Source organism: Vicia villosa, linkage group LG1 (genome assembly GCF_029867415.1).
Source record: "Vicia villosa cultivar HV-30 ecotype Madison, WI linkage group LG1, Vvil1.0, whole genome shotgun sequence".
In the NCBI taxonomy this organism is placed as follows: domain Eukaryota; kingdom Viridiplantae; phylum Streptophyta; class Magnoliopsida; order Fabales; family Fabaceae; genus Vicia; species Vicia villosa.
Window position 1 is genome coordinate 79,228,579 of NC_081180.1, and position 72,089 is coordinate 79,300,667.

The 72,089-nt window shown below is 32.8% G+C and overlaps 4 protein-coding genes across 5 annotated transcripts; 2 read left to right on the plus strand and 2 right to left on the minus strand.

Annotated features, from left to right (window-relative positions):
• The first annotated feature begins 7,156 nt into the window (after positions 1-7,156).
• LOC131646968 (uncharacterized) lies at positions 7,157-8,545 on the plus strand. The gene is made up of 4 exons (XM_058916892.1): positions 7,157-7,307; positions 7,428-7,654; positions 7,832-8,180; positions 8,508-8,545. Exons 1-4 carry the CDS (start codon positions 7,157-7,159, stop codon positions 8,543-8,545), a joined length of 765 nt encoding a protein of 254 aa, XP_058772875.1.
• A 22,332-nt stretch (positions 8,546-30,877) lies between these two features.
• Positions 30,878-36,027, plus strand: LOC131643214 (CDP-diacylglycerol--serine O-phosphatidyltransferase 1). Of its 2 annotated transcripts, none has more exons than XM_058913372.1 (13): positions 30,878-31,305; positions 32,374-32,651; positions 32,787-32,852; positions 32,954-33,013; positions 33,125-33,215; positions 33,414-33,468; positions 33,627-33,706; positions 33,905-34,021; positions 34,131-34,215; positions 34,815-34,906; positions 35,091-35,344; positions 35,419-35,528; positions 35,727-36,027. In XM_058913372.1, exons 2-13 carry the CDS (start codon positions 32,491-32,493, stop codon positions 35,858-35,860), a joined length of 1,305 nt encoding a protein of 434 aa, XP_058769355.1. In that variant the 5' UTR covers positions 30,878-31,305; positions 32,374-32,490; the 3' UTR covers positions 35,861-36,027. The 2 variants fall into 2 exon arrangements, with proteins under 2 accessions (XP_058769355.1, XP_058769361.1); XM_058913378.1 differs by having other exon boundaries at positions 30,879-31,305; positions 35,440-35,528.
• Positions 36,028-47,366: 11,339 nt separating this feature from the next.
• Positions 47,367-49,926, minus strand: LOC131610307 (palmitoyl-acyl carrier protein thioesterase, chloroplastic-like). Its single transcript, XM_058882220.1, has 6 exons — positions 49,277-49,926; positions 48,963-49,096; positions 48,506-48,619; positions 48,249-48,417; positions 48,087-48,155; positions 47,367-47,979 (listed from the first exon to the last, which is right to left on the minus strand). Exons 1-6 carry the CDS (start codon positions 49,625-49,627, stop codon positions 47,632-47,634), a joined length of 1,185 nt encoding a protein of 394 aa, XP_058738203.1. The 5' UTR covers positions 49,628-49,926; the 3' UTR covers positions 47,367-47,631.
• Positions 49,927-50,555: 629 nt separating this feature from the next.
• On the minus strand, positions 50,556-55,462 carry LOC131610315 (origin of replication complex subunit 4). The gene is made up of 16 exons (XM_058882231.1): positions 55,271-55,462; positions 55,093-55,183; positions 54,960-55,016; positions 54,643-54,690; positions 53,895-53,945; positions 53,763-53,806; positions 53,621-53,684; positions 53,328-53,414; positions 52,995-53,086; positions 52,834-52,915; positions 52,298-52,383; positions 52,099-52,208; positions 51,465-51,557; positions 51,332-51,396; positions 51,054-51,197; positions 50,556-50,860 (listed from the first exon to the last, which is right to left on the minus strand). Exons 1-16 carry the CDS (start codon positions 55,390-55,392, stop codon positions 50,825-50,827), a joined length of 1,272 nt encoding a protein of 423 aa, XP_058738214.1. The 5' UTR covers positions 55,393-55,462; the 3' UTR covers positions 50,556-50,824.
• Between the last annotated feature and the right edge of the window lie 16,627 nt (positions 55,463-72,089).

The window sequence follows — 72,089 nt, forward strand, 5'->3', positions numbered from 1 at the left end:
ATATTATTGTGTATTTTGTTAAGTCCAATACAAAGATAGAAACTCTCCATATTAAAAAAAATCATTAGTCAAATATTTGTTTCACTTTCGTGCTTCGCACTTTTCCCAAACTATTTTTCTTCCTCATAGTATCTCTCTCACTTTCGTTTGATTTTTCATGAAATCATGGTGGGTACTAGGAAAGGAACTAACAAATATTGAAAGGATAATAAAACAATTGAGATGCTAAAGAAAATATCTAAAGAAGATGATGTTGTCACCAACGCTCATGGAGTATGCATGAATAGGCGTTGTGATTGGAGAAAAGACCGATGAACTGGTCGAAGGTCCCTCTCCTCGCAAACAAACTAAAGAGTTTAAGAGAAAGAATTTGAATAAGGTATGTGCTCGTGTTCCGCTTACGATTTGTGACCTAATAAGACAAGACCATTAAGCTAAAGCCCAAAGTCATCCAAATGACGTTCCATTGGAATTTCTTCCTCTCAGAGTTGTTCATCCAAGAAAGGATCAAGTTACAACATCTAAACCTTTTGAAACGTCTAACCTATGTGCTTATATATATATATAACCCTAATGTTTAGATATGTAAAATTGGAAATGAATAGTCTGTTAATATAAACCAAACCCTAGACACTCTAAATGCTTGTGAGAACCCAACAAATGAAAATATCATTGAAAAACTCTTTAGTAATGAAACAAGTTCAAGCAAACCTCTGCATGAAACCCCTATTGAGGCCGAGCCCAAAATAATTTGTGAAAAATTTATTCATGATGTCAACAAGAACATGTCTGATACTATTATTCATGATGAAAGTTTAAGTGAGGATGATTTAGAAGCCAACCATGACGATGTCAAAGTTGTCATTAAAGATATTAGTAACAATGAGGAAGAAACTCCTCAAAATGAGCAAAGTATGTCTGATGAAATTGTTGGTAATGATAATACTGAAAGTAGCGAGGAAGACAAGCAAGAAGATAATCAAGAGACCGAAGACGATAGTCATAAGGATGTGAGTAAAGATGGTAGTGACATTGCTGGTGTCACTAAGCAGGATGATGTGACAACTATTAAGGATGTCACTGCTGATGTTAATGACAATGCTAAAAACATTCTAGAAGCTGATAAGTCTACAGTTGTAAGTGATCATAACACTGTTGAGAAGAATTTCAATGATCTTCTTGAAGGTATAGTTGATTCAGGAGAATTTTTTTGTTAAGATGATTAGGACGATGTTAACTCTGATATCAATGAAAATGACAATATCTTGTTGTTGAAGAAGTTACAACTACTAAAAAAGACTCCTAAAAAGTCTAAGAGGTAAACTATGAAGAATGTGTTGATTCTTAAACCCAAAAGCAAAAGTAATAAATCCACCACAAATAAGAAGGATGCTCTGTTTAACAAGAAAAAAAAGAATTTCCAAGAAAAGGCCTTAAGTTATGAGTGAGAAGAAGAAGAAATCTATAGAGAAAGGGAAGAAGGTTGCACTAAAAAAAACACCATCGCTGAAAAGAAAAATGTTGTAGTGAAAGGAAAGCTTATGTGCACCCCAAAATCGGATTTTCAAAGTCAATGTTGATGGGTGAAAAGAAACTACCTCAAAATGAAATATTGAAACCCGCTGCTAAAAGAATGAATAGAGTAATGGGTGGAAAGAAACTATCTCAGAATATACCTCTTGTTCCATTAGACAATGTCTCCTTTGAGGAGAGTGTTCTTAAAATGTAATATGTATTCTTCGGACGAATAACCCCCAAAAGAGAATTGTCTAATTATGCCAATAATTGCATTGATATAATGTAACTTCTTAGTGATGCACATGTCCTGAAGACTATGATCAACATTGGTCTATTTTATCAAAAACTGGTGAAGGAGTTTATTGTGAACCTATCCACAGGGTTTAATGAAGCTGGTAGCAATAAATATATGAAATCACATGTTTGAGGACAATGCTTTGGATTCTCACCTACAATCCTTAATGAAAATCTAGGGAGAGGAAAAATCATCACTACTGACCGTGTACCACCCTTGAAAACAAATGTTCAAAAAATAACAGAAAACATTCATGATGCGCAGGCCGGCTCGATTGGCCACGACCCGTTTTGCCACCCCTAAGCCGAATATCATGTTATGGCAGCATCCTCAAAGGCGCTTGCATGACTTAAAATTTACTCTTAGAGCTTAGATTGAGAAATTTTCAGGCCACAAAACTCATGCGGCAATCAAGTGGCACTATACATTGCATCTAATCGAATTTTCTGTAAATGGACCAAACACATAGAAATAGACTGTCATTATGTAAGAGACAGTGTACTTTAAGGAGAAATCATTATATAGAAATACACTACGGAGATTGTATTATATAGTGACAAAGAATGTTCCATGGAAGATTCCATATATAATCAATACAATAAACTGTAAATATCACTATATAATACAATCTCCGTTTGTTATTCTAACAAACAGTTTTATTCAAATGTCTCTCAATCTCCCATATTTCAACAAAAAGGATACTAGAAAATCACATCGCTTTTATGAACTAATATTTGCGAATATAAATTTTGTACCATTCTTGTGGCGCCTAACTATAAAACATGAGTGTCAAACTATAACTAATAACATATCATTTAAAAGTATATAAATAATATATTTAAACCATATTAATGTTTATTTGAAAACACACCTATTTAAAAATCAAATTCCATGCAGTTATACCTATCACACATTCACGCATTTAGTTCCTCCTCAATTATTAGATCAAGATTAGATGGTTTAAATTTAATATAAATTTAAAAAAGTAAAGAATATATAATTTAAAATGTAAATCATGTGATTTTATTACTTGAGAGAATCTAATTTCTTCAAAGATCCACACCATCCTTAACATTTTGTCTAACAACTTTAATTCCCACGCTTGAGAGATTAAAATGAGTGATTCTAATAAGTCAAACAAACAATAGTCAAACTAACAACTTTGTTTCAGAATCACACCACATAAAACAAAAGAGACATGTCTTTGATGATAAAGTGTCCTTTAATCAGTCTGAAACAAACACAAAGCTTTGACTCAAAAATTGTAATTAAATGATAAAACTATTTAAAATCTCACAGATGAAACAAATACAGAGATATCTGACAAGTGACCATTCATTGTAAATCCCAACTTTATTTATTTTGTTCACCTATAAATATCCCAAAAATATTAATTCATCTTTAAGATGCTTTATAGGTCACATTCACATGAATGTTAACAACAGTGTTGTACTACATAATTGCATCATACCTGGATCAGTAACAAACCACATTTACAAACTGACCTATAAATTTAAGTGGTCACCCACACACACTCCAAAAACAGGTAGGACTTGTTAATAACTTTGTGATTTGTGTCATTCAAACACTTCTAAAGGACACATCCAAAATTTGAAATTATTGATCTATATATGTGTGTATAAATAATATTACTCAAATTGTTGATAATTAAAATAAGAGAATGACATTGATATATAGCATTAAGGTCACAATCATGAGCATGTGATGTTGAATTAAAAGAAATTTAAAGAGCCCACAGAACGTACGTGTTATTATGAGGAACTGCAAAATTGGACATGCAAACACCAAAAGCATATCTGTGTCACATGCCAGCCTAAGACAGTGTTTGTGTTATTAATATTCACTGACTGCACGTGAACAGCGGTATTACTCACCATGCTTGCCTGCTTCTGTTGCTTAATGGTATCAAAGTCAAAGTTTTGATGTAGAATATTCTCATAATTTGGATCTTGATGTTACCATGTGTCTAATCATAGTTTTATTATATGCATATTATATAATATCATGGTTACTATTATGGAAAAGAAAACTTCTTTCATTGATTGTGAAATGATGATACAAGGTTGTTTAATATGGAGTAAGTTAGTTATGGTGAGACTACTATACAATAGCATAATCTCTAACAAACTCTAACCACCTAATAACTACCTAACTAGCATTTAACAATCTAAGTAGTTTTTGTAATAAATTAGTTGTTCATTCTTTTAACTAACTTGTTATTTACATGAGAAAGTTATGTATGGTGTGATATCCCCTAACAAGTTGGATGATAGATGTTAATTATCTTCAAATTGGATAAAAGAAGATGAAATGACTGAGATAAACGTGGCTTCATGAAGAAGTCATCTAGTTGATCTTAGAGGAAATAAGAAGAAGTTTGAGAACATTGGCCTGCAATTTTTTACGAACAATGTGACAATCAATCTCAAGATATTTTGTTCACTCATGAAAAACAAGGTTGGCTACAATGTGCATAGCACTAAGGTTGTCACAACAAAGGACAGTAGCTTTTTGACATTTGACTTGAAGATCATTAAGTAAATATACAAACCATTGCAATTCAAAAGTGGAACCTGCAAGTGCTCAATATTCAGATTCAGAAAAGGGTCTTGAAATAGTCAATGGTTTCTTAGTACGCCAAGAAATTAAAGACTTGCCGATAAGTAAACATTGTCTTAAGATTTATATTTGAGTTTCTGTACATCATGTCCAATCTATATTTGAAAAACCTATGATTTATAGATGTGAATCACTTGAAAAGAATATACCACGACCGGGACATAATTTTAGGTATCTTGGTGTTATAGTGGAAGCTTTATAGTGATTGGTGGTGGAATTAGTGATGAACTGACTCAATAGTTGTGTTATGAAAGTGATATATGGTCTTGTGGTTATAAGATAGAGAGGTCTTCCAACAAGGTGCCTATATGTAGGTATATCTGTGTATGCAGGACTTGCATCATTCATTAGTTTGTTAGAAGGATCTGTAGAGGGTTGACATGTTTTGATCCAATTAATCCTATATTAGAGATCAAGTTCATACAATATTTTCTTGGCACAAAGTGATTCCTTGATTGGAATAAGCTAATTCATGATCTAGGAAATACTTCAGTTGGCCTAGGTTTTTAATTTGAAATATATGATGAAGAACTGCTTGATTTTTTCAAACTCAAACAATGATTTACCTACAATTATGATGTCATCTGTAACACCCCGTATTTTTCATTTATTAATTTAATTCGAATTTAAAATTAATTATCAGAATTAATTGGTATTTTAATCGGATTAAATTAGAGAATTGCGGTATAAGGTAATTGGGTCAGTGTTGTGGTTAGTAAAGGGGAGGTGCTAAGTGTTAGGCCTTTACTAAAGTTATGTTCTATTTTTCATAAAAGAAGGAAAATAAAAGAAACTGGAAAATAGAAGAGCAAAAGAGCAAAAGAGGAGAAGGAGAAGAACGTGAAAAAGCTTTGGAAGAGGAAAGGAAGAATCCAAGAAATTGGCTAAGATAAGGGGGGACTATTCCGATTATCATCTTTTATCGGTTTGTAGATGATAAAATTGAATTTGTGTATTGTTTGATTCAATTGGGATGTATGTTGGGTTTGGGGTTTTGAAGTTAGGACTCAAATTCATAGATTTTATGCAATTGAATGCTTGTGGATGATTGGTGATGTTAGATAGACTTATGGCTTGATAATTTTGTGTGAAATCTCTGAAACTAGCTCTGTAATTGTGTTATAATCGAACTGGTACGAATTAGACCGAGTGGAGGGACTGAAATGCTGTCAAAAAGTGAGTTTGCTGCTGCAGAGGGGCGTAATCGGTTACGATAACCAATTACATTGTAGGTTGTTTTCTAAAAATTGCATTTTCGAGCTCGTAATCGGTTACGGTAACCGATTACAACATGTTTGAAATAATAGCGAATAAGTTACGTCAAGCGTAACCGATTATGCTATTACCCGTAACCGGTTACACTAGGAACACTTTGAAAAATAATAACATTTTTGTGGGTGTAATCGGTTACACCCTTTTGGTAACCGGTTACACTGTAGCTTTTTATAAAAAAATTAATATTTTCTAAGAGCCATAACTTTCAAACCATTTACCCGTTTTAAACGCCGTTTTGAGCATTGTGAAGCTAACAAAATATTTTATATACTTAAATGGTGTGTTGGACAGTAACCCAATTCTATTTAAAAACTCGATTTTATTTAAACACTCGATATTTATGGTGGTGATTATACTTTGTATGCATAAATGATAAATGTGTTTATGCGGTGGTGTTGTGGCAATATATTTCTATGTTGATATTGTGTTAGTGTGATGTATGTCTGAAATGATCGTTGCACGGTGTTGAAATATGAATCCATTATTCGGTAGTGATGATTAGCATGATATAGGTGGTGCATGCATTCATATTCATTTGGAGCTGTATTCTGGTGGTGTTTGGATCAGCGGTAGCTAATTCCCATTGTGTGGAATTAGTGAGTTGGTAGTAGCCGTATCCTGGTGGTGTTTGGATCGGTGAGATGGGTTGATATCATGAATTGTTACCACATGCATGTAGTTGCATTGCATTAGTATGTATGTATTATTATTATAACATGAATGGAAGATGTCCAATGTTATAATGTGATGCAGTTGATTTATTTGGTATGGTCGATGAATGTTGCTGTAAATATGAATATATTGAAATTAGGTGAATAATATGCTTATGAGGTTTTATTATTTATGGACTCATAACATTTGTTAATTGTGAATGAGACTCACCCTTACTGTTGACATTTTTCAGATTTGAGGAGTAGCGGCTCGTGCTTTGGTGAGGATAGCTCACAGAGTAGTCCTTTTAGTTACGTCGTGTCGGTGTCATGCTCTGGTCTTGTAACACTGGGGAACGTTTGATTTATATTTATTTTCATAAACTCTTGTTTTTAGTTGTTTGGTTTATTCTGATTGGATTACGAGTCGATGGCTCTTTAGTGATGATTATTAATCATTTTGAGTTATTTAGATTTTAAAACTATTTCGCTGTGTTAAACATGTTTATTGAATAACGTTGTTTTATGTTCCTCAAAGGCATGACATGATTGAATGTTTTAATTATCTTGGAGTTGTAATGCCCTTATACATGTTTTACTCTGAATTTATTTAATATTCCGCGGGGGTTTAGAAGAGTGTTACAATAGTGGTATCAGAGCATAGTCGGTCGTTGTGACTAGAGTCTTAGTGTTATTATTCCCTTTTATGCGACTAGTGTGAGTTATCACTGTCGATACTTTTGTTCTAATGGAGATTGTTTCGTGAATTAGAGGAACAATGGCTGGAAGAGGTGGAAGAAATGATGATGCAATTTGTGAGGCCTTAGGAATGATTGTTGATGTGCCAGGAGGGAGTCCCAACGCGGCGGGAATTAGTGCTAACAGACAGCTGGGAGAATTTCAAAGGAATAATCCTATGTTGTTCAAAGGCACTCACGATCCTGAAGGTGCTCAGAAGTGGCTGAAGGAGATCGAAAGCATTTTCCGAGTGATAGATTGCGCTGAGAATGTGAAGGTGAGGTATGGTACTCACATGTTTTTTGAGGAAGCTGATGACTGGTGGGTTGCTACTAGAGCTGAACTTGATGTTGATGGTGTAGCAATTACTTGGGCAGTGTTCAGAAGAGAATTTATGAGAAGGTACTTTCTTGAGGATGTTCAAGGAATAGAGGAGATTGATTTCCTAGAGCTGAAGCAGTGTAATATGACGGTTCCTGAGTATGCTTCTAAGTTTGTTGAGCTGGCGAAGTACTACACTCACTACAACAATGATGATGCTAGTGAATTCTCTAAGTGTATCAAGTTTGAGAATGGTCTCCGTGATGAAATCAAGCAAGGTATCAAATATCAAAGGATTCGTCGATTTACTGACTTGGTGGATTGCAGTCGGATCTTTGAAGAAGATAACATAAAGCTGAAGTCATCTCACTCTCGCGAGTTGGTTGACAAAAAGGGGAAGAAGCCTATGGATAAAAGTAAGCCATATGGCAAAGGTAATCCGAAAGCTGGTGGTTGGAAAAGGCCCAGCGGGGGAGAATCTAGTGCTCCTGTTAGGTGCTATAGGTGTGGTGAAGCTGGACATCACATCCATGAGTGCAAGAGTGAAGAAAATAAGTGCTATAGGTGTGGTAAGGCGGGTCATGTTGTTGCTGATTGTAAGGGAAAGACTGTGACTTGCTACAACTGCGGTGAAGAAGGTCATGTCAGTCCACAATGCACTAAGACAAGGAAGAATCAGTCAGGTGGAGAAGTCTTTGCTTTGTCTGGGTCAGAGACTACTCATGAAGATCGATTGATGAAAGGTACATGTTTTATCCATGGCATACCTTTAATTGCAATTATTGATACTGGAGCAACTCATTCTTTTATTTCTTTGGATTGTGCTAAAAGATTGAATTTGGAAATATCTAATATAAATGGAAGTATGGTTATTGACACTCCTGCGTCAAGTTCAGTGACTACTTCGTTTGCTTGCTTGAATTGCCCAATTGATATTTTTGGTAGAGAGTTCAGAATTGACTTAGTGTGTCTTCCATTAGAACAACTTGATGTTATCCTAGGGATGAATTGGTTGGAATTCAACCAGGTTCATATCAATTGTTTTATGAAGACGGTTATCTTTCCTGAAGCTGTCGGTGTTGAGGATTTGGCAATGACTGCTAGATAGGTGGACGAGGCGGTTAAAGACGGGGCTGCTGTGTTTATGTTCTTTGCATCAATGGAAGCGAAAGGAAAGGCAGTGAGCAGTGAGTTACCGGTAGTATGTGACTTTCCAGAAGAAAATTTATCATTCAAATCTGCGAGAAAGTGGATTACTTAGTCCTCAATGATGTAATTTTTTGGAGATTTCATTGTTTCATATCTGTAGAAAAGAGGACACGTACATAATGGAATAGGTCTAATAGAATTGATTTCATCCGAAATAGTCTTAATGGAAATGAAGTATTAGGACTCACTAAGATCCTTGTTTGAGATTGTTGAGTGGAAATTTGAGGATGGATACACAAACACCATCAATTTTGGAGAATCTCTCCTTGAGATCATTCCATACATCAATGGTATTCTCATGGAAAATAATAGTTTGAGAAATTGAATCAAAAAATAAGTTTAGGAACAAAGAATGTACTAAATGGTTGCACCTCTCCCATGATGCTCGATTAATTTTATCAAATTTAGGAATTAGCATGGATCCATTAATGATAGGAAGATTGTTCTTAGCTCCTTATGGACAAACTGTAATGGGAACAAAAACATGGATACTAAGGCTCCTCATATAAATCATGAATATTCCTAGTTACTCCTAAGTCGATTTTTTCCGTTGAAGTGCCTAATCTTGAAGCATTTCAAGTCAAGTGCTCCTACAATGGAGTTTCCCTAGAAGAACTACCAAACATACCATACCTTCATTGATTCAGATTATATGAGATAATCCTTATTACCTCTCATCAACCATGTGTCATACCCAAATTTTTACCCCCCCCCCAAATATTTCACATCATATGTCATCTCATATTCATATATGCATCATCAACTGAAAACAGATACCCAGAGCAGTTGTATGTTCACTAAGTTTTCAAATTAGGGTTTCAGGCCTCAAGAAATTCAGGCAAAAGGATCAATCAATGACTGAAATAGTCCTCAGTGCATCACAAAGATAAAGATGTCTCATTCATCCGCATATAATCTCAAGTTTCAAGGCATCAAGCATCAAGATCATCAAGAGCACCAAATTAGGATTTTGGATTCATCAGGGGTCTACAGTTAAGATTTTCATTTGAAAGGGATCTCAAGCTTCAAAACATGATCCAAAGAGCTCAAGCATTCTCATATGCTCATATGATTCCACTCATCAATATCTAAGCCCGGGTGTGCTTCAACTCAAGATTCAACAATTCCCAATTCCATTTGGTCCACAATTAGGTTTTTTTTACCTAATTCACCTGGGAGGTTGACTTTTACTCAAAGCATGTTTCCATGACTAAATCATGATTCAAAGATCTCCAATACCTCATCATAAGCCACTCTCATAATTCATTTGGTTGGAAGAATTTGATTCAATTGGTACTTACAAGATTACAGTTTATCTGGAAAAAGTTAATTGTTCAAGATCACATTTGACTTATGAGAAATTTGGTCAACCATGGACTTTTAAGGATCAAAATCATGAATATATGATTATTAGAGCCATTTGATCAAGAGAAATCAAGAAAATTAATCAAGAATAAAAAAGTCAACATTTTAGGGCTTTGACTTTTTAATGAAGAATTACATATTTTTCATTCAAACTTTGAAAGGTCATAACTTCTTCATCCCTAGGCCAAATATTTTGTTCCAAAGCTCAATTTGTAGAGAAAATCAAGATCCACAACTTTGTGATGGAGAAAAATTTCTCAAAAAGTGAATGGTTTTTAAGTTATGAGCTCATAAAAATTCTTAGAAATTTTTTTAAGTCATTTTAATCAAAAATTTTACCAACTTCAAGTCCATTTTTCATGGTGATCCAAAATGAATCCATCCACACCTTGAACATAAAAGTTGAATTACATCATCCAAGCTTTTCAAAAAGTCCTAGAACACCCTTTTATTTTACTTGAGCAAGAAGTTATAGATTTTTTAATAAAGCTTCATAAACTAGTTTTCAAGCATAACTAGTTTTACATTTCACCAAATTTTTACAAGTTCTTCTTCAATTTAGCACATATTTATGCATTGTCATCAACAAAGAATCAAGTGGAATGTATGGAATCATTTCAAGAGGACATCAAAGTACCAAAATTTTCACTTGCCATGTGAAAAAGTAATTAGTACAAAATGGGAAATTATGAGAAAATGATGATTCATCAAAAATATCTCCAAATGCCAAGTTGATCACTCACAAAATCAGATTTGAACTTGCAATTAGAGGGAAGAGAATTTAGAGGATTGAATCCTAACTAAGCCAAAAAAACTCATCATTTTCAAAATGGAATATTTTTCATAACTTACACACTAAATAATTCAACTTCAAGCTCATATGTTCTCAAGACTACCTCATGACCTTTGCCTATAAATAGGGACCTCTCTCTCATTCAAAATCACACCAAAGCAACTTCAATTCTTGCTTTCTCCAAATTCTCTCATTTTCTTTTTTTTTCAAAGTTTCATGGAGTGAAGAGGTGAATTCTTCAAACCTGAGCTTCTCTTTTGAAAGTGAGCATTCAAACACTTCACATACATCGTGTAGAAGTGATCCAAGTCCTTGTTGGAGTTCTGAAACATAAGAATCATCATCTTCATCTTCAACTAGGAGCTACTGCAGTTGAGGTTTGGTAGAGCCATCCAGAAGGTTTCAGTCCAATTGAAGCATCCAAACACCTTCCATAATCATCATAGAAGCTTCCTAGATCATTATCTCGCAATTGGAACATCCATATCAAGATTTCAATTTTCAACTTTGAAGGTTAGTGTATCTTTTATGAACTCTATGATTCATGCACCATAACTTCTCAAACAAGTTTCCATCATCTTTATGCATGCCTATAGATCATTAACCCTCACTTAATTGAATAAAATCATACACATGCACGATTTCATATCAAAATTTCAGTTTTAGGGTTCTTAGTGTTCATGCGCATAATTTTAAAATACACTTAAAATAAATGGAATTAAATACCACCATTGTGTTTCTCGTTGAAAATGGAATGAAATCCATGTTTACATCTTTGCGTTTGGTTGAGAAACGAGGGAGATGAGATTTTCATAAATTCAAAAAAAGCTTAAGGAAGAAGAAGATTGAGGTCGCGCCATTTTTTAATTCGGGGCTAATTTTAATATATTTTTAGTGGAACGTGTTTCATTAAACGAATACATCGTTTGCCCTTGTGGCCCAGCGCACACTCATAGTCCTCTTGTGCCTCAGGTCTAGGGTTCGATCCCCCCTCAGACCTTTTATTTCTTTTATTTTTGAAACAAAACTTAAACACTTGTTTTCAAATATTTTCAAATTGAGTCACTTCCTTATCACACATACCGCGTGAGTCAGATGGAAAAGTTTTAATTGGTAAGCTTAAGGGCGTGGGTTCAATTCCTTGGAGGGCCAAAACATTTTTTTATCACTATTTTCCTTCAATTTTTTTTTACAAACTTCATCTAATTAATTAATACTTCAAAATTAATTTTCCAATGATTTTTTGCACACTCTTCATTTATCACAAATATTTCATGATTACACAAAAAAATCACAAATATTATTTATTTGACATTTTTTTATTAGGTTTAAAAGTGTTCCTTTTTAGTATTTTTAATACTTTAAAAAATGGATTTTCTTTTGATTTTCTTCTAAAACCTAATCACTTCCAAATAATCATGTGAATTAGACACCATATTCTAAAGTCTTAATTAAGTATGAATAATACTTTTCATCATAATTTAGTTTGTTTAGTTAATTAATATTTTTTACAAAACTCTCAATTAAACAGACGATTAGGGTTTCCATCCAACAAAATCCTCTAGGACTTTCAATCAAAATCAAACTTCTTTCAAATACAATCATGGGTATCTATTAAAGTGTAAGTCTTAACCCTTTTTTTGTTGTAAATAATCATACTTTTTAAAAAAAAAAATCATGGGTCTCTATTAGAGTGTAAGCCCCAAACCTTTTTGTAGATAAATAAAATTACTTTCATTTTTTTTTTCAAATAAAAAACTCAATATCAAATTATCAACATCTTTCAATAACCATTCTTGGGATTCTCCCTGAGTTGTAAGTTCTAAACACTTTCATTTCAATTTTTTAACTTCATTCCTGGGCTTCTCCTTGAGTTGTAAGTCCCAACCTTTTTTCAACTTTCAATAATTCAATTGGACTTCTCCTTGAGTTGTAAGTCCTAACACTTTTTTTTCATTCACAGACATTTTCAAAAGTCATAATTCACAATAAAAAACATTAAAAACATTTCTCTTCACTCATTCATATTTAAATTACCGTTCACCTAAATTTCCTGTATACTTGTTACACATCTGTCAAAGATAATATATATATATATATATATATATATATTATAGGAATATGACCAGGATTGAGAATTACTTCCCGGTGAAGCCTCTCCTACTTAGACAATCATAGTCTTTCATCCCCAAAAGAGGAATTATTCTCAGTGTAACCTCTTAAGCCCCTTAGATCAATCAATAGGGCACATCCACGTGAAGAGGATTATTTCCCGGTGAAACCTCTTACCCTTTTGCTTAGAGCTGAATTAGGAAAGCCTACATAGCTTTCTCTTGTGATAAAACGAGGACTCTCGATGACCCTCAATCAGTCTCCTCTTTAGTTCATAATGCAAGGACCCACGGGTTTCTTAGAAGTTTCCTTCAGCTTCCTCTTGAGCTTTTATTACAAGGACCTTCAGGCTTCCTAAAATCATAGGACAAGTCTTAGTCACGTTTAGCCAATCCCTGTGAGAATTCAAATTTTCAAATCATACAATACTTGAAGGATACATGGTTAGTCTTGATGGTTTTGATGATAACAATACTTGAAGACAAGTAATTGCTAAATTTTGTTCAAGCAGTCAAAGATGCACAAGGTGGTTGATCAAAATGTCCTTCTGAATCAAGCTAAAAACATTTTCTTTAAAGTCAACACAATAGGCCAACGACTCTCAAGTGAAGACTTAGGGTTTATGATCACAACTTTCAACAATATCCCAGATGATGGTAGCTATAAAGGAAATTTTGGTAAGTATTATGGCTAAATTACACCCACACACACTTAAAACATTGATAAGCCTATCATTTTTCATTAAAATAACCAACAAAATGTTTTTTAGGCCAAGCTAGTTGATTTTGGAAATGTCCAATTGATTATGAGACTTTTTTCAATTGTTTAATCAATTAGATTTACAGCCTAATTGATTAAATGATGCTTAATCGAGTCTATAATCGATTATGACATTTTTTCTGGATGAGGGTATAATTGTAATTTTACCAAGAGTTGATTTTTCTCTTGAATAAATTATTCTTCCTTAGGAAGTGATTATTTTGGTTTGGATATAAACATTGTGAAAAATCAACTACTGAAGAAAAGCTCTTTTTGGGTTCTTGAAGATCAACTACTGAAAAATATTCATAACAGTTTTTTAGCTCAACTAGGCTAAAATATCTATTGATTCGAGATTAACCTAGTGTAAAATCTCACTCGATTTTTGAGTTCAGTCCAGTAAAAAGCTCAATAGGTTCGAGATCAGTTTGTTAAAAATCTTGATTTGGTTCGTGGTCAACCTATATAAAACCTTGGTTTAGTTTACAGGATAGCCAATTCAAATTTCTCTCTTGGTTCGATATCATATTGTACGAAACCTTTATTTAATTAGGGACCAACTGCTCAAAACTCTGATCATTGTTTGGTTTAAAGACTAACCACTTCAAGCCTTTGCTCATTATTTGGATAGAAGTTATCCTAAAACTTCATTTTCTTGTATAAGGGTGTTTGTGGGCTTAACATTCTAAAATATCTCAAGCAATAATGGATACTCTCAAGATAAATTCTTGGGGTGAGAAGTAAGTCCCTTTATTAGACTGAACCTCTATAAATCGTTGGTGTTATCTCTCTTCCCTTATCTCTTTTACTTTCAACTTGATTTCTTTACTTTAATTATTTGCTCTGTATTTAAATTCTTTTTGATAAAATATTTTCAAACTCTGATTTTGAAAATAATTTTGTTTTAAATCAACAATTTTCAAACCTGCGCAATTCACCCCCACCCTATTGTGTATAAAGTCATATGTTCAACAAGTTCTACTGGGCCAGATTTTGAGGAAAACTATTTCTACTTGAGTCGAGGTAGGAAGAATATCGGCCCATTAGCATATTAAGTTATATAATAAATGACCCAATATCGACAAACGATCATAATGACTCTTTCTTGGCCTTGACTTCAAGGTTTGGCCCAAAGCATGAAGTCTAATAGGGCAAAGATATTTATGATGGTAATGATGTTAGGGGAGAAATATCTTCCTTACACTTATTTTCTAAAAGAAGGTTTTAGACATGATGGAACAAATTTGTACCTATCCTAAAAAGCACTTGATCCAAGTAGATGATTGAAGGAGGACTGTGAGATGGCATAATGCATTATATCACGACAACCATCCATTTGAACGTTGGTAAAGGACGTTAGTCTCCATAAACCCTAAGGAGAGTCTCGATATAAAGGCCAACATACACTAAATCAAGGTACATTCTATAAAATTCTAAAAACATTATCGTTTGCCTTATTCATTCACTTACTTATACTTTAGAGTGTTTTTAGGTACCATGCACCCTTTTGCTAGACATGTGACTTTCACACACATGAGGGGGGTGAATTATGTGTTTTAGAAAAAATTTAGTTTGAAAAACTTTTTGGATTAATTTCAGAGTTCAGAAATATTTTTAGAAAAGTTTTGAAAGCAAGCAGTGGAAAATAAAATTAAGAAGATAAAGTGTGACAATTAAAAGTTTAAGGGAATAAAGAAGACACCGTGAATTATACAGGTTCATTCAAAAACGACTTAGTCATGTCTATAAAAATTGATCTTGAGAGTATCTAATAAATTTAAGAGCTTTTAGTAGGTTGAACTCTCGAACTCCTCTTATACAAGGAAAATGAAGATTGTGGCTAACTTCCAATCAAAAAACAAATAAGAGGAGAAGAGGTGAGTCTTCCTTCTAAATAATGGATCGAAGCGGTTAATCCTCTTTCCATGAGAAACTTGGAGCGGTTAGCCTTTAAGCTTCAAACCAAGATTTTGCATGGGCTGATCTTGAACCTGAGAGGGCTTTTAACATCGGGTTGAGCTCACGAAACAAGTTGTGGTTTTATATCGGGCTAACCAACAACCTAGGAGATTTTATACCAGACTTATCTCCAATCTTAATAAGCTTTTTACACTAGTCTTAGTTTAAACCGAATGAAGACTTTTACACCGGCGGAGCCTTCAAACCGATTTGCGGACTTAATAAACTAAGTTTTTATCGGGTTTAGCTTAGAACCTAAATAAACAAACCCTAAATGGATGAATTATTCGACCAAGGTAAAAACAAACTCTCTTGGTGAACTTATAAATTTATCCTTCTAAAATTACAATTGCCCTACTTGTAAAATAACTTTCTCGAAAGCGCTACGACTAAACTTTAGTGAGAGAAATTAAAAATAAGATTTTTAGAGAGTGAGGAGTGAGTGCTCACGTTTCTGGATATAAAAAAATATGGGAAGGGAGTTCTATTTATAGGCTAGAGGGTGACACCATAAAGGAAAAAGTTTGGGACCATAATTGATGAGTCAATCGATTGGTTAACCTAAAAATAATTAGTTAATAGGTTTAAAAAGGAAAAAGATATATAATTGTTACTTATCATTAATATGTTGTACTAATCACTTAGGGATCATTTTTCACTAACCCAATCGATTGGGTATAAGTGTCAATCGATTGGCAAAGACAAAAGTTTGTCCAAAGTTTTTCTGACAGCTATCAACTCATCTTGCACGACCTCAAGGCATTTTTGAAAATATTTTCTTGAGAAAAATAAGTTTCAAAACTTGTTTGTGTGTGTGTGTGATTAGTCCTATACTTTACGAGAATGTCCTAATGTTTTACAATGTATATTCACTCAGATGCATATGGACATTCTTTCACATACTTCAAGACTTTGTCACATACTCTCATCTTGTAGACACTTACTTGAACTTTACTTTAAGATAAGGCTTGAATTATGTTCTTTTTAAATGTCATCATCCGAGAATCCAACTTATCGGACTTTATTGATCTGCTTGCATCTTTAACCCTTTTGCACTTGACTTTAATTGTCATTAAAGACAAGTTGTCATCATCAAAAACATGTTTGTCTTTAATGAAACTCCCTTAATTCATAACCTTCAAAATAGGATTCCACACCTTTTTCATCTCTTCAAAGTTCAAACCAAAAATAAATCCTTAAAGACAAAACACAATTAAACGTTATTATTTTATCATTCTCCAACTCACGGTTGAGATTTTTTAGTCCGGATAAAATTAATTGTACTTTTTATATAATAGTATTTTTAATATAAAAAACTTTTACTTATTTAAAACAATTTTTCATTTAAAACATTTTATATATTGTTTATATGTTTTAATAATAGTACCCATTTTAGTTTCCACTTAAGTCCATTTCTAGCTGTTTTATGGCCATTTTGATTAATTACATTAATAAATACTAATTTAAAATCATAATAAGACACTGTAACTTGGTGCTGTCTATTGTGAGATGTGAAAAACTTTTTTTGGTTAGTTTTTCAATATATTTGAGGAGATTTTGAACTTCCACAAAATAATTTTCTCTATTTATTTTTACTATTCATAAAAAGGTGAACTGTTCATCATTATTTATCATTATTTTGTAGAAGTTTTTATTTTTCTGGAGTTAATAATCTCGTTACATATTTTAAAAAAAAAAACAAAAAATGATTGGAATCACATAATCACCTATGTAAAAAACTTATTAAGATCTTTCACACATGAAAAATCTATTAAGATCTTTCACCATAGACAATATTCTATAATTACTTATAGTTATAGTTATTTGTTGGACACAGTTCACCAAATTATTATAATTTGATTGGATCTGTGTATAAAATTTTAATTTTTCAAAATAATTCAAAACTACTAACAGTATAAATTATTTTCATAGGCACTAGTTGTTTGAATCCTAAAAAACATATTTTAAAAATATGAGTGAATTGGAGCAGCCCAAATAGTTGAATGAAAGGGAAAGAAATGATGTTATTTTTTTCTTTTGACTAAGAAGGATAGTTTCTCCAAATGCTAAAGAGTTAAAATAAGTTAACATTTATCCAAAATGGCCGAAAGTGTTTAGGTTAGGTATGATTAGTTTCCATGATTGTGATAGCTGTCACTATTTTCTATTTGTATATCTTAAAAAAGATTGATTTAGTCACTTACTAGTTGCTTTCACATATATTAAAACAACTATTTTATATTTAACAACAAATATATGATTTTGAAATAAAAAATAATTATTATGTTGATCCTGAATGTTAAGAAGGTCTCACCATAATTTAAAGGGTTAACAGTACTTCACCCCCCTTTAATGTTAGCGAATTTTGTTTTTCCCCCTCCCTACCTTTTGGCAACGGTTTTTTCAAAAAAACCGTTGCCAAAATCTGCCTTTGGCAACGGTAGGGGGGTAAACCGAAACACGCTCATATTACAGGGGGTAAAGTACTATTAACCCTAATTTAAATTTGTAAATATAATTTTAATATTTCTTTAATTAATAATTTTATAAATTAAATTGACTAATAAAAAATATTTTCAAATATTAAATTGATTATCTAAAAAATAGATTTAAAAATTAAAATAACTAATAAAAAAAATATTTATCTTTTTTTTTTTTGAACCAAGAATATATTAATTCAAAAAAACTTTACAAACATGGCAATCAAAATGATTCAGCCCAAACCTATCAGCCCTATAGCATTAAATTGGCTATATGCATACCAATTTTCCTATTTTTCCAACCTCTATACACAACATTATCAGTGATTCTATCTAAAGTATTCTTGCTATAATTCTCTTTACTAAAAATGGTTGCATTCCTATACAACCACACTTCATGTACAGTTTCAGTTACCACCAATTGGAACAATCGAGCCCTCCATCCTTTACCCTTAGCATGGGCAAGGATCCAATGAATGTCTTTGCTCCAAACATGAGGCTGATGACATATACCAAGCCATTGCATAATTCCAGACCAAATGCCAGCAGTTTTAACACAAGAAAAGAATACATGGTCTATATTTTCTTCCTCTTGACCACACATGCTGCACACCGAATCACCAATAATACCAAACCTACAAAGCCTCTCCTTTGTAGCTAAGTGACCATGACAGAGCAGCCATAAAGTAATTCTTGCTCTAGGTCGCGCAAGATTATGTTTCATCAGTCCCTGCCAACACACAGTTTCATTGCTATCCAAAAGCAGATGGTAGACATTCCTCATTGAAAATTTCCCAACTGTCATCATTTGCTCCCACTGCTGTTGAAAACCGGCCAGCATTACCCTTTCTTTCATAATTTTCTTCATCTTCCAAGTCCAAGACAAGCCTGCATTCATAGTCAGAATATCTCTTCCTTTTACATAAATCTTATGGATCCATTGAATCCACAGTCTATCACTTTTATTACAAATATCCCATAGACACTTCAAAAGGGCTACTTGGTTCCAAACAATCAAATTAAGTAAACCAAGTCCACCATGTTTGATAGGGCTGCAAACTTTGCTCCAAGCAACAGGACTCTTCCTGCTTTTATCAGATTTTCCTGTCCATAAAAAGTTCTACATATAGAATTTATGCTTCTTATCACAGCTTTAGGCAGGGGAAAATTCAGCATCCAATATTGTGCTATGGAGCCAATAACACTTCTAATCAATTGCAATCTGCCTGCATAACTCAAAAGCTTTGAGGACCAGTGTCTAATTCGGCTGGTGATTCTATCAATGAGAGGAAGGTAGTGTTGAACACCAAGCTTGCAACTATGGAGAGGCACTCCTAAATACTTGACTGGGAAAGCACCATCATCAAAACCAGTAATAGTTCTGATCTTTCTCTTGCTATCCTCATCCAAACTGCCATAGAAAGCCTTGCACTTCTTAGGATTAAAGATGAGCCCTGTTGAATCAGAAAATTGAGTGAAGGTATTCATTAAAATACTAACAGATTCCACATCACCCCTGCAGAATAATAAGAAGTCATCTGAAAAAAAATATTTATCGATACACTCATATACTATAATAATTAATTCAACCAATATTTTTTTTGGGAAAATAATTCAACCAATTTTAATACCAATGATAACTTATCATTATTGTTCACATATTAAGAAATTTATAAATAAAATATTTTTGTTGAATATAAAATTTTGTTTTAAAAATTAGGGTTAAATATGTTTGTAATCTCTATAAAATTATTAAAAATAGCTTTTAATCTTTATAAAAAAATATTAACTTTTAGTTTCTATAAAATTATTTTTACACTCAGTTTTAATTCCTCTATAAAAGTTAAAACTGAATACAAAATTAATTTTATAACTACTAAAAATCAATATTATTTTATAGAAACTAAAATTCATTTTTGAGATATAATATGCATTAAACATTCTATAATGGATTGATTATGTCAAAAATAGATAAACGAATATGCTTTTTAAATAACAACACAAAAGACAACTTTTTTTTTTTTACAACAAGTTTTGGTGAGTGGTACTCATAGAATTAATCTAAGTCACAAGACTCAAAGGGTAGTTATGAATATACTTCCATCATTCATTAAAAAGTCCTCGCTTGAATCTACCACCTTTCGAACGATCCACATGAGACTAATTAATTCAACTCATTTGATTGCTGCATATCTGATTGGCCACATCTAATTAATTCTTATCTACCCAACTCAAAAAATTGGATAGAGTTACCTCCTGTGTAAAATACCTTGAAAACAACTATCAATTGTAATATTTACTCCCTCCGTTTTTTTATTATAAGTCGTTTTAGACTTTTCACACAGATTAAGAAAAATAATAATTGTTGTATGAAAATGAGAAATTATAAAGGTTTTTACAAAATTATCCTTCATTAATGACATGTGAAAGATAAATTTATATAATTGAAAGGAGAGAGAATAATAAATATTTAAGGATATAATAGGAAAAATAACATTAATTATTCATTGGAATTGTAAAGCGACTTATATTAAAATACAAATTTTTTTTCCAAAATGACTTATAATAAAAAACGGAGGGAGTAATAAATAATTAATTGTGTTAAATATTTAATAAATAATTAATTGTGTTAAAATTAGATGGCATCATATAATTGATTGAATGTACATTACCCAACTTTTTTTAATGGGTAGAGAAGTTGTCCCTTTTTTTATATTTAAAAAAAAAATTAGATAGGGTAAAACACCCTGATTAATAGTTATGTAAAAAAATAGATATAACTTGAATTGCAACGTTTCAGTTATTCACTTTTAAAAGAAAAGTTTTTATGTGATAAGAAAATGAAATTTCAATTATTAAACTATAAGATAAAAAAAATTTAGCTACTAAACAACTAAATCAAAATAAATTTAAAATGTTTCATTATAGGAGTAAAATATATAAACTATCTTTTAAGGTTTTTCTATTCGATGGATAGTAATGTATATAAGTGTTTTAATACAAGATATAATATATTTTTATAAACTCTATTTTAAATAGCGATTTCAATTACAAGTTGGACTGAAGTTATGTAGTGATTATGTTTTTGTATTTCTTTACTCATGTTTGTAAATTATGTTGATATTTTATCATTTGATTTGATAAAGTTATGTGCTTTAAAAATTTTAATGAATCAAATTTTTATTGGTATTATTTTTATATACGGAAATAAATTAATATTGATTCAAATATTTTTATAAATAATGGCAAAATATAGGAAAATAATTTATGATTAACCTAAATTGTTGTGAATCTTGTTAATTACGACAAAATTTAATATCAATGATCTACAACAATAATAATCCGTACACAGATAATATAACAGACTAAGGCGACGAAGGTTTGTTTACCCAGTTTGGTCAAACGATCTACTCTAGGGTAGAGACTCTAGGGAAGAGAGCAGCTCTCTAATTCACTATACTCAGAAAGTTGTTATAAGAGATTACAAATGAGTTACAAGAAAATAACCTTCACAGTTCCCAAAGAACAAACCTTATTTTCTAACTCAAACCAAAGGTGTTTAGAAGTATTTATTTTCTAACTCAAACCAAAGGTGTTTAGAAGTATTTACCAATCCCCTTAGATAACTCCAAAGGTTTTCCAAAAATCTCTGTCTTTCTAAGTTTTCTCTTGGAATTCCCTAAACCCTTATTCTCCCTTGTTACTGTAAGCTCCAAGATTGTCACATTATAATAATAGAAGAGATACATATGTGTAATAGCCAAAATCTAACAAATCCATACCAAATCTCAAAAATATCTCCTTAATTTTTAGAATAAAATATATTATTATAATCCTATAATATTTCTCAAATATTATAAATATCTTATAATATCTCTTAGACTATTATAAATATATATCTTATAATATCTTTTACACTATTATAAATATATATCTTATAATATCTTTTAGACTATTATAAATATCTTATAATATTTTTTCTTATATTAACTTATATGATGTCCAAATTAATATAAAATATTCTAACATTAATAAATGGATCAATAAACCGAATCGACTGAACCCGATATCGTAAATCGCTCGAACCAAATTACTTTTCGGCTTTTTGAATTCTTGACAATCTCAAAATATGTTTTTTTTCTCTTCGTCAACAAAGATTTTAAGGCATATTCCAAACAAATATTTTTATAAACGATATTATTTTTATATACAAGAAAAAATATATTATTGATTTATGTATTTTTATAAATGATGTCAAAAAAGAAATATTTTTATTTTATTATTTCCTTATTACTATATTTGTTGGAAATTCAACTTTGCATTTTCAAAAAAAAAAGTCTTTTCTAATGTCACAATTTTTTTCATACGCTTTGACTTTTTTTAATTTTTCTTTCTAATCATACATTTCAGTTGTTAAACAATTACTAAATATCATACAATTTTATTTTCAAAAACCGCTTATAATTTACTTTAAATAAAAATATTTGTGTACTTCGAATATTAATTTTATTTTCATTAATTTATTTTTATAAACAACAATTACTATCAGTGAAAACAATGTGCGTGTCTGACTAGAACCTGTGTGTATGCGCAAATTTGTTACTAGTTCATATTTAAAAAGAAAAAATTTAGACAAGGGAAAACACCTCGATTAATAGTTATGTAAAGACATAGATATAATTTGAATTGCAACATCTCGCTTATTCACTTTTAAAAGAAAAAAATTTCATGTGATAAAAAAAATGAAATTCCAATTATTAAATTATAAGATAAAAAATTTAGCTACTAAACTACTAAATCAAAATAAAATAAAACATGCTAAAAATATTTTAAAATATATAATACATAATCAATTTTGTTTTCAAAAACAAATGTAAGTCAATTCAAGCTATAATATATAATTGTGATTAATATGGATTAATTCGAAAGTATGTAAAAAATATATAATTATGACTTATAATCAATAATACAATATCCAAAGTTAATTATAAATTGTTTTGATTAAATTTTTTTATATAAAAATTACTTTGAAAGAAATTATCTTGAGTGTGTAATTTATTTTATTTTTGGGAGATTTACCTTCATTTATATAATTATACTAATACAAAACATAAAAACATACAAGGGCCTTGGAATAAAGAAGAAGGTTCTTGAATGACATTAAGAGGATAGGTCAGAACCAACAAGGGCCTTAGAGTATAATGGGAGACTTCAAAAATGTCCTTAGCATACAAGAAAGAGTTGGAGGGAAAATTGTGAAAGAGTTTGAATTTGTGGACTTGAGTAGAATGATGGAGAATATGTGGATGTTTGAAGTAGAGAGTAATGTTGATAGGTATACTTGGTTTAGCAAACATACTGATGGAGTAATCTACTCTCGAATTGATAGAGTAATTGCTAATGTTAATTGGATCCAATAGAACACCAATAGAACCCTTCATGTTTTTGAAGCTGACATATCAGACCATGTTATGTTGTGTCTTAAAGGAGATGGTGATATTAGGAAAAAATCAGGGATGTTTCAAGTTCATAAATCAAGTAACAGAGGTTGCTGGTTATAATGACGCGGTGAATAGGAGTTGGGGTAAGCTACCAAAGGTGATCCAATAAATGCTCTTTGGAAAAAATTAATAAGGAACTTGTGATTAGGAGGTTAAGTAGGCCCAAATTGAGAAGGCTATAAATACTCTTTGTATGGCTCAGCAAATGTTGGCCCAAGACAAAATGAATTTGCAATTGATTGTTCAGGAGAAAAAATGTAGTGAGGATTTGATTCATCCGAATTACATTGAAGAAAAAGAGATGAAAATAACTCTTATTTCCACGCTTCCATTAAAAGCAAGCAGATAACCAACATCATTAGCCAACTTGTAAAGATGATGGTATTGTACTAGTGACTCAAAAGGCTATAGCTGATGAAGTGCTGACTTTTTATAGCAATTTAATGGGGACTGCTCAGCATAGTCTAGAAGGAATTGATATCATTGCTTTGAGAAGAAGAAAATCACTATGGAGTAGAGGGCTATGTTGATTAGACATGTGAGTGGTGCTTAGAATGAAAGTGATCTCAAGCGTATTGATGACCTTAAGGCCCCAAAAGTGGATGGTTATGGTTCAATTTTTTTTAAGAAGTCGTGGGATATTGTGAAGGACGGTGTGATGCATTGTTATGGTTACTCTGATCCCCAAGCAACAACAGGCGGAAACATTTAGAGAGTATTGGCCAATTTCTTGTTGTACAACGGTGTACAAAATTATATCTAAGGTAATGGCTAGTAGAATGGGCTATGTGTTAATGAGTGTTATTAGTAGAAGTCAGACACCGTTCGTGCCAAGCTAGAAGATCCATGATCATGTGTTGTTAGCTTATGATCTTATCAAAGGCTATAGTAGGAAAGGAGGGACGCCTAGATGTATGCTCCAAGTGAACATACAAAAGGCGTATATTCTGTGGATTGGCATGCTCTGAGAACAATTTTGAAAGAAGTAGGATTCCCTAGGCAATATATTGGTTGGGTGATGCAGACAGTTATGACTGTGAGCTACCCTTTTAATATCAATGGGATCTACACTAGGGAGATGAAAGCTAATAGAGGCCTTAGGCAAGGGGACCCCATATCCCCTTTTCTTTTCGTAATTGTTATGGAATACTTGCATCGTAAGCTGGATGATTTGAGTGGAATCCAGAATTTTAACTATCATGGAAAATGTGAAAAACTTCAAATTGTTGACGTTAGTTTTGCAGATGACTTATTACTGTTCACTAGAGGAAATGTGGGGTTTTTGCAACTGGTGATGGAAAGGCTCCACGCCTTCTCAAATTCAACGGGTCTATATGTGAATCCCTCCAAGTGCAAAATGTTTTGCGGTGGGGGTGGAGCAGGACATAGAGGTAAAAATTGCCGAGGTGTCTGGTTTTACTACTACTGTTTTACCTTTCAGGTATTTGGGGATCCTTTTGGATAGAAAAAAGCTCACGAGAAGCCAATGTGTCAGGGGGTGTAGAAAATTAGAGCTCGAATCAAGCACCGGAGTGCACATCTACTAAGTTATTTAGGATGTATCAAATCAATTAATAGCATGACTTTGGCACTACAAATTATTGGTTGTAGTATATTCCTCTGCCCAAATGAGTGACCAAGAGAATTGAATCAATGCGTCCTACTTTTCCGTGGACAGGTGGTAGCATCATTACTAGAAAGGCCCCTCATAGCTTGGAGTAAAGTGTGTGAGCCGAAGAATCAGGGGGGAATGAATGTGAGTGATATGAACTATTGGAACAAAGCTTGCCTTATGACATTATTGTGGAATCTGAGCAAGAAGGAGGATAACCTTTGGGTCGAATGGGTACACTCATATATGTCAAGCAAGAGGATGTCATGTATGTGATAATAAAAGGTTCTTGCTATTAGAGCAAAGCCAAAGTGTTCATTGGAAGTAGTTTTTTTTAGTAATGATGTTAGGCCTAGAGCATACTTCATTCTTTGGCTGACCTGTCATGGGCGTTTGTCCATAAAAGATCGGGTAGTCAAATTTGGAATACTCATAAATAATCAGTGTATGCTATGGAATAATAGTGAAAGCTTGAATTATTTTCTATTTGAATGCAGAGTGGTGAATCATATTTGGAGTGCAGTGCTGCAGTGGATCAATATTGAGCATGATCTTAAGAACTGGGTGCAAGAGTCGGATTGGGTGATTAAAGTCAACATGAACAAGAGTAGAAGAACTAAAATTTTGAGGAATGCTTTTGCATAAATTGTATATGCTTGATGGATGTATATGAATACTCATTGAAGGTGCGAGAAACACAAGAAAGAGGGGTTTGAATTAGGTTGCACCAAATATAATCTTTTCACAACTCAAATTAAGATGTTAACAAAGTGAATAAAAACAGATGAACATGATTATTTTTAACCTGGTTCACTGTTAACGAAGTTACTCAAGTCCACCCGCCAAGGTGATTTTTCCTTCTCAATAAGGACTTAATCCATTATAGCCTAACCGATTACGTACAACCACAATGACCGCTACCAATGTCTTCTTAAGACTTCTGACTAACACTAGTCTCCCACGAAATCAAACACAATAAGCTACTGATCAACCTTGCTGACAACCCCAACAAGTTCAGTTGATCCTTATTATGAAAGCACAATGACCACAACCAAAGTTTTCTCAAGGCTTCTGAATAACACTTAGTCCCTTAAGGAATCTATCAACCAACGTTGATTTACAAAGTGTGTATTACAAATATGCTTCTAATAAGTAGATTATACAATGTTTAAGTACGAAAACACTAAAGTGTTGAAAGCAATATATGAGCAAAAGCTCCTTGCTAAAAATACAAAAATATACAAATAATTTCTCTAACAGAGTTTGTGCAGCACTTTGGTGTAGTTTTGTAGAACTGATTCGTTGGTTTCTAAATCTTCCAATGGCTTACTTTATAGAGAGGGATAGATCCATTGGAGGGTAGACTAGGAAATAAAAAGTACAAATGTAAATACCCCAATGGTCATGGTGGGAATGGTAGATAACAAGTACAACTAGAATTGTCCTTACGCCACCCTATAAGAGTAGAGGTCATAATTTATGTTAGTACTTTTATGCTCACCATCACACGCAAGCCGTTCTTGATCTTCTAAGTCTATAGAGGCTTATGATTGTATATTGGTTGAAGCATGTTGTAGAAGCATCAAAACTTGAGTCTTCTTTGCCTAAGTCTTTGAGTCTTCAGAACTTGTTCAACAAAACCTTATCCTCGGAGTCTTCAGAACATGGTCTATATAAGAGAGATGTCTTCAGATCTTTAAAACTTGTTCAACAGAACCTCTTCGTCAACATCTTCAAAACTTGTAACATAGAAGCAAAGCTTTAGAAGGCCACAAAAGCTTCCTTGCCAAAGTCACGATCAGAAACTCTTGTATTCACATTCTTCAGAACCGTTGTAGAAGTAGAATCCAGAATTTTGACTTCCTTTGTAACACACCATAGGTATTCTTCCAGAGTGTTGAGTTCAGAACATGATGACGTCATACGCCTTCTTACCATAGACATAACTTACAAGGCAAAAGGCACACACTAGACAGAAACCGTTAGAGTATACAATTGTTCTTTAAGATAACATGTAAAATGATCATTAAAACCTAAGGTCAAATGCAAAACCAATATTGTTCTTACAATCCCCCCTTTTTAATGATGACAAAACCATGTATTTTGATAGAACAATTTATATAGGGCAATCACCATACAATTGTTCTTTAAGATAACATGTAAAGTGATTATCAAAACCTAACGCCAGATGCAGAACCAATCTTGTTCTTACAATTTCTCCCTTTTTGATGATGACAAAATCATATATTTTGATAGAACAATTTATACAGGTGCTTGCTAGCCGTTTGAAGAAAGTAACATGTATCATAGTTTTAGACTCACAATCTTCTTGTGCGAAACGCAAATACATTTGGATGGAAACTTTACTGCTAATGAAGATGTAAATATGCAAAAAAGAAAGAATAAGGATATGATATTATTTAAAGTAAATTTTGAGAAGACTTATCAATATAATAAGGGAAATGTTAACGAGTGCCCCAGGGGCACTGGTTAAGAGTCTAAAAAAGGAATGTTTTGTTAAATATACTTGTATTTAATACATTAAAAATTGAAATAATTGACTTCTTTTAATGAGCAAAAAATGCATGTTTCATTAAAAAAAACTTATATTCAGTGCATTGAAAATTGAATTGATTAATTTATTTAGATAAAAAAAATTTTATATGAAAACCTTAACGAGTGCCCCTGAGGCAAAGACACTCGTTGTTAGGATGACCCTCGTAATAAATAGGATTATATTGATGTTGTGATGGTTAAAATAAACTTTTTATGCTTTGATTTTATTCAACAACAACGCAAATGGAATTTAAATTACAAAGACGTCTTTGACAATGAGATCTTCTTTCACCCTTTTAATTCTTTTATTGTAATAGAGAGTTTGAATGCATCAATAAATTATGAACTATTAAATATATTTTAGATAAAAAAATTGTATATCTCAATAATAATTTTTTTATGATACTTTAATTATGAGTGAAAAAAATTTAGGTCAGTATTAGAGTTATAAAGGCAATTTTTTGAATTAAAATTTCATAAAATAATTTAATCTAATTTTACTTGATAAATGGTGTTGGAGACTTAATATAAACATAGTTTCTTAGTTTGGAAAAATTTAAAATAAATGATGAAAACTACCCTAATAAAAAATATTCACTAGACGAGTTTGACAATGTTGAGTAAATGGTACCATAGTATCTTAGTGAGTACATTAATAATTTACTCATAACAATATTCTCCAAAAATAATAAATTTGTAACAATGTGTAAATTCAAAAAGAGTACAGAAAGGCTTTGATGAGTAGAACTGTAGGGTACATGAAAAAGATGAATTTGGAATAGGCAGTAATTGACTAAATAATAATCTCAATTAACTTTTATCTACTGTTGTACTTTGGAATTTAATTCCCACAGTATCATTGTTTCCATAGCCACTTGTTGATTGTTGGTATGAAAATGAAAAAGGGAATATGAAAAACTCAAATGATAAGAATATTTCCTAAATCCAATGGATAATGTTTTAGATCACATATATTGGATTTAATATTATGGATATTCAATTATACTAATAATAATAAAAAACTTCCACTTAATAAAAATAATTAAGCAACTATAATTTTATAGTCAATAAAAGTTGATTTCGTTGATGACAAGTTAATTTATATTTTATATATATTTTTAAAATTTATTAATTTATAAATATTAATAATTTGTTTTATTTATATATAAATATAAATAAACAATACGGTTTAGGTTTTGTTTGGTAAAGGTAACCGGTAGCTGATAGCTGGTAGTTTATAGCCTGTAACTGATAGGTGATAAGCTAACATGAGTGTTTGGTAAATTAGCTGTTTCATTAGCTGATAGATACAAAATGACATAAAAGATCATTTTAATTAATAAAGATAATAATATTTTGTTAAAATAATAAGTATATAAATGGAAAAAAAAGTCATAAGTTTAAAGCTATAAGTTCAAAAGCTACTTCAAATAGTTTTAGTTCTTGTCGTTAAACCAACGTTTATTTCTGAATAATTATTTTATAAACATTATAAAAAAAATTCTCAAAAAAAAAAACTCAAAATTTGACTTTTAAATCCTAATCAAACCAACTCACTCATTAATGGGTTAGATTGAATTCGCGGTCACTCACTAAATATAATTTTCAAATTTTAATAAAACATCAATTCAATTAACACATTTACTTTATAAAAACATTAAAAATTGTAAAATTTTAATATTTAATTTTAATAAAATGTATCGTTTAATTCTTAAAAACTCTTTCACAATTCAAAACAAGTCAAAAAACAAATACAGATGATTTAACATATAATTTAAAAGTTAAGATTATATCTCTTTTAAATAATGGAGTTTTATCTGTCAAATTCGATTACATCAGTATTTATAATTGATGAAAGAGAATCATATATAAAATTTTTAATCTCAATCATTTATGTTTAAATCGAAGGATTAATAATTATTCTTATCATTCTCACATAAAAATAACATTTTTACTTTTTATATATATATATATATATATATATATATATATATATATATATATAGATATATATATTAATATATATATATATATATATATATATATATATATATATATATATATATATATATATATATATATATATATATATATATATATATATATATATATATATAGATACAGACTAAAGATCATGTTAGAGAGTTTATAAGAAAATAAAATAATATTATGACATGTCAATGAGTTAGATTCACATAATTGTGGAGTTAAAATTTCAAACCCATTACCCAACTAAATACCAATGAATTTAAATAGATTTGTTTGGGTTAGACTTGTATATAATTGGGTTGGATAAAAATAAAAATTATATTGAGTCGAATGAGCTGGTTTGCACATTGCCGTGTATCATAATAGTTTAACATTTTCTCTTATTATTAATATTAAGAGAAATTTTATTTTTTATAAAATTTTAAATAATTAATACTCTTTTGTCTTATTTATAAGAAAAAATTTATCTTTTAAATATATTGAGTAACTAATGTATTTAAACAACATATAAATCAGATATATTATCTTTTTAATAAACCTAAATAAATTCTTTTTTATAAATAGGATCCAAAGGAGTATATATTAGAGTTAAATATTTAATAATTTTTTTAAAAAAAAATTACAAATAAGATGAAAGAGTATAACTTATTTATTATGTGTTGCTTCATATAAAAAAACATATTATTATTTATTTGTTATTTTCAAAATTCAACATATATTCATAATTGTTATAAAAAAAAATTAAAAAAAACATTAACATAAAAATAAGAAATGATAAGATGAAAGGGTATAACTTATTTATTATGTGTTGCTTCATATAAAAAAACATATTATTATTTATTTGTTATTTTCAAAATTCAACATATATTCATAATCGTTATAAAAAAAATTAAAAAAAAAAAAATTAACATAAAAAATAAGAAATGATAGTGTAGGTAAAAAGTAAAAAGAAATTGAAAAGGATAGGAAGTGTAGTAGTAGTAGTTAGAGATAGAGGGAGAAAAAACAGGGAATGAACCAACCTAGAAAACCATGAAGAAAAAATATGCCGCAATTACTGAGAAACAAAAGGGCTATATAGTCATAAACCAAAATATTGATAACAATGATCGTCATCGTGCGTATCTAAAACATCTTCAAATCTATCTTTGACCATCGTACTCTTTTCTCTCTCTCTCTCTCTCTCTCTCTCTCTTCATCATCATCACCCTTCTACCTTTTCGCCGCTGTTGCAGACTCTGCTTCAACCACAACACCACACCACAATAGAGAGAGAAAGAAACTAACTAGTAAATACCTTCAAATTCATTCACTCTTTCTCTTTCACTGCCACTTCTCTTCTTTTTCATTCACCTTTCATCATTCTTCATCATTCACTCTTCATACCTGAAACTGAAACTCAACACACAAACACACTTTCTTCTTCCTCTCCGATTCATTCTACGGCCGCGATCTTCTCGTTTCGATTTTTGTACGGCCAGGGGTCCTTTACCTGCTAACTCTCTCCTTTCTCTTTCACTCTCTCTCCTCTACGTAAGTTTCATATTTTTTAATTTTTTTTTCCCTTTAATTCTTCAATTTTTTCCAATCAATTTTTTATTTTATTTGTTACATGCATCGATGAAATGTTGAATTATCGATGCCAATTTCAGATTTAGATCCATTGTGATACTGTGAAACTTCAATTTCAATCGCTTCGGTTTTTTATTTTATTTTTTGATGATGATGATGCTTTTATTTTTGTTAATATATGAAATATATGAAATAAAATAATATTTATTTTTAACTGTTTTCTGAGTTTTTTCTGTGGTTCTGTATGATGTGCATGTGGGTCTCTTTTCTGTGATGAGATGCTGTTATTGGAGAACGGTGCTCAGAGTTTTTTTTTTCTTTCTGTAATATTGTTGAGTAGTACAATTTTATATATACTGTAGGATTTCTAATGAGATTGTTGATTTTAATTTTTTAAAGATTAAATTGTTTACCAGATTCTATGATAATCTGGAATTACCAAGTTGGGGTTTGGTGTCTTGTCAATTCAGTGGATTTGTAGGTGTTTTTGGTTTTTTTAATCTTTGATTTTGGAATTTGAGCCCTAATTTTCATGGTTTTGTTATGCAGGAGTTATTGACTCTTGGTATATACTGTTTTTTTCTTCTTTTTTTTCTTTCAGTTCTCTTGATATACTGTTCTTGATTTTTTATTTTTTTATTTTTCAATTTGTATGTTTACATGGATTTGTCTTGTTTATTCCATTTACAGTTTGTAATCATCATCTTATCATACATACTTGAGATTTAGTGCTACACTATGACACAATGGTATTTGTAGACATATTCTTTCTCTTGTGATTGATGTGCTCATAAGAAATAACTGACATGAAATTATGCATGAATGAATACTTAACAAGATCTAGATAGTGCTCCATGTGTTATACTAGTGTCTGGTGTGTCTTTTAATTATATAGAAAATGGAATGTTTAGTGTGCTTTCTTAGGCATGATGATTTTGTTTTTTTTTTCTTCTTACTTTCATGTGATGGATTTATATTTGAATTAAGTGGATGAGTCTTTTTTGACTGTTTGTTTTGTGTGGTTTCTAGGAGGTGGGTGATCGATTGAGGGGCGTAGAACTCGTTGGATATCTGTGTGGTATCTACAAATGATCTTAGTTCTTTGATTTAATTCTAGTTAGAAAGTAGCTTTCCGGAACAATAAACATGGAGTCCAATGGTCATAGAAGAGCGAAAAGATATGATTGTGCCATTAAAGAAAACGGTGATTCGCATTTGTCAAGTGATGATGAACATGATCCGTGGACTGCGTGGGCATACAAGCCTCGCACGATCACACTATTACTTATTGGTGCTGGCTTACTTATGTGAGTGTTTTGCTCGACAAATTAAAATCCAACGAGTATTCTATTTAAGTTTTTTATAAACTCAGAAATTTGTTCTTTAATAAATGGAAAACCGTTCCCCTCATTCATATTTTTCTGTATAATTTTATATGCTAGTTGGGCAAGTGGAGCACTTGATCCAGAAAGAGATGCATCAGGCGATGTTGTTACTTCGGTTAAAAGGTATGGCAGTATCTTTAGTTTAATTTGTGCTCATTTTGCTTTGTTTAGCAATTTGCTGTGTATATGATATACTAAGCGACCACGCGATTGTTTCTATGTAGGGGTGTATGGGCAATGATTGCTGTTTTTCTCACTTATTGCTTGCTGCAAGCTCCTTCTACGTGAGTTTGGCATTTTTCATTCACTTCTATTCTTTTTGGATGCATGTATTAGTCTTGTTACTGGAGACTTAGTTGTATACTATTTTTCACCGGTTTTCTCTTTTAATTCAGGGTTCTCATTAGGCCGCATCCTGCAATTTGGCGCTTGGTACATGGGATGGCTGTTGTATACCTTGTTGCTCTCACATTTTTGCTTTTTCAGGTTGGTTATCATTTTAACTTTTGTAAAGATAAAGTTTCACATTTTCTTGACGCATCTTTGCTATTGATATTTGCATGTGTTAGCTAGCTGCCTTCAGCTTTGTCGGGCTTCTGTTACTTTCTTTTTGTCATTCTTAACTCTGTTTCCAGCAAGTGAATAAATGTGAACTAACATTTAATCATAATAATCCCATCACAGAAACGCGACGATGCTCGACAGTTTATGAAGTATCTTCATCCTGATCTTGGCATCGGTAATTTAACCTGATTCTTATAATATAGCTTTGAATCGGTTTGAATTATTTTTTTATGGGTTGATGTTGAATTTGAGATTTAATCTGCCTATTGGATATTGATTAGCATGCTAACTAAATTTCAAATCTGTAATTACTTTGTATATGATATTTGACAGAACTTCCAGAAAGATCGTATGGTGCTGATTGTCGCATATATATACCCGAAAACCCTGCCAGCAGGTTTAAGAATGTTTATGTATGATTTCTTTTTTTCACAACTTTATACTTTTGCCTATCATCCCAAATAACCCGATGATCCTTTCTCAGTCATGTTCCTATTATCTCTCCAAATAACTTGTTGATCCTTAATCATGTTAATTGGAATCTATTAATTGGAATCTATTAATTGGAATCTATCTAACATGAAGGTTATATATTAAATTTTATTCTTCAGGATACACTTTTTGATGAGTTCGTTCTAGCGCACATTATTGGGTGGTGGGGGAAGGCAATATTGATTCGCAATCAGCCCCTTCTTTGGGTGCTATCAATAGGTTTTGAGTTGATGGAGGTTAGTGTTGATCTGATTAAAAATCTCTGATTTTTTAACATATAAGTTTTATTGTTTCGGTAAAAGTTTTCTGTTTTCTTTACAAACCATTCTATGTTGCCATCTTCAGCTTACTTTCCGTCACATGTTACCGAATTTCAATGAGTGCTGGTGGGACAGTATTATTCTGGACATCTTAATCTGCAATTGGTTTGGTAAGAGTTACGGTTCCATTTTTATTTGACTTCTTGGCAAGTTGTAGTATGTGGTTGATTATTTGAAGCATGAACTTATTCTCCTTGTCTCCTAGTCAAATGGGGGACCACTCTATAAATGCAGAAAGCTTGTAGGATAATGATTTATGTGAATATACTTTTACTGTCTAAGTCCTAAAGGTATATTATACGTACATTTTTCATTATCTTGGATGATAATGATTAAATCTGTGTACATGTGTAGAGTTAGGTGACCTTTTTAAATGCTTTCAGTGGAAATTATTTTCAGACTCCTTTGACTCCTTTTGAATCTTCTTTCTGCATCATATTTTCAATGACTTAACTAGTTGCATTAGCTTTTTTTAGTCTTCATATGTTCCAGCCTGTAATAGTATATACTGAGTTTAATATTATTTTTCATTGAAATTCTGTTCCTATCATCTATACTGGTTTTTTCATCCTAGAAAGACAAATTTTTGGATTGATCTTGTGGACTTTAGCGATTCGTTTGTTGATGACTGATGCTAGTGACTAATATTGATTTTTTTTAAAATTGCCGCAGCTGTTTGTAACACGATTTACTTGTTTAAACATTGCAGGAATTTGGGCAGGAATGCATACTGTCCGCTACTTCGATGGAAAAACATACAAGTGGGTTGGTCTTAGCCGCCAACCTAATATAATCGGAAAAGTATGTTTTTTTTCCTCTTCAGTTTGATTTGTTCTGTCATAAATTATTCCATTATGCTCTATTCGGAAAAGTATGTTGCTTTTACGTTGCAATAATTATTGTCCGATATTTCTTTTTGTCTGCACTAAAATTGTGTTTCTGATAGTTATAGAATGCTCTTTGCTTCTCTATCTTTTGTTACTAGGTGAAACGAACGTTAGGCCAATTCACACCGGCCCAATGGGACAAAGACGAGTGGCATCCATTCCAGGGTCCATGGAGATTCATTCAAGTTCTTAGTCTTTGCATTGTATTTTTGACAGTAGAGCTCAACACATTCTTTTTGAAGTTTTGTCTATGGATACCGCCGCGAAATTCAGTTGTTATATATAGGTTAATTTTGTGGTGGCTTCTTGCAATTCCAACTATTCGCGAATACAACACATACCTTCAAGACAGGTAACATTCGTAATCTCTCATGTTGTGATTAATGACAGTATACCCTTTATGAATTTTTTAACACTTTGTCATAGTCTCTTCGAATGTTTTTTCAGTAAGCCAGTGAAAAAGGTTGGAGCTTATTGTTGGCTCTCTCTTGCCATTTGTATTGTCGAACTTCTCATTTGCATCAAATTTGGATACGGTACGACTCTTATTTTATCATGTGATACCGAACTATATACACCTTCCAGCCACTATAATAAGCAACCGTTCATTGTTTAAATACGTTCACTGAATAATTAATGTATATGCACGAATAATTAATGTATCTGGTTCATACTATACTATGCACGAAGCTTGATTATTCCCTGATTAAACCTTGGTTGTGTTTGCGCCGCAGGCTTATATCCGAAGTCGATGCCATTATGGCTGGTAATTTTATGGTCATCTGTTGGAGTAGGAATTGTTACATTTTTGGGTCTATGGTCTTGGCAACTCCTCCATAGGAGAAGTCTAGAGAGAAAGAGGCGATAGTGATTATATTTTTACTACTATTGTAGTAGTGCATTATTATTCTTTGATTTGATTACTTTCTAATTTTTATGGGTTTTTCATAGAGCCATACAATGTGTAAATACCATCAAATCGACCTCATAATTGTAAATGTTTGCGAGATTATTCTTTTTCTTGGTTTGAGTTTCTTTTGGCAGAAGCTTTTAATTGGTTTCCATGGCAACTAAAGTTGGCATTTTCCTCGCATGGATTGGAATCAATTGTTCTGAAACCTGTATTCAGTCATATGAAGGATATCACATGTTTGCATTGATTTTCTACCCCGTTACTTGACACCAACATCTCATATGCACATTTTGTAATTTAACTAAATTAAATTGATCATATAGTAGAATTAATACTAATAATTTTAAAATATAAATATGTAAGTTTAGTATTATGATTTAAAATTGTATTATTGGGTTTTCTAGCATTGCATTTTCAAATTTGTATCTATTTAAAATTCAAGGTAATTTCTCATTGCAGTATTATGGAGCACCTTTAAAAATCTAAAAATATCTTTGGATGAATTTAGTAGACATTTTAAACGCATAAAATCTCATTTTTTTGCAAAAATTTAATTTGAAGATATATTTTCAAATTTACCCCATGTTAATTCGGAAATAGATCTTTGAAGATGCTATTTATTTCAATTACTATCAATTTCTCAACAAATTACGGTTTCAATTTTATCAAATAAATTATATAAAAAAATGGTTTTTCAACAAAAATGATTATTATTCTCTATACAAATTAATCCATAATAATTATGTATATAAAAATATACTTTAATATCTTGAATTAGTCAAGAAATGTAAAATATAAAATTAAATGTGAATTAGTCAAAAAAAATATATAAAATTATGTGAATTATATATTAGTTAAAGAATTATTTTCTATAATAATTATCTGCATAATTATTTTTTATATTAATTATTTCTATAATAATTAAATATGCATAATTACTATAAAAATCTTTTTTTTCATTTAATTTATTGCACATTATATATTTATTAGACATATAATTTAATTGATGAAATTGAAATCATTTTTTGTTGAAAAAATAATAATAAATGGAAAAATGTTAGGAGATGTATTTCAGAATCAATTTTTTATAAAAATTAAAATTTGTTACGTTCAGAAATATATCTAAAAAACAGAGGCTATTTTTGAAATTCCGTCAAATTTTTTTGAAAAGGTATAAGGGTGTGCAACGAGAAATTGTCAAATCAATGGTTTGGTCCAGTGGAATAAAATAGGGTGTTGCATAAAATTTAGACAGGTTTTCAATTCACAATTGAAATTTATATCTCACACTTAGGCAGATTTTCAATTCACAATTGAGATTTATATCTCACAATTGATTTGATGAATATTTTAAACGTCACTTAACTAAGTTTATTATGACTCTCTACTTATGTTATGTAGTTTTTATCCATTACATCCTTTTTATAAAATTAATATTATAAATTATAATATTGAAATACGGGTCGGGCTGGCCCATCAGGCTACACGGGTCTTTGAAAAATGGGTCGGGCTCATTTTATGTAGTCCATTAAGCAATCGGGTTAGGCCAGACCAACCCATTTAAATATTTTGGCCCACCGGACCAAAACAGACTGGGTTGGGTCGACCCATTTAACAACTCTAGTTGTGATGAATATATTAGTATGCATATAACCATAGTATGTTGTGTGTGTAGCATTAGTGTGCCATTCACATTAGTCTTTTGATATAAATTTTAAAATTTGATATGGATCATAGTTGTATAAAAGTTGATAGATTAGTTCCTGTGTATGAGAAAGGAGTTCTTGAAATCGCCGAACAAAACTTCCTAACAATATTGGTGTCTTTTATTGTTCTTATGTTAATTGCGTGAATATCAAAGAAACAGTCAAAGGAAGAAATACTACATCACCTATGTTGTGATGGAATGTGTCAAAACCATACAACATGGACGTGGCATGGATAACTGGATAAAAATTGAAATGCGATGTCACAAATGAATGAAGTTGACGAAGATATGAATGCACCTTTATATAAGGGGTGTACAAGTTTTACATGATTGTCTGCGTTGTTAAAATTGTTTAATCTGAAGGCAAAAAATGGGTGGTCAGATATAAGTTTTACATAATTGCTTGATTTGTTGAAACAAATGCTACTAGAATATAACAGTTTTTCGGATTATTGTTATGAGGCCAAGAAGATATTAGGTCCAATGAGTTTGGAGTATATAAAAATACATGGATACCTTAATGATTACATATTATACAAGAAAGAGTATGAAAATTTGGATCAATGTCTGAAATATGGTGAATCGCGCTACATGTTGAAGGAAAACAATGGTGATGGCAATGACTATGTTAGTAAGAAGCGTCCTCCTGCTAAAGTTTTCTGGTTCTCGCCAATAATTTCAAAGTTCAAGATACTTTTTGCTAATGCAAATGAAGCAAAAAATATTAGATGACATGCAGATGAAAGAAAATGTGATGGAAAGATTCTCCATGTAGCTGACTCTTTACAATGGAAGAAAATTGATTTGTTTTTTCTGGATTTTGGCCTTGAGCCAAGAAACCTTAGGCTTGGGCTTTCCACTAGATGACGTCACTTGCCTTCTACACGTTCTCATCAGGGGGAAGTTAATTGATCATTCCAGTATCAAATGCAATGAAGCCTAGGAGATAGTGGTCATTTATTTGGGAGATGGCCCAAAGGATTCCCTGATGCAGTGTGAGAGCGTTAGAGATGTCCATGCAAAATTTTCATACTTGAAGGAGCTATATGAACAAAACTTGGAGTTAGTCAGTGATGTCGACGATAATGAACTACATGTTACCTACCACCGAGAGTGTAATTTGAGGTTTTTCCTCCTATTCTTGGTTGGCACGTCCATGTCTGTGGACGAAAGTGCAACCTACGTCGATGTGGCATATCTTAAGTACTTCATCGACTTGTCAGCCATTCACAAATGGAACTAGAGGGCACGGGTTTGGTATACTTGTACTCCAAATTGAGCGAAGGTTCTCTTTGGAAGACAAAGCAAATGATAGGTTCTTGCACCCTAATGACGGTAATTTTCATAACGACTATTCATTTTAAATGAACTTTTTTACACTTGTTACTACTTTTTTTTCTTATTCATTTTCAGGGATGGATCATATCCCACATACACATGTTTTTGATTGTGTGCTAAAGTATACTGAGGATTGACCACGTGCTTGCATGTATTGTCCGCGCATAGGGAATGCTATTGTGCGGTCGTTTCATGTGTATATTGATTGGACTCAACATGATGACATCGACTAGACACCATACATCACTCACTGAGATATTTTTGCCTTCGAACCTATTTCATCTTACTCCATATGGTTGATATATAGGAGGAATCTAATGTGTAGGTATCTGCCAGAGTGATGCATGTGTTAGTTTGGATATGTGCAGATCCTTCCGAGACCCCCCCCCCTTCAAGATTTCTCCTAATAACATTGTCCGCAAACATATTGATGCATACAGATGGATTACGAGAGTCATCTGGTACCAGAGGAGTATCAGAGTATGTTAACCACAAATCAATAGTATTAACCATATCATGTCATAATCTGGTATTAACCATAAATCAGTGCTCCTAACTACACCAAAATCTAACAAAACAACTTCTGAAAAATCTATTTAACCATATCATGTCATAATATGTACTTCAGTTCATGGTTAAAATATTAACCATCATCAATTTTATCAAAAATTACTTTAGTAACACCAGATTCAAGAACATTTAGTTCACCAACATTTGGCACATGATTGACAAACAACATCTGATTTTTCACAAAGTGGGTGACAACATCTGAGTACGCCATATTTATAGTTGTTACATGTATTTAAAACAACACTAATCAAATAAAATTTTTTAACAATACAAGAAGGATCCTTCCATAAGTGACTTGCAAGGTTTTGCAATATTCCTACATAATATTTTCTGCAATGCTACTAAAGAAAAAATGATAAGATATAATAGTGAGAAGCAGTATATAATTACAATACCTATGATTTGGAACCATAATAAAGTTTATGGTGTATAAAAAAACTAATTGTGTGTTAAAATATAATTTTGAAAAGAAATAATATGGTTTTGGAGAGGGTTTGAGAAAATTTGAAAGAAAAAAAAGTGTTGAATAAGATTTAAAAATCACAAGTATTCGAAATAATCTTTTAAAAAAAAATTCAGAAGAATTATTTCTAAAAAGGCATTACTGATATAGAAGGTGAATAGAGAATTTCCTAAATTATGTTCACTTCTCTAGAATTCCTTAAAACTATTGAGTAATAGGTTTTTCTTTTTTCAACCAAGAAACAAAATATCATTAAACAAAAGAAGAGAACCAATTACACAAGGGGACAAACCCAAGACCCTTTAATCTTAGGGGTACCCATCTTGTCTAACAAGTAATCTCTAATAATATTATTATGAATGAACTTAAATCAAGAGGTAGTTTTAGTTTGTAAACTAACGCTAGTCAAAGAATCCGCACAAAAATTGGCTTTCTTGATGGTGTTTCTCAGAAACCATATAAAAATATGAAATTATCATTTCTAGAAGATAATTTTCTAACGCACTAATATTTACCAATTGGCTATGTTTTTTTCTAATATGAAAAGGTGTATGAAATTTATTAGTTTGAAAAATAACTTTTGAAATTGGATGTTACCTTTTAGTTCGTAACATCTTACAAATGATCATTTTCTTAAATCTTGTGTTACCTTTTAGTTCGTAACATCTTACAAATGATCATTTTCTTAAACCTTGTGTTACCTTTTAGTTCGTAACATCTTACAAATGATCATTTCCTAAATTTTCCCCTTAATTTTGTCTAAAAATTATTAATTTTGCCCCTGGTGTTGTCTAAAAATCGACTATTAAATGGGAAGTATACAACGAAGGGAGGGGTTGAGCCCGGGAGCGTGCCCAGGCTCGCTGGGCTGTAGATCCGCCCATATATATATATAAAGAGAGATCAAATTACACGCGAAGAGTTACACCACGAGTTACACTCGTTCATAACTTCATTTTGAATAAATTTGTTTTAAAATCAACTGTTGGATTTGTAGCGGTGAAATTGGTGAGACTAAAGTAATGAGAAAGACTTAGCTCATTTTGTTTAAACAGAGTCGCCACTATGGTTTATTGTATCCAAAAGGAATGGGAGAAAGAGCGAATAAAACCCACAGAAGTTTTTAAAATCAAAACTAATAGACTTATTAGAGATTTGGGTAAGGGAATTTGTTATACAAGGGAAGGTTTTAAGCACCCCTCATATCCATGGTACTCCATGAGAACCTCTTTGTTTATGTTATCATTTGTTTGTACATGCATTTTGAAAATCATATGTGAAAAACTTGTTTGAAATAGAGGATGGGGATGAGAAGAGAAGTTTTTGAAAGTGAGCTCGATATGACATCGCATCTTAGGCCTACATACCCCTTAAGTGCAATAGGGAAGTCAAAGCTTTTGTAGTTCCTCTTAAAAGGAAGAAAAAAAGGGCCAAAGTGGCCAAAATCTTTTTGGGTGTGAGCTTTAAAATACTCACAAGTTTTTTAAAAGAGGGTTAAGCTTTAAAATACTTAACAAGTTTTAAAAAAGGGGATTAGGCTTTAAAATAACTAATAAGTTTAAAAGGTTAAGCTTTAAAATACTTAACAATTTTAAAACAAAAAGGGGACCAAGCTTTAAAATACAAGGTCAATGGGTTATAAGAAGTTTCACCGGGAATAATTTTTCTCTTAACACCAAGGTTTTAAAACAAAAGACCTAGCTTTAACAATACAAAGGTCAATGGACTAAGAATAGTTTCACCGGGAATAATTCTATTCTTTAGTACCAAGGTTTGAAAAAGAGTTTGGTTAAGCTTTAATAATACTAAACCATAAAATAAGTGAAAAGCTTTAACAATACTTGACACAAAAATAAAAGAGATTGGAAAAGAGTTTGAGTACCTTTGACATTTTAGTCAATACCATTCTCATCCTTTTGGACAAAAACAATAAGCTTAAGCAATTAACAATGAACACCTCGAGTGTGTGTGTGTGTGTGTGATATCATGTGGCACAAGAACAAACAAGTGAGTATGATAATCAACAAATAAAAGAGATGGATGTATCTAAACCCTTGGATTCAAACTCATGTATGGATGATGAATGATTGATATGATGAATAAACATGGGGTTAGATAAACAATATATAAGAGAAATTAACAAGATAATTGTTAGAATGACAATTAAGTACAAAACATGGATTAAATCAACAAGTATGTACAAGGTAACAAACTTAATTAATCATGGATAAACAAAGATCAACATGTTTTTGGATTAGGGTTTTAAACCTAAACACCTAAACCTAATTGATTTTAATTGTTAAATACCAATTTCTTTAAGAGAAATGGTCTAAGGGTACATGAAGAAGTCAAAGATATCCTATTCTAACCCTAAACAAATATTTACAAAACATTCACAAAGTTATATGAAAGAAATAATCAAAACAAAACAATTTTTAGTTGATTTTTAAACATAAAAAGACATGTTTTTGGATTAATTTTTAAATAAAGAAATAATAAATATTTTTGGGATTTTTTAACATGGTATTAAAATACACAAAGTAAATAAATCACACAAAAAAAGAAGGGGTTAAAAATATTAAATCTACTATTTTTAATATTTTTTGAAGTTTAATGAAAACTAAAAAAACAAGTGATTAAAAAATTAAGGAATGTGAGAACCAAGGTTTGAACCCATGACACTAATCTCACCACTCAAAACAACAACAAACTCTACTACGCGCGTGTGGTGATAAGGGAATCCACTCAGTTGGTTTTCAGTGTTAAACAAGTCAATTGATAAGTTTAAAAAAAAAAAAAAGAAATAAGGTCTGGGGCGAGGGGGATACGAACCCCAGACCTAAGGGTTGCACATTTAACACACGCTTTGCCAACTGAACTGTAACGATGTAGTCAACAAACATGTGCGCCCATTTGATTATATTTAAAACAAGCTCAGAAATTCAAATTTTCCCACCAAGAACTTCATCTTCTTCGCGTGAACAACAACATCACAACTTCCATGGCTCAATTCTAACTTCTTCAAATATGCATCAAATTCAAATATTTAAGACACTAACATGCTCAGAATCTTCACACAAATCTGACCATACTAATAACATTCATTTAAACACAACCAGAATCAATAATTTTCCAGAAATATCTATGAACCCTAAAATTAAAAATTCAAATTAAACTCTGATTTCACACAAACAATCCCTAAAATTAAAAATTCAAATTAAACTCTGATTTCACACGAATTCTCCTACAACAAGAAAAAGTTATGGCTAGAACACATAGTTCTAGGTGTTACAAATCAAGATTAAGCACTTTGAAAGCTTTTATATTCAATATAGGAGGTATCTGAAGCAAGAGGCCTCAAAACGCACGAGCCAATTTGAAAATCACAGTTTATGGCTTAAGGGTGAATTTTGGTAAAATGCAAATGGTGATTTTGTGTTTCAGGCCTTTGGTAGGTGTTTGGAGGTTTTGTACAACTTTTATATGTTGATTAGAAGCTGTTGGAAGTGTTTGTTTGGTTGGTAAGTGTTTGGTTTGGATTTTGGTAGGTTATGAGCTTAAAAGAAGCTTTAATGAAGTGAAAATGGTGAATTTTGGTTAGGGGACCTTTGAGAGACTTGGAGAATTCTGGTGTGTTTGATGCAATGGACAATTCCCTCTATTTATAGGCAAGTATTAGAGTTTGTGGAGGGAAAAAAGTCAGAAGTTTGAAGCTCACATGTGACCCTTGTACCACCTTGCTTATTTGTGAAGTTATGTGAAAATTAGAGTTCCAATGGCAAGGTACAAGTTCAAGCATGCTTCCATGACTTTATTCTGAGTTTGGAGAGGTTGCTTGTGATGTTTAATTTTCTTTTGGTGCAGAGGATACATGGGAGAGGCTCAAGGAGAGTGGACTTTGTGCATAAAGCCTCTTTATCAAAATGGAAGTATGATATTTATGCCATTAATGGAATGATCACTTGGATAATGTCTTAAACACTTGGATTATAGCTCAAAATCAAGTGTAATATTCTGATTATGGTGCTTTGAACAAGTTATATGGGATGCAAGAAAGCAATCTTTGCATTTGAAATGGTTTTGGTTCATAACTTCTTCATCTTCATTCTTGAATTCAAGTGTTCATGGTGCCTTCTTCACAAAATCATATCTCATTGATCAAGCCATAGATTTTCATGCTACTTATCTCTTTAGAAAGACCTTGCTACATACTTCAATTCACTTGTTGAAATTTTCCTCAAACTCTTTTTGGATCATGGAGAAAAAAGGTCATAAAGTAAAGAAAAAACTAGGTGAAAACACTTAGAAATTTTCTAAGTTTTTTGAACGTAAACCTTCTTAATCCAAAATCTCTCAAAATAATCACTTTTAGCCAAAAGTTTCATTGTGATAAGTTGTTTGCTTTGCCAAGATCTACAACTTTCATGTTTGTAGATTTTTGAGTTTGTAGGCAAAATTTGGAGTTCCAAAATTAGGTCAAATTTCACTTAAAACCCTAATTTTGACTTTTGTTGACTTTTTGATTCTTGATGAATTCTTTGAATTTTATTTGATCAAATGTCTTCAATATCCATATGATGATGATGATTTGGATCCTTAAAAGTCCATAGTTGACCATTTTTCTCAAAAGTCAAAGGTTGACTTGCACAGTTGACTTTTTCCAAATGAACTGCAATTTTGTGATTTCCACATGAATCAAGGTCTCCTCTTAAAATGAATGATATGAATGGACTATAATGTTGATTTTGTTTCCCTTGAATCATAGTTTGAGTCTTGGATCCATGCCCTGATTAAAAGTCAACCCTCTAGTGGAATTAGGTCAAAAAACTCTAATTGGAGCCTCTGGTGAATTTGAAGGTGATTGATCTTGCATTGAACCATCTTTGGAATTTGATATTGATTAGATAATCCTTTGAATCCTATAAGAATGTTGAATTTCCTTGTGGGTCTCAAAACCCTAATTTGCTCAACTTCTTATTAATCAGTCTCCTGTCTTGGGACACAAGCAACAAACAACAATTTTTTGTATTTTGGGTTAACAAATGATAAATGCATGATGATTATGATGACAATCATGATTCTAATATTTAAGCTATGGTGGGATCTCAGTGGTCAAAAATTGGGGTGCAACAGGATTGAAACATAATATTATATAGATCATACCTAGAAAGTTTGAGATTAATCATAGTGATTTACTATACCATCCGGATATCCAAAGATTAACGTCAAAATGAACTTTCATATAATGTAAATTTGTATGTAATTCAATGACATGGTAAATCATTATAGATTAATCTCAAACTATATAGATATGATCTATATGATAGTATGTTTCAATCCAACGGTTGATTTTAAAAATAAAAAAAATTCAAAACAAAATTATGAGTGAGTGTAACTCGTGGTGTAACTCTTTAGGTGTAGTTTGATCTCTCCTTATTTATATATATATATATATATATATATATATATATATATATATATTCTCAATTATTCATTATATGATTTTTTTTCTACGTAGAACCTGTCTAAAAGATAAGTTGTGGTCGTGTGAAATAGATGCTTGAAACAGTTCACTTCCAATGATTTAAGGTATGATTTAACCATGTAATCAACCCAGCTAATGCACTAGCAAATGGTGTGCCTAGAGTTCTCAAACCTGATGTTGCTTAAGTTGCGCTTGGGAAACAAATTACCAGTCAACATGAGTTTATGTTATATGATCATATGCTTAAATGAGTTCATAGGAAAGTTGAAACATGATGAAAACAGAATAAGAAAATGTAAATGTCCTTTTAAGTTGTTCAGGTACTACACGAAGAAAAAAAAGAGTTTAGAAATTTAATATGGTGCATGGTGTGCATAACCATGGGTTGGATAATAAGTTTGTTGATCATCCTATTGTCATTCGTTTAGATTCTGGCAAGAAGAAAAATGTTGTTGAGAAGACAATGAGCATGGTTCTTCCCAAAAAAAACATACTCGCAATTTAGAAATGAAAGAGACCCAATAATGTATTAAATATTAAAAAAGTTTGTAATGTTCGACACATGAACAACAAGGCAAAAAGGGGTTCAACATCTGAAATGTAACAATTATTGAAACTGTTGGACGTAGCTCATTTTGTTTAAAGGTGTAGACTGTGTAACTACGAAAAAAATTATTTGAGATATTTTTTGGATACATCTAAATCCATCAGGTTGTTTAACACATTTTCCAATGTATTGATAATTTATTCAAAATATAAGACAAACAAATATAGGTACCTATGCTGGAAATTGTAGGTGTTACTTTTACAAAGATGACATATTCAATTGAGTTTACTTTTTTGAAATGTACGTGAACAGGAAGATAATGTCACTTGGGCTCTAGAAATGTGTCGCCATGGGCAGATCTACAGCCCAGCGAGCCCGGGCTCAACCCCTCCTTTCGTTGTATACTTCCCATTTGATAGTCGATTTTTAGACAATACCAGGAGAAAAATAATAATTTTTAGACAAAATTAAGGAAACATTAATAAAAACAGAGTGTGAAATTTTTGGACAAAATCAAGGATAAAATTTTTAGACAAGACAATGTGATTATCTACCATGCATACCTTTGTTGTTCATCACTCATCTTTCTATAGTGACACAAGACAATGTGGTAAAAAAAATAGTATGCAAGGGTAACAACGTAAAAAAATGGTAAAGGTTTAAGAGATAACATATGGATGATGTCTCTGACAGCTATCATCCAGACGTGTGTGAATTAGAAACCCTAACTCCATATCTAACAAATCAATTCTATAATAAATGCAACAAAGATAAAATTCATTAAATCAAAACTTAAAAAGAGAGGAATATATATTTCAAACCAGATAAAATGCGAGGAACTAAGAAGTGTGTAACCACTTGTTCGTAAAATCTAGCCGCCAAAAGCAAAGAAGGGTTGTAATTTGTTTAATAATTGCATTGTGAGATTGAATGAGTTAGGTTGTGATTGAAAGACTTTGGAATAAGGGGGTAAAAGTGATTAAGAAACTAGACAAAGGTGTGCAACTTTGGAGAGAGTTAGTTATTTTTTGATTTTTTTTTTAAATGTTATTGAATGGGTGAGGGGAGTTTAATCCGTGTTATATTACCGTATGGTCTTAAAGTTGACTTCATGAAATGGTATATCTGAATTTTATTTTTCGGACACTGTATACTAACTTTTATCAAGTAAAAATAAATTAACAACAATGTGATGGTGCGTCTAAAAGATAACTTTTAGATAAAAGACATTTTCGAAATTTTATAAGTCTGTGAGAAATAAATAGAGTTAACCAACAACCCATTAAGAAAATCTCGAATTTAATATGTAGAAATGATATAGGTTTATCATAACTTTTTTTGGTTGAATATATAACTAGAATTCATTATAAATAAATCATTATCATATTTCACAGTAATTTCATGAATTACATAAGCAACATACTCATAACTTTATAAATTTCTTTGATCATGTCATTTTCTTTATATAGATTTTTTCTTCTAATGTTCTTGGCTGTTTCCCATAATGTCTTTTACATTGAAGCCAAAGATTTCATAGTTCACACACACCAAAGTATAAAGTGAAGTTTGTTCTTTCCAAGTCATCAGTTCCCAAAAACTACTTCAACATACATTACTATGTAGAAAATGGACATGTAGTGAATTTCCTCTTCCATGTAGTTTTTCCTCTAACAATTTCTTCATTTTGTTTTTCTCCCTTAGCTTGTAAAAGATGTGTATACTTTATTGGCCTATGCTCAAGGTAGCTCAAAACTCCACCACCATTTATAATATCTGATGATGCCAATGACAATCCATTAATCAAATTTTTGCAATAATCTGATTCAACCATACCATTAAGTACTATTTCATCTTCTTCAGGATCACATAGTGATTCAACTATATCTGAACTTCCACATTCCCTTCTATATTCTAATATGATTCCAGATAATTGGTGACTCTCTAGAATTTGATCAGGTATAGTCTATAAAATAATCAATAATTAGAAAATAAATAAAAGTTAACTATATGATATTTTAATAATGATACTAATATTTAAAAATAATGAGTAGGTTCATTTTTTTGATTTACCTCTAGCATCCATCTTAGATACTTTACATTATTAACATGTTGGTTCATGTCTAAGTCACTTCTTTTAGGCTGCAAAGTGGATAGTGAAACAAAATTGTTAATTGTACACGAGCGCACGATATTAAGGATTGTGACACGAACGCGATTAAAACTATGTCATACCTTCAAATTGGAGTTTGTGTATTTCGCCTCTTTGTTCAATTTGACGATTTTTTCAGGAGCATCTTCTTTTATTGCTTGGTTTGATATAAACCAAGGTGCGAGTTCATCCCTCACCGCTTCTGGCATTTTCGAGAGGCGTCTTGTTGTACGGTTCATCATCACCCATGTGCTGTTTTAGTTAAGTGGTAATCTTGATTAGAACATGTATGATATAGGACTTCAAAAATGTTGGAAAAATTGTGCTAGACATAGCATACCTTGTTGCGCGAGCGAAAATTTGGCCTGTGGCTTGACTTCTTATGAGCCAGTCGCGTCGCATTCCGTTCTTGCCCGATGCTCCAACCCATGTCTCGATTTCAAGTACCTCTCCCCTGTCACATGTTAAGTGTATATTCTATTTGTTATTAAAGTTCTGTTATGGCCCATGATGGATTAAAATATGGAGTATTTTAGTGAAACTCTATGCAATGCATATATTTGACAACACACATATCTATATTTAAATTTAAAAGAGAAAGTTGTCTGCCACCAAAGGAGTATAGGACAAGAAATCTCAATTAACATGGAGAAAACTCCTAGGAAAACCTCCAAGAAATAGTACATTTTTGTCAAGTATGGCATGAAAGTTATCGAGTTGGATTACATTAATTTGTGTCTTGTCTTTGTATAATAATAGATTAATAGTAGTTATTAAAAAGAGGAACTTTTAATTACCAGATGGGATAATAATCAATGAGAACTTGCATTCTTGATACAACCCAAATGAGATCATTCTTCATCATTCCATGTGTTGCTCCAAACCCATCACTCAGTAGTCCAGACATCCATACATGGTTCAATGCTGTCTCCTGCATAAAATTAAAGTTACGGTTAATAATTTTTAAATACGATATAACTGAATCTAATTACATATGTCAGTGTCAGACGTATACGTGTCAGATACCAGACATGTCTTCAATCTGAAGAGACGGTATCATTAATCTTAGGAAAATAATAGAAATAGTGTAATGACAGAGATTGAAAATTGCCTGAAGAAGATTGAGGATGCTTTCAAGTGTTGCGGTTTTATCAGGACCGACTTCATAAGACCTAATGACGACTGTCTGTCTATAACCAACACCAACGATAAGACCTTGACGATGGGAGTCAACCAATTGCTTCTTTGTCGGTATGTTTTGTCGTTGGCCATTTTCAACCAGAGTTGTAGGTGCAGCTTCAGCTGTTTGACTAAGTGATTCAACTTTAATCGGAGACCTAAAACTCCCATTCATTCTTATGCTACTGTTACCATTCAATTGTTCATGATGATTTTCTTTCATAGAACAGCACCTTACAAGAAAGGGAGAAGCAGGATATGTAAAACTAGTAACAGCAGCCATTTTTTTTGTTATTTTTTTACTTTCAGTCTCCAAATGATATGGAAGGGGAGAGAGATTGGAAATTGAAGTTGTTATTTATAGAGTTTGGACGGATTGAACAAAGAAATGACTTATTAGAATGAGAGACAAAAAGTTGAACATTGTGATTATTTTTTAGCTGACAAATCAAAGAGGTATTACATGGTTTTTGATGCTTGTGAGAAAGGAAATCAAATGCATAACCTTGAACTGATCGATGACATAAAGTGAGACAAAAGCAACTGTTTAGTTTGTGTCAGGAAAATTTGTGAGTTTGTGAAACATAAGACGACATATGAATTCGCTTTCAACGTTAGATATTCTGATAACTTGACATCATAAACCATTTTTTTTTACAAGATCATAAACTTTGTCATCTTCTATATTAATAATAATTTAGTCATCTTCATAGTGCACAGTCTTAGTTATATTTAATATACATGTATAACTGGATTGGTATAGTTAGTTGCTAAGAAATTTGTAGTTTGTTTATTTGTGGTAGAAAAAAAATTAACTTTTACTCCGTACCTCAAGATTCCAATAAATGGGATAAAAGATTGTATGTTAAATTATATAAGCAACAGTCAAACTAAAAAACTTGTAATATTTAATGAAGATCTTAGATAATACCGTTAACTAGGGATTGAAAGAAACATGAAAGAATGTTGAATTCGTCATCAAAATCAAAATACAAAATATTATTTTGAAGTAGGGATGATTTTGAAGATTGAATTGGTTTAGGTCATTCCAATTTTGATCCAATATACTATTTTATTTGACATTGTTCTTTGGTTGTACAGTTGATTCGAATTGAAGTCAAATCTCATCCAATGCAATCAAATTTATTTTGGTTTTGGATTGAATTGGTTTCCAATTTTTTAGAAAAAAAATTACATATACACTTCATGTGTGTGCAGGTGAAAAACTGTTAAAGAGGTAGTTTGCTGAATACTTTGATGGCATAACTTGCCAATACATAAGGGATTACACATACAGAAATTTGTTTGTTCAAAAGAAATGAATACACATTTCATTTCCATGTACATCAATTACAATCGAGGAAAAGTGTTGAGAAAACAAAATAAATTTTTCTTCATAACAAGCCGATCTTTTCAAAATTTTGAATCATACCACATATATGACCAACTGAGGCAGCAAAATATTGTGGTCTTCAGGTGTTTAGCCGTCACGTTCTACTAATTTTAGAAGGATAGCCTGCCAAAACATACAAATAATAAATTATGCTTCGATCACCTACCTTTGCATACGTGACATATAACAGTGATTCAAATAAGTTACAAATATAGTAAAGCAGAAAACAAGTATAACCCAAAATTCATGTGATTCATATTTCTTAATGTGGCATAAAAATAAAATGCAGGTAGACTTGTTTTTTCAGTTAACTTACGGGGCAAGAATGATAAGCCTTTAGTCCTTGATACAGTTCAGCAGATGAAATTAAGAGCTTTACAGGACGAAATTCAACAGATAAACTATGTCCTCTATTGTCTGTGAAACATATTAGTTCACGGTGTATAAGGTGTTCAAATGCCTGCATACACAATAAAGATACCATCAAATAAGTTTGGACCGGTGTCAGATGATCGAAGGAAACATAACATAGCAATCATTTACTCATGTAAGCGTGTTTGGCTTTAAATGAATAATCAAAGCAAGTGCACACACCCTTAAACAGACGTTCCGTGCATAGTAATCAGAAGTCTGGAAAGAATCATGTATGTTTTTATACTCTGCAAGATATGGCAGACGCGTTAAGGAATAAAGATAAAAGAATAATGAAATAAAAAACAAATATCACCTTTCATTACTGCATTGAAGTTACATAAACTTTTCTCTTTAACTTCCAATCTCTTCATGCATACCAAAATATATAGTTCTAAAATGGAACAATCTGTTTGCAATGAAGATAAACCAAAAAACATTAGTTTCCTCATGAAAACCAGAGGGAGAGATTTGAAAATGCAATTGCCTATATTTTTTTTCTTAGGTTTTTTTTAACTAAAGAATACGGCAATGTTTTGCAGACTGAAATGTGACTGATCCTTCGTATCACAGTTAATAAGTCTTTGTATAATAATTATTATCCAAGACAATCATCTCACATGCTACAACAGTTTTCTCTCCCTTAACACGCGGGTTATATGGAAAAACTCATGTGTTAAAACTTACAAGATTCATGTGTTAGGTCTTCAGCCTAGACATAAAGTCCTATAACAAGATACAGAAACTAGCAACTTTAAATATGCTAATGCATTCTTGTTTTCCAATCATGTAATGTCGTAAGAGTTTCTCAAGGTTAAGTTCTTTTTAAATCAAGTCTTGATATCATCGAAGAAGAAAATACATGAATACAATGGAGGGGAACTCCATTTATACAGTTAGAATTCAAAATGGAAAAAGGCGGGAACATAAACTATAAAAAATGGTCATACTTCTTAAACATTCTAGTTTGGGCTGTCTCTGGATGCTTGAATAAGCAGTTTCAAAGTTCTCCCTAGACAGAAACCCAGTCTGCAAATCCATTTGAGAGACTGCATAGAACCTGTAGAATCAACAAACTCACTCACTTAAGTCTAGGAGGATAGTCTATTTGATATTAAAAAGCTATAGAGGTGTGAACAAAATACTTACAGGAACCTCAACAAATGTTTGATAGAGGAGTCAAAATTCAAATAGTTAGTGAAGACTTCTTTGAACTTTTTGTCTTCTATAATATTCTGTAATTTGTAAAGGATTTCTTGTCCAGATATGGAAGTGTGAATTTTCAATAATAATAAAAAAATACAAAGGCGTAAATCTCCCTAAGCAAATGATAGTTACATATGTGAAATAGCTGTGGTAGAGGAACCAAGCATTCATTGAAACACAAATACAATGAATGCGAAGAACTGAAAAGGATTGCAATAATAGTTCTTTCTTTATGCATGGCTCACAAACTTATTTATAAGTATATATGAACTTCTGGCCAAAATGCAAAAACGTATGCAATATGGGTTGGCAACCAATTAATAAGTCTTCACAATTGCAGAATATAGCAGGCATGCAAACTTCAATCCAAGTGTGCTTTGCAAAATGAATAAATTATAATAGATGGCCCTCCTGTTCATTCTGAAGGCCCTCTAACCAACTAGATTCAACATAAAAAACCTTAGGAATAAAAAGGATACTTGAACTTTTTTATTAAATTGAACAGCATAATCAGATGGAAGGCTTGAATCTATTGGCAGTGTCAGCATATGCGCTAATAATCTGCATAATAAGTCAAAACAGCAGTGTTTGACATCATATTCAGCAAAGTCTATTCCAAAGGCAACTATAGTTTATCTACCGTTGCGAATCTTCTATTGAAGGTGGTAAGAACAGCAGCTTTCTGTGTGAAAAACGAGATCGTACTCTTTTCTCCAATAGCTGATCTGCATCCTGCGCGGTCAAATATCTTGATTGTAAAAGTTATCTCAATATCTCAAAGCTCCTTACGCAATGATAGATTCTTAAAATACATGAGTGAAACAAATTGGAACTCCCAACCAATAATTATACTTTGTAAATCACAACAATATCAAATTAAAGAAATCCTTTTATTTTTTAACTATGTATAGGCATTCAGACTTGATGACATTCATAGCTACTGGAAAAAAGGAAATAACTGTAAAGCACATACCAGGCGGCAACTAATGCCTACTACTACAGCTTGTGATGATACCGACTGCATTGCATCTAGCAAGCTATAAAGTAACCGCTGTTTACCCTGCAGAAAATTATAAACAAATAGAAGTAAATGTATGGTCGAAAAAGTCAAACCCAAAAAATATAATAGTGAACATTTCACACAGACTACAACTAAAATTAATTAAATAGTAAGAAGTTGATCATAGCAATTAACTACAATCATAAGAATAATATTACATGAAGCTTTTAGTAACAGTCAAAGGGGGAGAAAAAATAGAGCCTTACCTGAGCAAAGAGGTCAAACTCATCCAAAATAAAAATTACAGATTTATGTGCTAATCCACACTCCCTACAAAAAAAATATATATAATAAGTGCTTCGGAAATTCAAAATATATTCCTTTTTCAACAAAGAAAACTTCACTCACTTCAGCACGGCTACCATAAATTGAGAGTTGTCATCAAATGATGCCTACAAAAGATTCATTTCAAAATCAACAAATCATTGTACCATAGCTGTAATTGTATAAGGCAAACTGTACACAAGCAAGTGAAATTACCGCTTTTGAGAATAGCAATTGATGTTCCATGCATAACTGTCTAGCTATTTCCTGATTGAACATCATTTACAACCACAAATGAGATATTTCACAAGAAAAGGCAGCAGTGTAACTTAAATCTACTGGTTCAAACAATTTCCATAATAACATTTATAAACACTATAACACGCCTAATAGAAGCATCGCCATCCAAAAATAATCTAAGAGGCACCATCCATCACCATCCAATGATTCCAAATCCTTCGAAGGTTCACAAGTTTATAGCAGGAGAGATTTAACAGGAATTCAGAAAGGCCTTTGTCACAGTTACTTTATAAGAAGAGTCTATTGTCAACCATTATTATGTAGTTTATTTCTCATTGCCAACCAATGTCCCTTTCTTATTTAGGCCAAATCGAAAACACAACTACGGAAACAAATTAAGAAAATAAGAAGCCTAAGATTACAAATAAAACAAGACTAGCTTCAGCAAAATCATCATCATTAAGCCAACACACAACATAAACATCCTCAAAAATCAAGATACATTAGAAGACTAATTACCTAAGAAAATAAAATAAAAAAGGAAAATGTCAATGATTCGAATCCTGATGATGGAAATAGAGTTGCATTTGTTGAGAAAAAATCTCCCCCTAAACCGATGCTCTACATTCTCGGGGAATTAAACCTATGACTACCGACTATCAGAGGACTAAAACAACGAGGCAATTAAATTATAGTATAATAAGTTTTGAATTAGTATGAGAACCTTAAATGCAGAGATGTCATCACAATGTAAAAGCCCACTCAACCTAACCTGCAGAAATCCATGAAAAAACGTGAGTAAAAAAACCTCTATAGCACCAACACCTCTGAAACAATGTGAGTATGTGTAGACACCAACAATTGTGATTAGGTTTAAATTTTTTATTTTTCAAATTATTACTGGTGTTGCCGTGTCAATGTCGTATTCACTTCATAGGAAAAACAGTATTACAATCTTAGTGACATCTCCCAATACTAATATTAGGGATAAAAAATTAATTAATTTCTCATAATTCATGAAGGAAACGAACTGACTAATACCACTGAAATGGAATCCGGATACTGAATCAACAAATCTTGAAGAACAAGATCCAAAACCTAAAAAAACAAAACAAAGTGAACCACAAGCATAAGAAACCCTTAAATGAACCAATGGTTGAATAGAAGAACAAACCGCAAGCTTCCCGGAGCCACGGGGACCGAGGAGGAGAATAGAATTGTTGCACGCCTCCGCTACTGAACTCGATATCATGAATTTCAACTTGCTGGTGATGATAATTGATGAAATCAGTGAGAGATAGTGGTTTGAATGTTGAAATGAGAAAGGGAAGTTTGTGAGAAAAATGTTATACCTGTAGTTTCCGTCTGGAGAGTCTTTGAAGATGAATCCGGTGTCGCAGATTCTGCTTCGGAGAAGATTCAATGCTTCCACTATGTGATGATCATCTCTCTCCGTTGCTGTTGCCGGTGTCATTGCCGGTGTTACGAGATTATTTGGCGGGAAGGAACAATATCCACGACTATTTATTTATTTTATTTTTTATTTTTATTTTATAGAACAAATCAAAAGAAACCATTCTCTATCAAACGAGGTAGGCCCAACACATATATGTGGAAATCAGGGGTGGAAAAAGAAAAACATTATTTTTCTATCGGCACAATCACCAAATTTCCTTCTAAAATCTTTAACCATTAATAATGATAATTAATTCATTAAAAAGAATAAAATTTAAAAAAAAATTAATAATAATAATAATTAATTAACAACTAATAATAATAATAATAAGAATAATTAATTTGTAGTGTTCTATTTTGCACATAACCTTGTCTACCGCGACATTTCAGGACCACCCAAAAAAAAAGGGCGACGATGCGAGTTCGTCTGAAGGGAGATACCGCCTCCCCCTTACGTTTTCATCGTCTCTTGGGAAGAGAAAATGTGAGATAAGACATGTTTTGGATAGTGGAAAAGTCAAGATAACTACTGACCTACGTGTCCCTTAGAAATAAGAATTCAACTATCCACCTTTTGACTGGGTGGGCGACGATATTTCTAAGAAAATCCTAGGAATTCGGAATTTCTATAAATACTTCATCCCCTAGGAGGATAGGGGACAACTCTCAAATAACACTTGCTTACTTACTTGCACTCATTCAAACACCACTCATAGAGCACTCTGCTTTGAGTTACCTTGGCAACATCACTCCAAGCACCAGCCTGCAACCTAGCAGTGTCGGCCAACAGCATGATCTCTCACCTCACGTGAGTTGATCCCTATAACAGCCTTAAAAACCACAGTATTGGGCTACTCGCCGCCGTGAGCTAGTCCTTACCCCAAATGTGTAATATATATACTAGCGCCTCTAAGTCTCCCTGCCCTTGCAGGGGGAACACACACACACACACATGTACTTTTTTTGGACAGTATAGTGGTTGTGAGTGCAATATCCTATCTTAGATGTTTTGAATGATGTCAAAACTAGGTAATATGTAGTATTTTTACATTGGACCTTATCTTTCTATGTCTAGGTTGCACTTTCATCTTAGGACACTTATATAACAAGTCAAAAGATTTTTGACAAGTCAAAAGATTTGAATTTTCATGAAAAACTATGTTAGGAATCGACTCCCTCTGAAGCAAAATGAAAATAAAACTTTATGTTGGGTCGATACACAAGCGCTTGATATCGACACACAACACGAATGGGTCGACTCCCTCGAGTTGTGGGTCGACTTCCACTGAAAACATTTTGAAACAAAACTGTTGGTTATGTGTTGGCAGCAATTTTGGTAAAACATTTTGTTAGGTTTAAGGTGTTCTGCGAGATGTCAACGCAGATGTCTTAACATCATGTTCTGAAGTATTAGTTTCTATTTTAGGTTTTTTTTGGGCTTTTGGTTTTTAGGTGTTTGTTTGCCAGTTTGGTTGCTTAATCTTAGGAAGAATTTACTCGAGCTACTCCAACAATATTAGAGTAATCATGTCCTGATTTCTTGGAGGTTTTATGGGTGGCTCTAGAACCCTATTTTGAAGAATGGCCTAAGCCTCCAAGCCCATGTCTGTCTGCACACTACTGCTGACTCTATAAAAGACCAGCTAATCCTAATTGTGATGTGTGGCTTATGTTAAGGACTGTGTTTTTTGTGTTTACCTAGTACTAGGTTGTAACACCCGTATATTTTAATTTTTAATTTAAATGGAAATTTAATTTATAATTAGAATTATTGGTGGTTTGTGGGATTTAATTGGAAGAAAGATGGTTTATAGTATTGGGCCAAGTGTGGTATTAGTAAAGAGGGGGTGCTATGTTAGTAAATCCCTTTACTAATTAAAATGTTATTTTTCATAAAAATAAGGAAAATTGGGAGAAAGGAAAAAGGAACGTGAAAAGCAGAGCAGAGGAGATGAGGGATTGGAAAGCTGGTACGTGAAGAGGAGCAATGGAAGGAGAGACCAATCAAGAATCTTTGGCTAAGGTAAGGGGGGACTCTCCGGTTATCATCTATTATCGTATTCTTGGATAATAATATTGATTAGGGATGTTGTTGAGTCAATTGGATTATATGTCGGGTTTAGGGAGGTTATGAATTGATGAAAATTGCGTGGATTATTGATTGATTATGTGTTGTTTTGATGTGTGATGATGAATAATGATGCAATTGATGATTAACTGCCTGTATATGACGTTTAGAGTCAGTTTTGGACTCAGATTGAGTCAGATCGCAGGATCTGACGCAGACCCGAAAATCTGTGAAATCGCCAGTTCGCGCCGCGTCCCCGTGTTGGCGCCGCGAAGGCGTACTTGTTTTCTCGTATCGCGCCGCGTGCATAGGTTGGCGCCGCGAACGGGTTTGTGTGGTTCAGGTCGCGCCGCGAGTCTTGGTTGCGCCGCGTGCTGTAGCGATAGTTGTTTCTTGAAAAGTTAAATGATGTGTAACTTTCGAACCGTAGGTCTGTTTTTAGTGTCGTTTCGAGCACGATGAATCTTATGAGATAGCCTATGTTTTAAATGATGGAATGAGGTGTGAATCCAACTATTTTTAAATATGATTTTATTTCTTGGTGAATGATGTATTGTACATATATGTGATGAGATGTGTTAAATACATGCTACGTTGAAATATTAATCATGTGACGATTTGTTTAATTGGATGATATATTGTTGACATATATGATGAAATGTGACAATATAAGATGTTGTTTTGAAAAACATTATGATGTGATGATTTGTTGAAAGTTGTATGATGATGACTGATTTGCTTTGGAATGATGTGGATACATGTGTGTTCTTATTGTTGATGATGATGATTGATGTGGACACATGTACGTTATTTAATGATGATGATGATGATGATGATTAATTGTATTTGGATGATGCTAATGTATATAAACATACTTTGATGATGATGATGATGATGATGAAATGGGTATTTGATGATGTTACTCATTAGACTTGACGATGGTATAAGTATGTTGTATATGTTGCATTCATTCATATTCATTGATGATACTGTATCCATAAGGGTGTGTTGGATCAGTAAAGGGCATGATTCCCATTGTGTGGAATCTGTGCTGGCAGGGCCGTATCTGGATGATGTTGGATCGGTCATGGGTTATTCCCATTGGATGATGTTGGTACCACATGCACAGTGTCAGTTCATACATATGCATACTTTTATAACATGATTGGAAGTATTCTGGTGTTATAAATATTGATGATGTGTTGATTGCGTGTTTTGTTGAATTAATGTTGAGTATGATTGTCTGTGTGAAAGATGTGTTCTGTTGATGTTGGTGTAAACGATGGATGTTCATGATAATCTGAATATGATGAAATTGGGTGAATAATATAACTATGATGTGTTGTTATTTAAGATGCAATAACATTTGTTAACTGTGATGAGACTCACCCTTACTGTTGACATTTTCAGATTGAGGATAGCTGCTTTCGACTTGGTGAGGATTAGCTCATAAGTCGGTTTAGTTGTTGTGTCGGTGTCATGCTCTGATAGATGTAACACTGGGGGAACGCTAGTTTAGAGTTTATGATGATACTCTAATTTGTTTTTATCGGATTAATTTTGTGAGATATTGCATAGATGATGATATGCTTATCTGTTGATTAATGTTTCGTTGTGTAGAAACATGATTTTGTTAAATTGATGATTTTGTCCCTAAGTGAAGCATGACAATTGATTTATGATAATTATTTTAAATTGAATTGTGGCACCCTTGTTTTCATGTTTACTCTGAATTATTTTATTAATTTCCACGGGGTTTAGAAGGGTGTTACATAGGTTGTCGAGTCCTTTATTGTGTTGCTTGTAATCCACTTTTGTATTGGGTTAATACTAGAGGTGGAGTATTTTATCTAAGTTCCATATGTGTGCATTCACAAACCTGTAGGTGTTGAATGTGTGTGATTTCTGTGGCTGTTAAGTAAGGAGAGTAGTGTCGTTCTCATAAGCTTTTAAGCATTGAGAATTGTGTGTCTTGGAAAAGTGTCTTCTACAATTTATTGTTTGTGTTGTTTTGTCACAGGGTGTTGTGATTGAAGGGATTTGAGGAAGGCCTCATACCTAGGTGAGTCTTAGGTAGAAGTCATAGGAAGGGTAGTGATTAAGTGAGAAGCTGTAAACGGGGGAATTTAGCTTTAAATTGATACTATCGTATATTGATTTCATCCCTGACTTGGTAGCCCCCAGAGTAGGAAGGTTGTTCCGAATTAGGTAAACAATTCCTTGTGTTCCTTATTGTTCTGCATTATTTTTTTCTGCTACCATCTTATTTCTTAAATTGTAATCAGCAAATATCTGTGTCGTGACATCTCATTCGACATCACATATCTGATACCAGAATTTCAAAAAAAAATTGTCCAAAATAAGTAGACACATTGGGAGTCTAGAGTCGACACACATCACAAATGGGTCGACTCCCTCGAGCTGTGGGTCGACTCCTACTGAAGCTATTTTCTCCAATTATTTATGTCCACTTGAAGTCAACTCCCAAGCAGCATCCCCAGCTCCTATGAGTCGACTCCCACTTCGAATGTGTCTACTCCCACTTACTTAAAGTGTCAAAAATTTATAATTTTGTAAAAAAAAATTTGTTTCATTCTTTTACACACACACACGTATATAAAGGCATTCATGCATCATTTCTAACTGATTGAAACCAAAAATATACAAAGAGATTTTCATCATCTTCATCCTCTCTCATTGCATATATACAACAACTATACACAATCATTTTTGTCGTGTGATCAAGAGATAGTTTGATAAGATCCAATTAGGTTTATTGTAATCAATTGGGTTAGAAATCATTTGGGGGTTTCCTCCAAGATCAAGGATTGATTTGGGGATTTTCACAAGATTTCGCAATTTGGATTCAACCGATTGAAAGCTTTGAAGAAAGATGTTTCAGTCACGAGAGTAACGGTAATCGTAGGATCAATTTGGTAATCTCGAGTCACAATAGTTCACCATGTGGGTTCAACCGAGTGAAAGCTTTGAAGAAAAGGATTATGTCGAAGGAGTAGCGGTAACCGAAGGATCAAATTGGAAGTATTGGGTTACTTGATCATGATCAAGATCAAGGGAATATAAGAAGATAGGATCAACATCAAACATAGGGTTTGGAGGGTTCTCTTGTAAAGGATAAACAACATTTGCAAAGGTTAATTTTCATTATCTCAATTACGTTTGAAATTGGGGGTAGACGTACCCATAGTGAGATCGATTGTGGAATTCCATAAACAACTCTCTCTCTCTCTTTCTTTCCCTCTTTGTATCTCTCTCCATCTCTTTCCCCTCTCTCTCTCTCTCTCTCTCTCTCTCTCTCTCTCTCTCTCTCTCTCTCTCTCTCTCTCTCTCTCTTACTTTAATTGCAAATTGTGAAACCATTATTTATGCAATCAATATATTGAGATAATCACTTTGGTTAATAATTTTGCAAACTATTTTTGTTGAGTTGATTGTAATCTATAGTATTGCAATTGGTTTTCCATTTCAACAAAATCAAATAAAAATCTGAATAGAATTGGCTGCACACCAAATGTTCGACAAATTGCTTAAGTCAAGTTTTTGTTTGATATTTCATTGGAAATCGATTACTAGTGTGTGGTTTTATTCAAACGTTGTTGTTAAAAATATATTGATTAATTTTCTCATATCCGATCTTTTGTTTGTTTGATATTTTATACGGTTTTTAACGCATATCCGATCTTTTCGATAACAATTCGGGATAGACGATTATTGGTCCAAAATTGTTTCCACTTGCCATAGTTAAACGTATTTTTAAAATAGATTTTTAAATAAAAAACATTTATTTGTGATCTATTCACCCCCTCTAGATCGTAGCTGTAATACGGTGGGAGAAGTGATTTTTTAAAATGTGCGGATAGCAAGAGTCGCCACCGATGTTTATTTTATCCAATTGGAAAGGCAAAAAGAACAGGAAAGACCTTTGAAAGATTTTGAGTTCAGGGGGTAGGTTATACAAAGGGAAGGTATGAGCACCCTTTGTATCCATGGTTATCCATGGGCTCTTAATCGCTTAGCTCACTTTGTTTGTTTGAATTGCTTGAAAAGAATGTAGTGTGTGTATAGTAAAAGATTTTGAATAAGGACTTTAACTTGTAAGTAAGTGTAGCCTTTTGGAAATCGTTTTGAATAGAGGTGTGAAAAGCATTTGAAAGTTTGATTTGAATGTGAGCAAGCAGTTAAGAGCACCTACCCTAAGAGTGGATCTTTCTTGTTCTTTAAGTCTTTTATTTGAAAGGGCTATCCATACCATAAGGAAGGTAGGTAGTCTTTTCATTGGATGTATCGGGTCATCGAGGGTCATCGTTTGCCATAAGTCTATTCATACCATAAGAAGGGTAGGAAGTCCTATGAATTGATGAGAATAGTCATTAAGGCAACAAGTAAGGATACCTTAGCATTCGGAAGGGACTATCATCATTTAATCGAGGGACGAGATCATTTGTATCGTAGGCAACATCGCAGGGACTATGATCTTTTGATGATTTTAAATCGGAGGGACATTTGCTAAGGTATCCCTACGCTCGAGGGACTTGACTATTATTCGTCGAAAAGGAAACATAAGAGAGGGTTACCCTAAAGGTGTGTGTGTGTGTGAAGCAATCACGTATATTAGATTCAAATATTTTATCTTGAATTATTATTTAGCTAGCGATTGATTTTAATCTTAAGCATACAATCCTATTAGCCATACATCTAAGCAATTATAAGGGTGTGAAAAGTAAAAGCATAAATTAAAATCCTACGCTATTACAAGGCCTCGGGGATTAGGGGAGTACATAACCAAAAAATCGGGGAAGTGCGAGAAAGTAAAGTACGGAAACTAAAAGGTCCTAATTACTATTACATCAAAAAGAATTTGCAATCCTATACATAATTTCTAGAATTTAAATAAAAAAGCGGAAATTAAACACACATGCGACAATCATTGGAGTTGGAGATGAGAAGATTGCGAAGAAATTACGTGAAATTAAGTCTTTTTTTGATTTTTATGTAGAAGCCTAATTTAAAATTAAAACTAAGTTTAAAATTAAGACTAATTGACCCTAATTATTAAATTAATTATGTTCAAAATAAATAAAAAACTATATCTACTTATTTTCAACCTAACTGTCAATTTTAAACCCTAATTACTAAGTTAATTAATTAATTAAAACTACACCTAATTCGCTCTAAATTTAAATAATTAAATTAACTAATTAAATCAAATTAAATTAATTAAATTTAGAAAATAAAATTAAGTCAATTATTATGCTAATCCTAAACTTCTAGGTCATTAGTCTAATTAACCTTATTTAATTAACCTAATTAACTAAATTATTTATTAATTAAAAAAGCAGGTTGGAAAATAGAAAAGAGAGTGAAAAAAAAACAAGGAAATGTGTGGTCGCCGGGTTCCTGTGTGACGGTCCCTTGGAAGTACACCATAGGGAAACGTATCCCTGGCCTTCAGATCTGATCGTGTAGAGATCCAATTGTAAACGCATGAGGATGCATCGTGGACGTACATGGGCTGGATGCGTTGGACCTACAAGGTGCAAACAAATTGAAAAAAGAATGAATAAACCCAGGGATCGAACCCAGGTTTATGGTGTGATGGAAACAAGCCTCTTGCCAGTTGCGCCAGTTATTTAAGTCGTTAGATGAATGGTTGAAAAACATTAAATATAAAAAAAAACATTAAATGGAATAGTCAAGCGTGGGCCCCTAGATACATTGACGGACCAATCAGACTTGGAGAGAGGGTTTGATGTTGTTGACCAACCAACCATGAAGCTACATGCGTGGCCCACCATCTATCTTCTCCTTTACTCAGACTTGCCAATTAGCTACGACGCCGCTGTGAATTCGCTACAAATTTGATATGGTGTTTTCGTAGCCAATGCCTGCAAACATAAAAAAACTCATAAATCAGCGTCAAACCAACACAACAAGTGCCCAGATCGATTAATTGGCACGATCTCAATCATGGTCTCGTTTTGGTCTTTAAATCCCTATATCTATGGATTTCGAAGAACACTTTCTTCATGCCCTATAACCATGGCATCTTTTGTTTTAGGCCTTAAAGCTTCGCACCAAGGGTCATATCCTCTTTTAAATGGCACCAGGAACACAACAAAATCATCAAATCACATTAAACAACAGTAATATGCAAAATATAAAAAATTTGAAATATGAAGAAACTTGATGATGATAGTACACGAATTCTAAATGCAATATGGCTTGGTTAATGATGCATCTTTATTCTATACCACCTTAGGAAGAGAATAGGATGATTATTTGGACTTGAAAACTTGCTTGAATGGAAGAACTCGTGTGCCCTAGTTTATGGAACTTTTGAGATTTTTGTGAGAGTTCTCGAGGTTGCCAAACGTGAAAACTAATGTTGAATGCCTTGTGTATATATAAGGGAAGGAATTAGGTTTATGAATTTGGAAAGAAATCATGTGATTGAGAAGAAAGAAATTTGATTTGAAAATTGCACATAAACTTTCCAACTTTGGCTCATCCTATTTTCTAATCCTTTTCAGTCTATTTCTGATCCAAGTTATTGATATTGGATTGATTTTGATTTGTAAATCCAATCATATAATCCTTTATCAATTAAATTTGATTTTATTTGATTTATCTTGAATTTAAATAAATAAACTCAAAATAAAGGGACTAAAAATCACTAAATAGGTATAAATGGACATATGGGCCTCCTATGAGCTTATGATCACGTGGATAACCCAAAATTATAGGCCCATTACTCAAAAGTTCCAAATTCATCAATTAGGGTTTCATGTATTTTCTTAAATTTTCCCAACTTCTGACAGTCATAACTCACTCAATTTTTATCCTATGAAGGTATTCTACGACTTTTAGGAAAGCTCAAGATGTCCTCTACAAGCCACTTTGGAAGCTTTTTTGCATTTGGAGATTTTATCTTGATGATATTTGCTTTGACAAAAAACAGCTTTTTGTGAACTTTTAAAAGGACATGTAATGTCTTGGCTCCTATCTCTCAAATGATGCATTTCTTGGTCTTGAGCCCAACATCAAAGTTGTATAGAATTGAATTTCCTTGAGAATGAGCTTTGGTTGGACAATTTATGATGAACCATGTGAGAGTTATGCTCAGTCAAAGTTCAGTTGACTTTTGCTTAGAAAACCCTAATTTAAAAACAATGAGTTTTGATGATTTATGAGCTTTACTTGATGAATCATGATCAACCCTTGATCAAATGATGAATATAACTTCAATATGTTTATGTTGACCAAAAATCAGGAGTTTTGACTGTAAGTTGACCATAGTTGACCTTTAGGTCAAATCAGTCGACTGTTGATCATTTGAGCAGTTGACTGAGCAATCTAATGAATCAGGGCTTGAAACTTGGCATGAGGATTCTTTGAGGCATATGAGATGCTATGAAGTCCACTTGAGGTATCAGAAACTGATTTTACCTGAAGTGAGAGAAACCCTAGTTGGAGGCTCGTTGCTTAGGAGACAGGTAAATATGTCAAATCTTTGCATAGTCTTAAGCGATTTGAAAGTCAGGTGAGTCAAAATATTTGAAAATATTATGGGCAAATGTTGGGGTATGACAATAGCCTATCGTGTAACAGTGGAACCCACCGTGGGCCGGATAAAACTAACCTGGGTCACACCTTCAACTCCTACCATTTCATCTTCTTTTTGTAGGAGATGACGGATAGGGTCCCACATCACACGACAAGCACCATCGTCAGAGGTAACTCCGTGAGGAGCCTCTCCAAGGTCGCTTAGCGAAGGTATGCGAGGGATATGCTTGCCGCGAATGTCATATCTTCTAGTTTTTCTGAAAACCCTATAAGAGTAATCGAGGCTGACATGGTTTTCTTTGAGGAGGATTCCCTGTGCATCATCGCTCATGACAATGACCCCTTGGTCATCACTATCAAACACTGAAACTAGGATATTAAATGTGTCTTGATAGACCTGAGGAGCTCAACTGATGTCCTTTTTTTGGGTTATTTTCAAGAAGTTACGACTAAATTTGGACGACATATAGAGTTTCATAGGTTCCCTGATAGGATTGTCGGGAGAAATGATACAAATAATGGGTTGTGACTAGGGCTGTTAATGGTTCGTTTCTGTTAAAAAATTGAACAGAACCAAACAGAATGGAATCCAAACCGTACCGAACCGTCTCAGTTTGTTAAGAACCAAACTGAACCAAAAGTTTTGGTTTGGCATAGCTGTTCGGAACTCATTTACTAAAGAACCGAACCGTTTACTAAAGAACCGAACCATTTACTAAAGAACCGAACCGTTATACTTAGTTTTAATTTTTTTTAATAAAAAATCTATTTAAATTTATTTTTAGCATTTTTTATAAATTTTTTTAATATACTATTTTACATAATTTTTAACTTAATTCTTTTTATCTACATAAATAATCAAAATCCAAATTAATTCAAAATTGCAAAACTCATTCAAAAAATCACAAATTAATAAAATATTAATTTATAATATTTAGGGCTGTTTGGATAAATAGCTAATAGCACAAGTGCTTATAAAAATAAGCACTTATGAATAAATTTGTATAAGCCATTTTTATAGCAAAAAATAAAATAAATTTAAATGGTTATTATATGTGTTATAAGTTGTTCTCATAAGCTAGCTTGAAGAACTTATAAAAATAAGCTAAAAAAAGCTTATAAGAAATGTGATAAGTTGTTTTGATAAAGTCTCCCAAAGAGTGTCGAAAAACTTATATTAGGTGATAAGCTCGAAGAGTCAATCCTAGTATCTAATTACAACTTTCACACAAAAGTCAATCGAACTATTTCTTAAGCCAAAAGCAACTAAAATTAAACTAGGGTGTTCCGAAACTCTTTTAACTTGCAAAGTCTTCATCATCATCAAGATTAACCGACGTCGAAGATGTTATCTCTACAAAACAAAATAAAAAATTAGCAACAACCATATAAATTAAGATGACAAACAAGTTAAATATCAACATAACCATAACCAATATATTTTTCAAAATTAGCACTTAAATGTATCAGGATTTGAGAATAAACAACAAGTATCAATCGTATTCGAACTTCAAACCAAATCAAAGTTAAAAGTTCTAAGTCAATGTTGTTTGAGTCATTATTATATCCAAGTGAAATTCAAGTTCATATTACCAACATGGAACTTACTTACCATATATTTATTCTCTATTAATACTTGACTTACATATCCTAACAAATCACTCCCTAGATTCTATTTTCAACTTAACATACCTTTTTTTTTTATTACAAAGAGGGCCAAGGCCCAAAAGAAAGAAAAACTAAGGAGGATAACACCTAGCAGAGGTCAGCCCAAAGGCATCCTCGGCTAATAACCTAGAAATACAAGTAGGAGGCGAACTATAAATCATCATCTCCGTACCTTGATTACACCCAACAGAAGCAAGAGTGTCAGCACACATATTTGTCTCTCTAACCGAGTGAGCAATAAGAACACCATCAAGCTTGGCCATAAGAGATTTAATCTTATCAAGGATCACCAGGCTACCAATATGATTAGCACTACCTTTATCAACCGCCTCAACCACCAAAGTTGAATCAACATTTATTTCCACGTTACAATAACCAAGAGTTACTACGAGTTTTAGGCCCTCAAACACGCCCCATAACTCCGCAATAAAAGGGTTACACATACCCAAACTTTTAGAGAAACCACCCAACCATTCTCCAAGATGATTCCGGATCACACCTCCACAACCAGCCACCATATTACCTCTACAAGCACCATCCGAATTCATCTTCACCCAATTTTTACGCGGAGGACACCAAGAGGAATTCCTCTCATAATTCATATAAGCAAAACCATTTATTCTCATTTCACTCGCTTTCTCATACTCTTGCACCTTCTGAGAGATGAAAGCGCCGGGATCAAAAGGCCGGCTCCCGTTACCTCCATGCACCTCCAAATTTCTCCACATCCAAATGAAGTAACAACAAGTAGCAAAGGTCTGACACCAAGAGATAGCATGCTTACGTTGCACCTTGAGGTTTCCTTCAAACCAACCCTTAAAGTCCTGCTGTGTGTAAAAGCTCCTAACATAACCAGTAGGCTTCAAGCTATTCCAAACCTTTTGCGCCTTCCAACAATCCCTCAAGGCATGCATATTGTTCTCAAGAACATTCCCACACAAATGACAAGCTGCAGTACCAAGCCCACGTCTACTTTTATTCCAATTCGTTGGGAGCTTCTCATGATACACTAACCAAAGGAAACTCCTAATTCTTTCAGGGACTCTCAGCTTCCAAATATACTCCCAATAATTATTTTCTCTCCCACTGTTTATCCCTGCTAGCGCCTGATACATTGCTTTAACCGAAAAAACACCATCACCGGAGCCAGCAAGCATGAATTTATCTTCCCCACCATCCTGCTGCGGCGGCAGAATAGCCTTCATCCTATTGACTATATCATCTGGCATCCAACCATTCAGCATGGACCAGTCCCACTCACCCTCATTCCGCACCAACTGACTAACCTTGATGCCACGCAAATCATCAGGGATAGAGCGCACACTGTCCGCTATTCTCAAACCCGGAGCTAACCAACTATCCTCCCAAGCATCAACCGTCTCTCCCGCTCCCAAACACCACATTCCGGTTTCGCTAATCTCCGGCATTAGATTGTACAACGCCCTCCAAAGACTAGAATCCTGACTATTATACTTACTCATATTATGCTTGTCATTTCCAAGATAAATACCTCTTAGCACCCTACACCATAATTCTTGAGAATTATTTAATAGACCACTATTAAGTTTCATGAAACAAGCTTTATTCATAACTTCAAGCTTCCTCAAGCCTAGTCCACCACAATCTTTTGGTTGCGTAATCGTATCCCAATTCACCAGGTGCATCCGCTTCTTTGTTCTTGTATCCCCCCAAATAAAATTACGTTGAACACGCTGAATATCTTTGATGCAAGAAATCGGGAGCATGTTCGTCATCATTGCATACGTCGGGACAGCTTCAATAACTGATTTCGCCAGAGTAACACGACCTGCAAAAGACAAAACGTTAGCTTTCCAGTTAGCAAGTCTACCCTCCACTTGCTCTAGAATATAATTAAAGTCATTTCTCTTCAGAGCTCTTCCACTAAGCGGCACTCCGAGATACTTTCCAAAACTACTGGTTTCTCGAAAGTTTGCAATCTTCGTTAACCTCTTCCGCACACCACGAGGAACATTATTAGAGTAAAGCAAACTAGACTTCTCACTACTTATCTCATGCCCTGACATCTTACAAAATCTCTTAAGAATATCAACCACACAACTCATTTGCTCTTCCGTCGCTTCTCCAAATAAAAGAACATCATCCGCAAACATGAGGTGGGATATGCCAGGACCATGCTTACCCATCTTAATAGCCTGCCACTTCTTTTCTCTTATCGCATGCTCAATTAAATGCGTGAGCTTATCCATGCAAAGCACAAAAATATACGGGGAGATAGGATCCCCTTGCCGAATGCCACGCTGAGGACGAAAGAAAGTTCCCTTAGCACCATGCCAATTAACATTAGTTTCAACGCTAGTTATGGAATGCATAATAATGTTCAACATTGCCGGGGGTAACTCAATCTCCTTAATAACTTCCCAAATAAACTCCCAATCAAGTTTATCATAAGCCTTTGAGAGATCAAGTTTCATAGCAAAGAAGCCTTTCTTACCTCTCTTCTTTTGTAAGATATTCATCACTTCTTTCGCTATGATGATATTTTCATGAATAGACCGCCCTGGAACAAAGCCAGTTTGATACGGAGAAACTAACTTATCCATAATATGCTTCAATCTTTCCACAACCATTTTGCTCATTATTTTGTATATCGAATTACACAAAGATATAGGCCGGAAATGCGTAACAAATTGCGGGTTCTCCACCTTCGGAATCAGGCAAATATCCGTTTGATTCACCTCAGCAATACGGAAAGGTTTCCTCCACACATCTTTAATAAACTCACACACGGTGCTACCAACCACCTTCCAAGACCTTTGATAAAAACCTGCCGGATACCCATCAGGCCCTGGAGCTTTCCAAGGCTTCATGGAAAACAAGGCTTTTCGTATCTCCTCATCGCTCACCTCCTCCTCAAGCCTACTACGCTCAGCCGGAGAGATACTAGGAAACTTTATATCAGTACTTTCCTTCTCATCCAAACCAAACTTTTGAGAGAAAAGATCCTTATAAAAATCAGTTACCAGAAGTTGAAGCTGCTGGTGATCTTCTATCCACTTCCCATTATGATCTTTCAACATTATAATCTTGTTTCTTTTCCGTCTATTCACCGAAGTAAGCTGATAGTACTTAGTGTTCCGATCGCCATCCACCAACCATTGGGTTCTAGATCTCTAGAACCACATTAATTCCTCTTGTTTTAAAATATGACTAAGTTCCACTTGCAGCTTCTTTTCCAACCTCACCATGCCTCTGGTATTATGTCTTTTCTGCAAACAGTTTTGGATCCCTGCCAACCTAGCCATAATATTTTTCTTCATATTAATAACTTGGTCTAAGGTGTGAATCTTCCACTTATGAATCTCCTCTTTAACGTTCCTAAGATTTTCCCCAATCTCCTTACTATCATTCCATGCGATCTCCTTTGCTTCGACAGATTAATGAAAATAATAACCGAAGTTAGATTTGAGTAAATGAAAATGTATTAGAAAGCTTAGAGTGTTTATATTTAGAAAATGATTTTTGTTTTAGGACCCATTCATTCAATTGGTTCAGTTAAAATAAGGAGTGTGAATAAGCACAGAAATAGGATAAGCAATTTTATTGGAATTACAACTAACATTACTTCCAGTGGAATTTGAAACTTCCAGTGGTTAATATCTATAAAATTCAGTCTAGTTTCTTAAAATATAAGTATTAATAAATTCTAAATTTCAAGTAAAGAGTTATCTTCAAATTACTAAATATTTTACAAACACAATTCAGGTATTAATCCTTAACTTGCAATCAGCATATCTTATTCTATGTTCAAGTATCAAACATAAACTCTTTTTTATGTATTAGTACAGTAAATATATCAATAGAAAATGCTAGCCATATTTTTTTTAAACAAAGACTTCTATAATATAGTCTACTACTTAGTAGTCATTTTTCTCTAACATAGTTGATTTAAATTAGAGAACATCTCATAAACAAGTGCACATTGTGTTAAAAGAAAAAGAGTGGTGATAATTATAAATATAAAAAAGGTTAGAAAATTGATTTACCTTGCTCTAATTGATGGATTTCATCAAGGTCCTCCTCAGAAAATAAGGAGATGTATTTTCCTTTCAACCAATCTTGCGTGCAAACAAGCGCTTCCACCATTTTAGGTGTTAGACAAGTGCGATAATCACTAACAACCCTTCCGCCAGTGCTGAAAGCTGACTCTGAAGCTACAGTAGAGGCGGGAATATAAAATACTTCTCGAGCTATGCTTGCCAAAACAGGATATCGAGTTAAGTTGGCTTTCCACCATCCCAAGTTATCAAACTCAGCTCCTTTATTGTATGGTACCCGTGCTTCTTGTAGATATGATTCAATTTCAGTTTTAAGATTATACTTATGCCCAGTTTCTTGACTATATTGACAACAAATATTATCATCATCATTCTCATTTGGTGGTGTATCTAGTTGGCTAGATTGAGAGTCATCAACACCTCGATATTGAGCATAAAGTTCTGAAAGAAAAGACTTCAATTTTTTCTTTAAATCATCAGCTTTTCCAGTGTGAGCTTATAAAAGAGTACTATAAAACTCCACAATAGACAATTTCACCCTTGGATCAAGAACAAAAGGAATCAACAGTAAGATGTTTATTGTGTCAAGATTTCCCCAATACTTGTTGAATTTGCGTTTCATCTTCTCCGCCATGTTTTTTATGTGCTCGTTGTCACTCTCTAAATGATTATTGATGCCTTTTCCAATGGAGAATACCTCTGCCATATATGAAGCACTAGTGACATATAATGATCCAGAAAAACGATTTGTAGATTTGTAAAACATCTCAAGCAAGGGAAGCACTGATGCAACATATGCCCAATCCTCTTTCTTAACTCCCCAATTTGTTTTGTCCATTTCTTCGCGGAATGTCTTATCTTGTGCATAGAGCAAATCAAAAGCTTTTTGATACTGTAAGGTTGCCTTTAACATTGAATAAGTTGAATTCCATCTCGTTTCAACATCAAGGATAACAACACCTTTGTATGTAACTTTTTCCTGCACTGCATATTCCATAAATTTGACTAGTCTGCTAGGAGAAGATTTGACAAATTTAACCGCATGACGAATTTTTTTATGCAACTTTTATCCTCCTTCAATCCCGATTTTACAATTAAATTCAATATATGCATACAACAACACATGTGAACAAATTCCCCATTTAAAACAAGATTACTCCAAGACCCCATCCTTATGCTAAGATACTTAATCATAGTGGTGTTTGCCGAAGCATTGTCAACCGTTATGGTCAAGATTTGACTCAACCCCCAACTTCTTAAGTAATCATCAATATATTTCCCAATCATGTGAGCCGAGTGCCCCGTGATTTGACAAAAGTTGATGATTTTCTTATGCATCTTCCACTCACTGTCCACAAA

What these genes read in the sequence shown, in the direction of transcription:
- LOC131646968 (XM_058916892.1), top strand. Translation starts at nt 7,157, where the DNA reads ATGGCTGGAAGAGGTGGAAGAAATGATGATGCAATTTGTGAGGCCTTA. An exon ending in TAATCCTATGTTGTTCAAAG is followed by an intron (nt 7,308 to 7,427) that starts GCACTCACGATC and finishes TTTTTGAGGAAG; the next exon opens with CTGATGACTGGTGGGTTGCT. An exon ending in TGAAGATCGATTGATGAAAG is followed by an intron (nt 8,181 to 8,507) that starts GTACATGTTTTA and finishes TCTTTCCTGAAG; the next exon opens with CTGTCGGTGTTGAGGATTTG.
- LOC131643214 (XM_058913372.1), top strand. Translation starts at nt 32,491, where the DNA reads ATGGAGTCCAATGGTCATAGAAGAGCGAAAAGATATGATTGTGCCATT. An exon ending in CTTAATCTGCAATTGGTTTG is followed by an intron (nt 34,216 to 34,814) that starts GTAAGAGTTACG and finishes TAAACATTGCAG; the next exon opens with GAATTTGGGCAGGAATGCAT. An exon ending in AACCTAATATAATCGGAAAA is followed by an intron (nt 34,907 to 35,090) that starts GTATGTTTTTTT and finishes TTTTGTTACTAG; the next exon opens with GTGAAACGAACGTTAGGCCA.
- LOC131610307 (XM_058882220.1), bottom strand. Translation starts at nt 49,627, where the DNA reads ATGGCTGCTGTTACTAGTTTTACATATCCTGCTTCTCCCTTTCTTGTA. An exon ending in ATTTTCGCTCGCGCAACAAG is followed by an intron (nt 48,418 to 48,505) that starts GTATGCTATGTC and finishes TAACTAAAACAG; the next exon opens with CACATGGGTGATGATGAACC. An exon ending in ATCTAAGATGGATGCTAGAG is followed by an intron (nt 47,980 to 48,086) that starts GTAAATCAAAAA and finishes ATTATTTTATAG; the next exon opens with ACTATACCTGATCAAATTCT.
- LOC131610315 (XM_058882231.1), bottom strand. Translation starts at nt 55,392, where the DNA reads ATGACACCGGCAACAGCAACGGAGAGAGATGATCATCACATAGTGGAA. An exon ending in TTTATGGTAGCCGTGCTGAA is followed by an intron (nt 53,685 to 53,762) that starts GTGAGTGAAGTT and finishes TTTTTTTTGTAG; the next exon opens with GGAGTGTGGATTAGCACATA. An exon ending in AATTTAATAAAAAAGTTCAA is followed by an intron (nt 52,384 to 52,833) that starts GTATCCTTTTTA and finishes TACAAATTACAG; the next exon opens with AATATTATAGAAGACAAAAA.